We start from the raw sequence: 72,089 nt of genomic DNA, 5'->3' as shown, positions 1-72,089 counted from the left end.
AGATCACTATAATTATAGTGTGAGAGCTCTGTGGTTATAATGCTGAAATAGTAATATCACTATAATTATAGTGTGAGAGCTCCGTGGTTATAATGCTGTCATAGTAAGATCACTATAATTATAGTGTGAGAGCTATGTGGTTATAATGCTGTCATAGTATGATCACTATAATTATAGTGTGAGAGCTATGTGGTTATAATGCTGTCATAGTAAGATCACTATAATTATAGTGTGAGAGCTCCGTGGTTATAATGCTGTCATAGTAAGATCACTATAATTATAGTGTGAGAGCTCCGTGGTTATAATGCTGTCATAGTAAGATCACTATAATTATAGTGTGAGAGCTCCTGTGGTTATAATGCTGTCATAGTAAGATCACTATAATTATAGTGTGAGAGCTCCCGTGGTTATAATGCTGTCATAGTAAGATCACTATAATTATAGTTTGTGAGCTCCGTGGTTATAATGCTGTCATAGTAAGATCACTATAATTATAGTGTGAGACCTCCCGTGGTTATAATGCTGTCATAGTAAGATCACTTTAATTATAGTGTGAGAGCTCCGGGGGTTGTAATGCTGTCATAGTAAGATCACTATAATTATAGTGTGAGAGCTCCCGTTGTTATAATGCTGTCACAGTAAGATCACTATAATGATAATGTGTGGGCTCCGGGGTTATAATGCTGTCATAGTAAGATCACTATAATTATAGTGTGAGAGCTCTGTGGTTATAATGCTGAAATAGTAATATCACTATAATTATAGTGTGAGATCTCCGTGGTTATAATGCTGTCATAGTAAGATCACTATAATTATAGTGTGAGAGCTATGTGGTTATAATGCTGTCATAGTAAGATCACTATAATTATAGTGTGAGAGCTATGTGGTTATAATGCTGTCATAGTAAGATCACTATAATTATAGTGTGAGAGCTCCGTGGTTATAATGCTGTCTTAGTAAGATCACTATAATTATAGTTTGTGAGCTCCGTGGTTATAATGCTGTCATAGTAAGATCACTTTAATTATAGTGTGAGAGCTCCCGTGGTTATAATGCTGTCATAGTAAGATCACTATAATTATATTGTGAGAGCTCTGTGGTTATAATGCTGAAATAGTAATATCACTATAATTATAGTGTGAGAGCTCCGTGGTTATAATGCTGTCATAGTAAGATCACTTTAATTATAGTGTGAGAGCTCCGGGGTTGTAATGCTGTCATAGTAAGATCACTATAATTATATTGTGAGAGCTCTGTGGTTATAATGCTGAAATGGTAATATCACTATAATAATAGTGTGAGAGCTCCGTGATTATAATGCTGTCATAGTAATATCACTTTAATTATAGTGTGAGAGCTCCGGGGGTTGTAATGCTGTCATAGTAAGATCACTATAATTATAGTGTGAGAGCTCCCGTTGTTATAATGCTGTCACAGTAAGATCACTATAATGATAATGTGTGGGCTCCGGGGTTATAATGCTGTCATAGTAAGATCACTATAATTATAGTATGAGAGCTCCTGTGGTTATAATGCTGTCATAGTAAGATCACTGTAATGATAATGTGTGGGCTCCGTGGTTATAATGCTGTCATAGTAAGTTCACTTTAATTATAGTGTGAGAGCTCCGGTGGTTATAATGCTATCATAGTAAGATCACTATAATGATAATGTGAGAGCTCCCTTGGTTATAATGCTGTCATAGTAAGATCACTATAATAATAGTGTGAGAGCTCCGTGGTTATAATGCTGTCATAGTAAGACCACTATAATTATAGTGTTAGAGCTCCGTGGTTATAATGCTGTCATAGTAAGATCACTATAATTATAGTGTGAGAGCTCCCGTGGTTATAATGCTGTCATAGTAAGATCACAATAATGATAATGTATGGCCTCCGTGATTATAATGCTGTCATAGTAAGATCACTATAAATATAGTGTGAGAACTCCCGTGGTTATAATGCTGTCATAGTAAGATAACTATAATTATAGTGTGAGAGCTCCCGTGGTTATAATGCTGTCATAGTAAGATCACTATAATTATAGTGTGAGAGCTCTGTGGTTATAATGCTGAAATAGTAAGATCACTATAATTATAGTGTGAGAGCTCCGTGGTTATAATGCTGTCATAGTAAGATCACTATAATTATAGTGTGAGAGCTCCCGTGGTTATAATGCTGTCATAGTAAGATCACTATAATTATAGTGTGAGAGCTCTGTGGTTATAATGCTGAAATAGTAAGATCACTATAATTATAGTGTGAGAGCTCCGTGGTTATAATGCTGTCATAGTAAGATCACTATAATTATAGTGTGAGAGCTCCGTGGTTGTAATGCTGTCATAGTAAGTTCACTATAATTATAGTATGAGAGCCCCCGTGGTTATAATGCTGTCATAGTAAGATCACAATAATGATAATGTATGGACTCCGTGATTATAATGCTGTCATAGAAAGATCACTATACATATAGTGTGAGAGCTCCCGTGGTTATAATGCTGTCATAGTAAGATCACTATAATTATAGTGTGAGAGCTCCGTGGTTATAATGCTGTCATAGTAAGATCACTATAATTATAGTGTGAGAGCTCCGTGGTTATAATGCTGTCATAGAAAGATCACTGTAATTATAGTGTGAGAGCTCCCGTGGTTATAATGCTGTCACAGTAAGATCACGATAATTATTGTGTGAGAGCTCTGTGGTTATAATGCTGAAATAGTAATATCACTATAATTATAGTGTGAGAGCTCCGTGGTTATAATGCTGTCATAGTAAGATCACTATAATTATAGTGTGTGAGCTCCCGTGGTTATAATGCTGTCATAGTAAGATCACTATATTGATAATGTGTGGGCTCCATGGTTATAATGCTGTCATAGTATGATCACTAAATTATAGTATGAGAGCTCCCGTGGTTATAATGCTGTCATAGTAAGATCACAATAATGATAATGTATGGGCTCCGTGATTATAATGCTGTCATAGTAAGATCACTATAATTATAGTGTGAGAGCTCCGTGGTTATAATGCTGTCATAGTAAGATCACTATAATTATAGTGTGAGAGCTCCGTGGTTATAATGCTGTCATAGTAAGATCACTATAATTATAGTGTGAGAGCTCCTGTGGTTATAATGCTGTCATAGTAAGATCACTATAATTATAGTGTGAGAGCTCCCGTGGTTATAATGCTGTCATAGTAAGATCACTATAATTATAGTTTGTGAGCTCCGTGGTTATAATGCTGTCATAGTAAGATCACTATAATTATAGTGTGAGAGCTCCCGTGGTTATAATGCTGTCATAGTAAGATCACTTTAATTATAGTGTGAGAGCTCCGGGGGTTGTAATGCTGTCATAGTAAGATCACTATAATTATAGTGTGAGAGCTCCCGTTGTTATAATGCTGTCACAGTAAGATCACTATAATGATAATGTGTGGGCTCCGGGGTTATAATGCTGTCATAGTAAGATCACTATAATTATAGTGTGAGAGCTCTGTGGTTATAATGCTGAAATAGTAATATCACTATAATTATAGTGTGAGATCTCCGTGGTTATAATGCTGTCATAGTAAGATCACTATAATTATAGTGTGAGAGCTATGTGGTTATAATGCTGTCATAGTAAGATCACTATAATTATAGTGTGAGAGCTATGTGGTTATAATGCTGTCATAGTAAGATCACTATAATTATAGTGTGAGAGCTCCGTGGTTATAATGCTGTCTTAGTAAGATCACTATAATTATAGTTTGTGAGCTCCGTGGTTATAATGCTGTCATAGTAAGATCACTTTAATTACAGTGTGAGAGCTCCCGTGGTTATAATGCTGTCATAGTAAGATCACTATAATTATATTGTGAGAGCTCTGTGGTTATAATGCTGAAATAGTAATATCACTATAATTATAGTGTGAGAGCTCCGTGGTTATAATGCTGTCATAGTAAGATCACTTTAATTATAGTGTGAGAGCTCCGGGGTTGTAATGCTGTCATAGTAAGATCACTATAATTATATTGTGAGAGCTCTGTGGTTATAATGCTGAAATGGTAATATCACTATAATAATAGTGTGAGAGCTCCGTGATTATAATGCTGTCATAGTAATATCACTTTAATTATAGTGTGAGAGCTCCGGGGGTTGTAATGCTGTCATAGTAAGATCACTATAATTATAGTGTGAGAGCTCCCGTTGTTATAATGCTGTCACAGTAAGATCACTATAATGATAATGTGTGGGCTCCGGGGTTATAATGCTGTCATAGTAAGATCACTATAATTATAGTATGAGAGCTCCTGTGGTTATAATGCTGTCATAGTAAGATCACTGTAATGATAATGTGTGGGCTCCGTGGTTATAATGCTGTCATAGTAAGATCACTATAATGATAATGTGTGGGCTCCGTGGCTATAATGCTGTCATAGTAAGTTCACTTTAATTATAGTGTGAGAGCTCCGGTGGTTATAATGCTATCATAGTAAGATCACTATAATGATAATGTGAGAGCTCCCTTGGTTATAATGCTGTCATAGTAAGATCACTATAATAATAGTGTGAGAGCTCCGTGGTTATAATGCTGTCATAGTAAGACCACTATAATTATAGTGTTAGAGCTCCGTGGTTATAATGCTGTCATAGTAAGATCACTATAATTATAGTGTGAGAGCTCCCGTGGTTATAATGCTGTCATAGTAAGATCACAATAATGATAATGTATGGCCTCCGTGATTATAATGCTGTCATAGTAAGATCACTATAAATATAGTGTGAGAACTCCCGTGGTTATAATGCTGTCATAGTAAGATAACTATAATTATAGTGTGAGAGCTCCCGTGGTTATAATGCTGTCATAGTAAGATCACTATAATTATAGTGTGAGAGCTCTGTGGTTATAATGCTGAAATAGTAAGATCACTATAATTATAGTGTGAGAGCTCCATGGTTATAATGCTGTCATAGTAAGATCACTATAATTATAGTGTGAGAGCTCCCGTGGTTATAATGCTGTCATAGTAAGATCACTATAATTATAGTGTGAGAGCTCTGTAGTTATAATGCTGAAATAGAAAGATCACTATAATTATAGTGTGAGAGCTCCGTGGTTATAATGCTGTCATAGTAAGATCACTATAATTATAGTGTGAGAGCTCCGTGGTTGTAATGCTGTCATAGTAAGTTCACTATAATTATAGTATGAGAGCCCCCGTGGTTATAATGCTGTCATAGTAAGATCACAATAATGATAATGTATGGACTCCGTGATTATAATGCTGTCATAGAAAGATCACTATACATATAGTGTGAGAGCTCCCGTGGTTATAATGCTGTCATAGTAAGATCACTATAATTATAGTGTGAGAGCTCCGTGGTTATAATGCTGTCATAGTAAGATCACTATAATTATAGTGTGAGAGCTATGTGGTTATAATGCTGTCATAGTAAGATCACTATAATTATAGTGTGAGAGCTCCGTGGTTATAATGCTGTCATCGTAAGATCACTATAATTATAGTGTGAGAGCTCCCGTGGTTATAATACTGTCATAGTAAGATCACTATAATTATAGTGTGAGAGCTCTGTGGTTATAATGCTGAAATAGTAATATCACTATAATTATAGTGTGAGATCTCCGTGGTTATAATGCTGTCATAGTAAGATCACTATAATTATAGTGTGAGAGCTATGTGGTTATAATGCTGTCATAGTAAGATCACTATAATTATAGTGTGAGAGCTCCGTGGTTATAATGCTGTCTTAGTAAGATCACTATAATTATAGTTTGTGAGCTCCGTGGTTATAATGCTGTCATAGTAAGATCACTTTAATTATAGGGTGAGAGCTCCCGTGGTTATAATGCTGTCATAGTAAGATCACTATAATTATATTGTGAGAGCTCTGTGGTTATAATGCTGAAATAGTAATATCACTATAATTATAGTGTGAGAGCTCCGTGGTTATAATGCTGTCATAGTAAGATCACTTTAATTATAGTGTGATAGCTCCGTGGTTGTTATCCTGTCATAGTAAGATCACTATAATTATATTGTGAGAGCTCTGTGGTTATAATGCTGAAATGGTAATATCACTATAATAATAGTGTGAGAGCTCCGTGATTATAATGCTGTCATAGTAATATCACTTTAATTATAGTGTGAGAGCTCCGGGGGTTGTAATGCTGTCATAGTAAGATCACTATAATTATAGGGTGAGAGCTCCCGTTGTTATAATGCTGTCACAGTAAGATCACTATAATGATAATGTGTGGGCTCCGGGGTTATAATGCTGTCATAGTAAGATCACTATAATTATAGTATGAGAGCTCCTGTGGTTATAATGCTGTCATAGTAAGATCACTGTAATGATAATGTGTGGGCTCCGTGGTTATAATGCTGTCATAGTAAGATCACTATAATGATAATGTGTGGGCTCCGTGGCTATAATGCTGTCATAGTAAGTTCACTATAATTATAGTGTGAGAGCTCCGGTGGTTATAATGCTATCATAGTAAGATCACTATAATGATAATGTGAGAGCTCCCTTGGTTATAATGCTGTCATAGTAAGATCACTATAATAATAGTGTGAGAGCTCCGTGGTTATAATGCTGTCATAGTAAGACCACTATAATTATAGTGTGAGAGCTCCGTGGTTATAATGCTGTCATAGTAAGATCACTATAATTATAGTGTGAGAGCTCCCGTGGTTATAATGCTGTCATAGTAAGATCACAATAATGATAATGTATGGCCTCCGTGATTATAATGCTGTCATAGTAAGATCACTATAAATATAGTGTGAGAACTCCCGTGGTTATAATGCTGTCATAGTAAGATAACTATAATTATAGTGTGAGAGCTCCCGTGGTTATAATGCTGTCATAGTAAGATCACTATAATTATAGTGTGAGAGCTCTGTGGTTATAATGCTGAAATAGTAAGATCACTATAATTATAGTGTGAGAGCTCCGTGGTTATAATGCTGTCATAGTAAGATCACTATAATTATAGTGTGAGAGCTCCCGTGGTTATAATGCTGTCATAGTAAGATCACTATAATTATAGTGTGAGAGCTCTGTGGTTATAATGCTGAAATAGTAAGATCACTATAATTATAGTGTGAGAGCTATGTGGTTATAATGCTGTCATAGTAAGATCACTATAATTATAGTGTGAGAGCTCCGTGGTTATAATGCTGTCATCGTAAGATCACTATAATTATAGTGTGAGAGCTCCCGTGGTTATAATACTGTCATAGTAAGATCACTATAATTATAGTGTGAGAGCTCTGTGGTTATAATGCTGAAATAGTAATATCACTATAATTATAGTGTGAGATCTCCGTGGTTATAATGCTGTCATAGTAAGATCACTATAATTATAGTGTGAGAGCTATGTGGTTATAATGCTGTCATAGTAAGATCACTATAATTATAGTGTGAGAGCTCCGTGGTTATAATGCTGTCTTAGTAAGATCACTATAATTATAGTTTGTGAGCTCCGTGGTTATAATGCTGTCATAGTAAGATCACTTTAATTATAGGGTGAGAGCTCCCGTGGTTATAATGCTGTCATAGTAAGATCACTATAATTATATTGTGAGAGCTCTGTGGTTATAATGCTGAAATAGTAATATCACTATAATTATAGTGTGAGAGCTCCGTGGTTATAATGCTGTCATAGTAAGATCACTTTAATTATAGTGTGAGAGCTCCGGGGTTGTAATGCTGTCATAGTAAGATCACTATAATTATATTGTGAGAGCTCTGTGGTTATAATGCTGAAATGGTAATATCACTATAATAATAGTGTGAGAGCTCCGTGATTATAATGCTGTCATAGTAATATCACTTTAATTATAGTGTGAGAGCTCCAGGGGTTGTAATGCTGTCATAGTAAGATCACTATAATTATAGTGTGAGAGCTCCCGTTGTTATAATGCTGTCACAGTAAGATCACTATAATGATAATGTGTGGGCTCCGGGGTTATAATGCTGTCATAGTAAGATCACTATAATTATAGTATGAGAGCTCCTGTGGTTATAATGCTGTCATAGTAAGATCACTGTAATGATAATGTGTGGGCTCCGTGGTTATAATGCTGTCATAGTAAGATCACTATAATGATAATGTGTGGGCTCCGTGACTATAATGCTGTCATAGTAAGTTCACTATAATTATAGTGTGAGAGCTCCGGTGGTTATAATGCTATCATAGTAAGATCACTATAATGATAATGTGAGAGCTCCCTTGGTTATAATGCTGTCATAGTAAGATCACTATAATAATAGTGTGAGAGCTCCGTGGTTATAATGCTGTCATAGTAAGACCACTATAATTATAGTGTGAGAGCTCCGTGGTTATAATGCTGTCATAGTAAGATCACTATAATTATAGTGTGAGAGCTCCCGTGGTTATAATGCTGTCATAGTAAGATCACAATAATGATAATGTATGGCCTCCGTGATTATAATGCTGTCATAGTAAGATCACTATAAATATAGTGTGAGAACTCCCGTGGTTATAATGCTGTCATAGTAAGATAACTATAATTATAGTGTGAGAGCTCCCGTGGTTATAATGCTGTCATAGTAAGATCACTATAATTATAGTGTGAGAGCTCTGTGGTTATAATGCTGAAATAGTAAGATCACTATAATTATAGTGTGAGAGCTCCGTGGTTAGAATGCTGTCATAGTAAGATCACTATAATTATAGTGTGAGAGCTCCCGTGGTTATAATGCTGTCATAGTAAGATCACTATAATTATAGTGTGAGAGCTCTGTGGTTATAATGCTGAAATAGTAAGATCACTATAATTATAGTGTGAGAGCTCCGTGGTTATAATGCTGTCATAGTAAGATCACTATAATTATAGTGTGAGAGCTCCGTGGTTGTAATGCTGTCATAGTAAGTTCACTATAATTATAGTATGAGAGCCCAGTGGTTATAATGCTGTCATAGTAAGATCACAATAATGATAATGTATGGACTCCGTGATTATAATGCTGTCATAGAAAGATCACTATACATATAGTGTGAGAGCTCCCGTGGTTATAATGCTGTCATAGTAAGATCACTATAATTATAGTGTGAGAGCTCCGTGGTTATAATGCTGTCATAGTAAGATCACTATAATTATAGTGTGAGAGCTATGTGGTTATAATGCTGTCATAGTAAGATCACTATAATTATAGTGTGAGAGCTCCGTGGTTATAATGCTGTCATCGTAAGATCACTATAATTATAGTGTGAGAGCTCCCGTGGTTATAATACTGTCATAGTAAGATCACTATAATTATAGTGTGAGAGCTCTGTGGTTATAATGCTGAAATAGTAATATCACTATAATTATAGTGTGAGATCTCCGTGGTTATAATGCTGTCATAGTAAGATCACTATAATTATAGTGTGAGAGCTATGTGGTTATAATGCTGTCATAGTAAGATCACTATAATTATAGTGTGAGAGCTATGTGGTTATAATGCTGTCATAGTAAGATCACTATAATTATAGTGTGAGAGCTCCGTGGTTATAATGCTGTCATAGTAAGATCACTTTAATTATAGGGTGAGAGCTCCCGTGGTTATAATGCTGTCATAGTAAGATCACTATAATTATATTGTGAGAGCTCTGTGGTTATAATGCTGAAATAGTAATATCACTATAATTATAGTGTGAGAGCTCCGTGGTTATAATGCTGTCATAGTAAGGTCACTTTAATTATAGTGTGAGAGCTCCGGGGTTGTAATGCTGTCATAGTAAGATCACTATAATTATTGTGTGAGAGCTCCCGTGGTTATAATGCTGTCATAGTAAGATCACTATAATGATAATGTGTGGGCTCCGGGGTTATAATGCTGTCATAGTAAGATCACTATAATTAAAGTATGAGAGCTCCTGTGGTTATAATGCTGTCATAGTAAGATCACTGTAATGATAATGTGTGGGCTCCGTGGTTATAATGCTGTCATAGTTAGATCACTATAATGATAATGTGTGGGCTCCGTGGTTATAATGCTGTCATAGTAAATTCACTATAATTATAGTGTGAGAGCTCCTGTGGTTATAATGCTATCATAGTAAGATCACTATAATGATAATGTGAGAGCTCCCGTGGTTATAATGCTGTCATAGTAAGATCACTATAATAATAGTGTGAGAGCTCCGTGGTTATAATGCTGTCATAGTAAGACCACTATAATTATAGTGTGAGAGCTCCGTGGTAATAATGCTGTCATAGTAAGATCACTATACTTATAGTGTGAGAGCTCTGTGGTTATAATGCTGAAATAGTAATATCACTATAATTATAGTGTGAGAGCTCCGTGGTTATAATGCTGTCATAGTAAGATCACTATAATTATAGTGTGAGAGCTCCCGTGGTTATAATGCTGTCATAGTAAGATCACAATAATGATAATGTATGGACTCCGTGATTATAATGCTGTCATAATAAGATCACTATAAAGATAGTGTGAGAGCTCCCGTGGTTATAATGCTGTCATAGTAAGATCACTATAATTATAGTGTGATAGCTCCCGTGGTTATAATGCTGTCATAGTAAGATCACTATAATTATAGTGTGAGAGCTCCGTGGTTATAATGCTGTCACAGTAAGATCACTATAATTATAGTGTGAGAGCTCCGTGGTTATAATGCTGAAATAGTAAGATCACTATAATTATAGTGTGAGAGCTCCGTGGATATAATGCTGTCATAGTAAGATCACTATAATTATAGTGTGAGAGCTCCCGTGGTTATAATGCTGTCATAGTAAGATCACAATAATGATAATGTATGGACTCCGTGATTATAATGCTGTCATAGTAAGATCACTATAAATATAGTGTGAGAGCTCCCGTGGTTATAATGCTGTCATAGTAAGATCACTATAATTATAGTGTGAGAGCTCCCGTGGTTATAATGCTGTCATAGTAAGATCACTATAATTATAGTGTGAGAGCTCTGTGGTTATAATGCTGAAATAGTAAGATCACTATAATTATAGTGTGAGAGCTCCGTGGTTATAATGCTGTCATAGTAAGATCACTATAATTATAGTGTGAGAGCTCCCGCGGTTATAATGCTGTCATAGTAAGATCACTATAATTATAGTGTGAGAGCTCCCGTAGTTATAATGCTGTCATAGTAAGATCACTATAATTATAGTGTGAGAGCTCCCGTAGTTATAATGCTGTCATAGTAAGATCACTATAATTATAGTGTGAGAGCTCCCGTGGTTATAATGCTGTCATAGTAAGATCACTATAATTATAGTGTGTGAGCTCCGTGGTTATAATGCTGTCATAGTAAGATCACTATAATTATAGTGTGAGAGCTCCGTGGTTATAATGCTGTCATAGTAAGATCACTATAATAATAGTGTGAGAGCTCTGTGGTTATAATGCTTAAATAGTAATATCACTATAATTATAGTGTGAGATCTCCGTGGTTATAATGCTGTCATAGTAAGATCACTTTAATTATAGTGTGAGAGCTCCGGGGTTGTAATGCTGTCATAGTTAGATCACTATAATTATAATGTGTGGGCTCCGGGGTTATAATGCTGTCATAGTAAGATCACTATAATGATAATGTGTGGGCTCCGTGGTTATAATGCTGTCATAGTAAATTCACAATAATTATTGTGTGAGAGCTCCTGTGGTTATAATGCTATCATAGTAAGTTCACTACAATAATAGTGTGAGAGCTCCGTGGTTATAATGCTGTCATAGTAAGATCACTATAATTATAGTGTGAGAGCTCCCGTGGTTATAATGCTGTCATAGTAAGATCACTATTATAATAGTGTGAAAGCTCCATGGTTATAATGCTGTCATAGTAAGATCACTATAATTATAGTGTGAGAGCTCCCGTGGTTATAATGCTGTCATAGTAAGATCACTATAATAATAGTGTGAGAGCTCCGTGGTTATAATGCTGTCATAGTAAGATCACTATAATTATAGTGTGAGAGCTCCCGTGGTTATAATGCTGTCATAGTAAGATCACTATAATTATAGTGTGAGTGCTCCCATGGTTATAATGCTGTCATAGTAAGATCACTATAATTATAGTGTGAGAGCTCCCGTGGTTATAATGCTGTCATAGTAAGATCACTATAATTATAGTGTGAGAGCTCCGTGGTTATAATGCTGTCATAGTAAGATCACTATAATTATTGTGTGAGATCTCCCGCAGTTATAATGCTGTCATAGTAAGATCACTATAATTATTGTGTGAGATTTCCCGCAGTTATAATGCTGTCATAGTAAGATCACTATAATTATAGTGTGAGAGTTCCCGTGATTATAATGCTGTCATAGTAAGATCACTATAATTATAGTGTGAGAGCTCCATGGTTATACTGCTGTCATAGTAAGATCACTATAATTATAGTGTGAGAGCTCCGTGGTTATAATGCTGTCATAGTAAGATCACTATAATTATAGTGTGAGAGCTCCGTGGTTATAATGCTGTCATAGTAAGATCACTATAATTATAGTGTGAGAGCTCCGTGGTTATAATGCTGTCATAGTAAGATCACTATAATTATAGTGTGAGATCTCCCGCAGTTATAATGCTGTCATAGTAAGATCACTATAATTATAGTGTGAGAGCTCCCGTGATTATAATGCTGTCATAGTAAGATCACTATAATTATAGTGTGAGAGCTCCATGGTTATACTGCTGTCATAGTAAGATCACTATAATTATAGTGTGAGAGCTCCGTGGTTATAATGCTGTCATAGTAAGATCACTATAATTATAGTGTGAGAGCTCCATGGTTATACTGCTGTCACAGTAAGATTACTGTAATTATAGTCTGAGAGCTCCCGTGGTTATAATGCTGTCATAGTAAGATCACTATAATTATAGTGTGTGAGCTCCCGTGGTTATAATGCTGTCATAGTAAGATCACTATAATTATAGTGTGAGAGCTCCCGTGGTTATAATGCTGTCATAGTAAGATCACTATAATTATAGTGTGTGAGCTCCGTGGTTATAATGCTGTCATAGTAAGATCACTATAATGATAATGTTAGAGCTCCCGTGGTTATAATGCTGTCATAGTAAGATCACTATAATAATAGTGTGAGAGCTCCGTGGTTATAATGCTGTCATAGTATGATCACTATAATTATAGTGTGAGAGCTCCCATGGTTATAATGCTGTCATAGTAAGATCACTATAATTATAGTGTGAGAGCTCCTGTGGTTATAATGCTGTCATAGGAAGATCACTATAATTATAGTGTGAGAGCTCCTGTGGTTATAATGCTGTCATAGGAAGATCACTATAATTATAGTGTGAGAGCTCCCATGGTTATAATGCTGTCATAGTAAGATCACTGTAATTATAGAGTGAGAGCTCCCATGGTTATAATGCTGTCATAGTAAAATCACTATAATTATAGTGTGAGAGCTCCCGTGGTTATAATGCTGTCATAGTAAGATCACTATAATTATAGTGTGAGAGCTCCCATGGTTATAATGCTGTCATAGTAAGATCACTATAATTATAGTGTGAGAGCTCCCGTGGTTATAATGCTGTCATAGTAAGATCACTATAATTATAGTGTGAGAGCTCCGTGGTTATAATGCTGTCATAGTAAGATCACTATAATTATAGTGTGAGATCTCCCGCAGTTATAATGCTGTCATAGTAAGATCACTATTATTATAGTGTGAGAGCTCCCGTGATTATAATGCTGTCATAGTAAGATCACTATAATTATAGTGTGAGAGCTCCATGGTTATACTGCTGTCATAGTAAGATCACTATAATTATAGTGTGAGAGCTCTGTGGTTATAATGCTGTCATAGTAAGATCACTATAATTATAGTGTGAGAGCTCCATGGTTATACTGCTGTCACAGTAAGATTACTGTAATTATAGTCTGAGAGCTCCCGTGGTTATAATACTGTCATAGTAAGATCACTATAATTATAGTGTGTGAGCTCCCGTGGTTATAATGCTGTCATAGTAAGATCACTATAATTATAGTGTGAGAGCTCCCGTGGTTATAATGCTGTCATAGTAAGATCACTATAATTATAGTGTGTGAGCTCCGTGGTTATAATGCTGTCATAGTAAGATCACTATAATGATAATGTTAGAGCTCCCGTGGTTATAATGCTGTCATAGTAAGATCACTATAATAATAGTGTGAGAGCTCCGTGGTTATAATGCTGTCATAGTATGATCACTATAATTATAGTGTGAGAGCTCCCATGGTTATAATGCTGTCATAGTAAGATCACTATAATTATAGTGTGAGAGCTCCCATGGTTATAATGCTGTCATAGTAAGATCACTATAATTATAGTGTGAGAGCTCCCGTGGTTATAATGCTGAAATATTAATATCACTATAATTATAGTGTGAGAGCTCCCGTGGTTATAATGCTGTCATAGTAAGATCACTATAAATATAGTGTGAGAGCTCCGGGGTTGTAATGCTGTCATAGTAAGATCACTATAATTATAGTGTGAGAGCACCCCTGGTTATAATGCTGTCATAGTAAGATCACTATAATGATAATGTGTGGGCTGCGGGGTTATAATGCTGTCATAGTAAGATCACTATAAATATAGTGTGAGAGCTCCCGTGGTTATAATGCTGTCATAGTAAGATCACTATATTTATAGTGTGAGAGCTCCCGTGGTTATAATGCTGTCATAGTAAGATCACTATAATTATAGTGTGAGAGCTCCCGTGGTTATAATGCTGAAATATTAATATCACTATAATTATAGTGTGAGAGCTCCCGTGGTTATAATGCTGTCATAGTAAGATCACTATAATTATAGTGTGAGAGCTCTGTGGTTATAATGCTGAAATAGTAATATCAATATAATTATAGTGTGAGAGCTCCGTGGTTATAATGCTGTCATAGTAAGATCACTATAATTATAGTGTGAGAGCTCCGTGGTTGTAATGCTGTCATAGTAAGTTCACTATAATTATAGTGTGAGAGCTCCGTGGTTATAATGCTGTCATAGTAAGATCACTATAATTATAGTGTGAGAGCTCCGTGGTTATAATGCTGTCATAGAAAGATCACTATAATTATAGTGTGAGAGCTCCCGTGGTTATAATGCTGTCACAGTAAGATCACTATAATTATAGTGTGAGAGCTCTGTGGTTATAATGCTGAAATAGTAAGATCACTATAATTATAGTGTGAGAGCTCCGTGGTTATAATGCTGTCATAGTAAGATCACTATAATTATAGTGTGTGAGCTCCCGTGGTTATAATGCTGTCATAGTAAGATCACTATAATGATAATGTGTGGGCTCCGTGGTTATAATGCTGTCATAGTAAGATCACTAAATTATAGTATGAGAGCTCCCGTGGTTATAATGTTGTCATAGTAAGATCACAATAATAATAATGTATGGGCTCCGTGATTATAATGCTGTCATAGTAAGATCACTATAAATATAGTGTGAGAGCTCCCGTGGTTATAATGCTGTCATAGTAAGATCACTATAATTATAGTGTGAGAGCTCCTGTGGTTATAATGCTGTCATAGTAAGATCACTATAATTATAGTGTGAGAGCTCCCGTGGTTATAATGCTGTCATAGTAAGATCACTATAATTATAGTGTGTGAGCTCCGTGGTTATAATGCTGTAATAGTAAGATCTCTATAATTATAGTGTGAGAGCTCCCGTGGTTATAATGCTGTCATAGTAAGATCACTATAATTATATTGTGAGAGCTCTGTGGTTATAATGCTGAAATAGTAATATCACTATAATTATAGTGTGAGAGCTCCGTGGTTATAATGCTGTCATAGTAAGATCACTTTAATTATAGTGTGAGAGCTCCGGGGTTGTAATGCTGTCATAGTAAGATCACTATAATTATATTGTGAGAGCTCTGTGGTTATAATGCTGAAATGGTAATATCACTATAATAATAGTGTGAGAGCTCCGTGATTATAATGCTGTCATAGTAATATCACTTTAATTATAGTGTGAGAGCTCAGGGGGTTGTAATGCTGTCATAGTAAGATCACTATAATTATAGTGTGAGAGCTCCCGTTGTTATAATGCTGTCACAGTAAGATCACTATAATTATAGTATGAGAGCTCCTGTGGTTATAATGCTGTCATAGTAAGATCACTGTAATGATAATGTGTGGGCTCCGTGGTTATAATGCTGTCATAGTAAGATCACTATAATGATAATGTGTGGGCTTCGTGGCTATAATGCTGTCATAGTAAGTTCACTATAATTATAGTGTGAGAGCTCCCGTGGTTATAATGCTGTCATAGTAAGATCACTATAATTATAGTGTGAGAGCTCTGTGGTTATAATGCTGAAATAGTAATATCAATATAATTATAGTGTGAGAGCTCCGTGGTTATAATGCTGTCATAGTAAGATCACTATAATTATAGTGTGAGAGCTCCGTGGTTGTAATGCTGTCATAGTAAGTTCACTATAATTATAGTGTGAGAGCTCCCGTGGTTATAATGCTGTCATAGTAAGATCACAAAAATGATAATGTATGGACTCCGTGATTATAATGCTGTCATAGTAAGATCACTATAATTATAGTGTGAGAGCTCCGTGGTTATAATGCTGTCATAGTAAGATCACTATAATTATAGTGTGAGAGCTCCGTGGTTATAATGCTGTCATAGAAAGATCACTATAATTATAGTGTGAGAGCTCCCGTGGTTATAATGCTGTCACAGTAAGATCACTATAATTATAGTGTGAGAGCTCTGTGGTTATAATGCTGAAATAGTTAGATCACTATAATTATAGTGTGAGAGCTCCGTGGTTATAATGCTGTCATAGTAAGATCACTATAATTATAGTGTGTGAGCTCCCGTGGTTATAATGCTGTCATAGTAAGATCACTATAATGATAATGTGTGGGCTCCGTGGTTATAATGCTGTCATAGTAAGATCACTAAATTATAGTATGAGAGCTCCCGTGGTTATAATGTTGTCATAGTAAGATCACAATAATAATAATGTATGGGCTCCGTGATTATAATGCTGTCATAGTAAGATCACTATAAATATAGTGTGAGAGCTCCCGTGGTTATAATGCTGTCATAGTAAGATCACTATAATTATAGTGTGAGAGCTCCTGTGGTTATAATGCTGTCATAGTAAGATCACTATAATTATAGTGTGAGAGCTCCCGTGGTTATAATGCTGTCATAGTAAGATCACTATAATTATAGTGTGTGAGCTCCGTGGTTATAATGCTGTCATAGTAAGATCTCTATAATTATAGTGTGAGAGCTCCCGTGGTTATAATGCTGTCATAGTAAGATCACTATAATTATAGTGTGAGAGCTCTGTGGTTATAATGCTGAAATAGTAAGATCACTATAATTATAGTGTGAGAGCTCCGTGGTTATAATGCTGTCATAGTAAGATCACTATAATTATAGTGTGAGAGCTCCCATGGTTATAATGCTGTCATAGTAAGATCACTATAATTATAGTGTGAGAGCTCCGTGGTTATAATGCTGTCATAGTAAGATCACTATAATTATAGTGTGAGAGCTCCGTGGTTATAATGCTGTCATAGTAAGATCACTATAATTATAGTGTGAGAGCTCCGTGGTTATAATGCTGTCATAGAAAGATCACTGTAATTATAGTGTGAGAGCTCCCGTGGTTATAATGCTGTCACAGTAAGATCACGATAATTATTGTGTGAGAGCTCTGTGGTTATAATGCTGAAATAGTAATATCACTATAATTATAGTGTGAGAGCTCCGTGGTTATAATGCTGTCATAGTAAGATCACTATAATTATAGTGTGTGAGCTCCCGTGGTTATAATGCTGTCATAGTAAGATCACTATATTGATAATGTGTGGGCTCCATGGTTATAATGCTGTCATAGTATGATCACTAAATTATAGTATGAGAGCTCCCGTGGTTATAATGCTGTCATAGTAAGATCACAATAATGATAATGTATGGGCTCCGTGATTATAATGCTGTCATAGTAAGATCACTATAAATATAGTGTGAGAGCTCCCGTGGTTATAATGCTGTCATAGTAAGATCACTATAATTATAGTGTGAGAGCTCCTGTGGTTATAATGCTGTCATAGTAAGATCACTATAATTATAGTGTGAGAGCTCCCGTGGTTATAATGCTGTCATAGTAAGATCACTATAATTATAGTTTGTGAGGTCCGTGGTTGTAATGCTGTCATAGTAAGTTCACTATAATTATAGTGTGAGAGCTCCCGTGGTTATAATGCTGTCATAGTAAGATCACAATAATGATAATGTATGGACTCCGTGATTATAATGCTGTCATAGAAAGATCACTATACATATAGTGTGAGAGCTCCCATGGTTATAATGCTGTCATAGTAAGATCACTATAATTATAGTGTGAGAGCTATGTGATTATAATGCTGTCATATTAAGATCACTATAATTATAGTGTGAGAGCTCCGTGGTTATAATGCTGTCATAGTAAGATCACTATAATTATAGTGTGAGAGCTCCCGTGGTTATAATGCTGTCATAGTAAGATCACTATAATTATAGTGTGAGAGCTCTGTGGTTATAATGCTGAAATAGTAATATCACTATAATTATAGTGTGAGAGCTCCGTGGTTATAATGCTGTCATAGTAAGATCACTATAATTATAGTGTGAGAGCTATGTGGTTATAATGCTGTCATAGTATGATCACTATAATTATAGTGTGAGAGCTATGTGGTTATAATGCTGTCATAGTAAGATCACTATAATTATAGTGTGAGAGCTCCGTGGTTATAATGCTGTCATAGTAAGATCACTATAATTATAGTGTGAGAGCTCCGTGGTTATAATGCTGTCATAGTAAGATCACTATAATTATAGTGTGAGAGCTCCTGTGGTTATAATGCTGTCATAGTAAGATCACTATAATTATAGTGTGAGAGCTCCGTGGTTATAATGCTGTCATAGTAAGATCACTATAATTATAGTGTGAGAGCTCCTGTGGTTATAATGCTGTCATAGTAAGATCACTATAATTATAGTGTGTGAGCTCCGTGGTTATAATGCTGTCATAGTAAGATCTCTATAATTATAGTGTGAGAGCTCCCGTGGTTATAATGCTGTCATAGTAAGATCACTATAATTATAGTGTGAGAGCTCCCGTGGTTATAATGCTGTCATAGTAAGATCACTTTAATTATAGTGTGAGAGCTCCGGGGGTTGTAATGCTGTCATAGTAAGATCACTATAATTATAGTGTGAGAGCTCCCGTTGTTATAATGCTGTCACAGTAAGATCACTATAATGATAATGTGTGGGCTCCGGGGTTATAATGCTGTCATAGTAAGATCACTATAATTATAGTGTGAGAGCTCTGTGGTTATAATGCTGAAATAGTAATATCACTATAATTATAGTGTGAGATCTCCGTGGTTATAATGCTGTCATAGTAAGATCACTATAATTATAGTGTGAGAGCTATGTGGTTATAATGCTGTCATAGTAAGATCACTATAATTATAGTGTGAGAGCTATGTGGTTATAATGCTGTCATAGTAAGATCACTATAATTATAGTGTGAGAGCTCCGTGGTTATAATGCTGTCTTAGTAAGATCACTATAATTATAGTTTGTGAGCTCCGTGGTTATAATGCTGTCATAGTAAGATCACTTTAATTATAGGGTGAGAGCTCCCGTGGTTATAATGCTGTCATAGTAAGATCACTATAATTATATTGTGAGAGCTCTGTGGTTATAATGCTGAAATAGTAATATCACTATAATTATAGTGTGAGAGCTCCGTGGTTATAATGCTGTCATAGTAAGATCACTTTAATTATAGTGTGAGAGCTCCGGGGTTGTAATGCTGTCATAGTAAGATCACTATAATTATATTGTGAGAGCTCTGTGGTTATAATGCTGAAATGGTAATATCACTATAATAATAGTGTGAGAGCTCCGTGATTATAATGCTGTCATAGTAAGATCACTATAATTATAGTGTGAGAGCTATGTGGTTATAATGCTGTCATAGTAAGATCACTATAATTATAGTGTGAGAGCTATGTGGTTATAATGCTGTCATAGTAAGATCACTATAATTATAGTGTGAGAGCTCCGTGGTTATAATGCTGTCTTAGTAAGATCACTATAATTATAGTTTGTGAGCTCCGTGGTTATAATGCTGTCATAGTAAGATCACTTTAATTATAGGGTGAGAGCTCCCGTGGTTATAATGCTGTCATAGTAAGATCACTATAATTATATTGTGAGAGCTCTGTGGTTATAATGCTGAAATAGTAATATCACTATAATTATAGTGTGAGAGCTCCGTGGTTATAATGCTGTCATAGTAAGATCACTTTAATTATAGTGTGAGAGCTCCGGGGGTTGTAATGCTGTCATAGTAAGATCACTATAATTATAGTGTGAGAGCTCCCGTTGTTATAATGCTGTCACAGTAAGATCACTATAATGATAATGTGTGGGCTCCGGGGTTATAATGCTGTCATAGTAAGATCACTATAATTATAGTATGAGAGCTCCTGTGGTTATAATGCTGTCATAGTAAGATCACTGTAATGATAATGTGTGGGCTCCGTGGTTATAATGCTGTCATAGTAAGATCACTATAATGATAATGTGTGGGCTCCGTGGCTATAATGCTGTCATAGTAAGTTCACTTTAATTATAGTGTGAGAGCTCCGGTGGTTATAATGCTATCATAGTAAGATCACTATAATGATAATGTGAGAGCTCCCTTGGTTATAATGCTGTCATAGTAAGATCACTATAATAATAGTGTGAGAGCTCCGTGGTTATAATGCTGTCATAGTAAGACCACTATAATTATAGTGTGAGAGCTCCGTGGTTATAATGCTGTCATAGTAAGATCACTATAATTATAGTGTGAGAGCTCCCGTGGTTATAATGCTGTCATAGTAAGATCACAATAATGATAATGTATGGCCTCCGTGATTATAATGCTGTCATAGTAAGATCACTATAAATATAGTGTGAGAACTCCCGTGGTTATAATGCTGTCATAGTAAGATAACTATAATTATAGTGTGAGAGCTCCCGTGGTTATAATGCTGTCATAGTAAGATCACTATAATTATAGTGTGAGAGCTCTGTGGTTATAATGCTGAAATAGTAAGATCACTATAATTATAGTGTGAGAGCTCCGTGGTTATAATGCTGTCATAGTAAGATCACTATAAGTATAGTGTGAGAGCTCCCGTGGTTATAATGCTGTCATAGTAAGATCACTATAATTATAGTGTGAGAGCTCTGTGGTTATAATGCTGAAATAGTAAGATCACTATAATTATAGTGTGAGAGCTCCGTGGTTATAATGCTGTCATAGTAAGATCACTATAATTATAGTGTGAGAGCTCCGTGGTTGTAATGCTGTCATAGTAAGTTCACTATAATTATAGTATGAGAGCCCCCGTGGTTATAATGCTGTCATAGTAAGATCACAATAATGATAATGTATGGACTCCGTGATTATAATGCTGTCATAGAAAGATCACTATACATATAGTGTGAGAGCTCCCGTGGTTATAATGCTGTCATAGTAAGATCACTATAATTATAGTGTGAGAGCTCCGTGGTTATAATGCTGTCATAGTAAGATCACTATAATTATAGTGTGAGAGCTCCGTGGTTATAATGCTGTCATAGAAAGATCACTGTAATTATAGTGTGAGAGCTCCCGTGGTTATAATGCTGTCACAGTAAGATCACGATAATTATTGTGTGAGAGCTCTGTGGTTATAATGCTGAAATAGTAATATCACTATAATTATAGTGTGAGAGCTCCGTGGTTATAATGCTGTCATAGTAAGATCACTATAATTATAGTGTGTGAGCTCCCGTGGTTATAATGCTGTCATAGTAAGATCACTATATTGATAATGTGTGGGCTCCATGGTTATAATGCTGTCATAGTATGATCACTAAATTATAGTATGAGAGCTCCCGTGGTTATAATGCTGTCATAGTAAGATCACAATAATGATAATGTATGGGCTCCGTGATTATAATGCTGTCATAGTAAGATCACTATAAATATAGTGTGAGAGCTCCCGTGGTTATAATGCTGTCATAGTAAGATCACTATAATTATAGTGTGAGAGCTCCTGTGGTTATAATGCTGTCATAGTAAGATCACTATAATTATAGTGTGAGAGCTCCCGTGGTTATAATGCTGTCATAGTAAGATCACTATAATTATAGTTTGTGAGGTCCGTGGTTGTAATGCTGTCATAGTAAGTTCACTATAATTATAGTGTGAGAGCTCCCGTGGTTATAATGCTGTCATAGTAAGATCACAATAATGATAATGTATGGACTCCGTGATTATAATGCTGTCATAGAAAGATCACTATACATATAGTGTGAGAGCTCCCATGGTTATAATGCTGTCATAGTAAGATCACTATAATTATAGTGTGAGAGCTCCGTGGTTATAATGCTGTCATAGTAAGATCACTATAATTATAGTGTGAGAGCTATGTGATTATAATGCTGTCATATTAAGATCACTATAATTATAGTGTGAGAGCTCCGTGGTTATAATGCTGTCATAGTAAGATCACTATAATTATAGTGTGAGAGCTCCCGTGGTTATAATGCTGTCATAGTAAGATCACTATAATTATAGTGTGAGAGCTCTGTGGTTATAATGCTGAAATAGTAATATCACTATAATTATAGTGTGAGAGCTCCGTGGTTATAATGCTGTCATAGTAAGATCACTATAATTATAGTGTGAGAGCTATGTGGTTATAATGCTGTCATAGTATGATCACTATAATTATAGTGTGAGAGCTATGTGGTTATAATGCTGTCATAGTAAGATCACTATAATTATAGTGTGAGAGCTCCGTGGTTATAATGCTGTCATAGTAAGATCACTATAATTATAGTGTGAGAGCTCCGTGGTTATAATGCTGTCATAGTAAGATCACTATAATTATAGTGTGAGAGCTCCTGTGGTTATAATGCTGTCATAGTAAGATCACTATAATTATAGTGTGAGAGCTCCCGTGGTTATAATGCTGTCATAGTAAGATCACTATAATTATAGTGTGAGAGCTCCGTGGTTGTAATGCTGTCATAGTAAGTTCACTATAATTATAGTATGAGAGCCCCCATGGTTATAATGCTGTCATAGTAAGATAACAATAATGATAATGTATGGACTCCGTGATTATAATGCTGTCATAGAAAGATCACTATACATATAGTGTGAGAGCTCCCGTGGTAATAATGCTGTCATAGTAAGATCACTATAATTATAGTGTGAGAGCTCCGTGGTTATAATGCTGTCATAGTAAGATCACTATAATTATAGTGTGAGAGCTATGTGGTTATAATGCTGTCATAGTAAGATCACTATAATTATAGTGTGAGAGCTCCGTGGTTATAATGCTGTCATCGTAAGATCACTATAATTATAGTGTGAGAGCTCCCGTGGTTATAATACTGTCATAGTAAGATCACTATAATTATAGTGTGAGAGCTCTGTGGTTATAATGCTGAAATAGTAATATCACTATAATTATAGTGTGAGATCTCCGTGGTTATAATGCTGTCATAGTAAGATCACTATAATTATAGTGTGAGAGCTATGTGGTTATAATGCTGTCATAGTAAGATCACTATAATTATAGTGTGAGAGCTATGTGGTTATAATGCTGTCATAGTAAGATCACTATAATTATAGTGTGAGAGCTCCGTGGTTATAATGCTGTCTTAGTAAGATCACTATAATTATAGTTTGTGAGCTCCGTGGTTATAATGCTGTCATAGTAAGATCACTTTAATTATAGGGTGAGAGCTCCCGTGGTTATAATGCTGTCATAGTAAGATCACTATAATTATATTGTGAGAGCTCTGTGGTTATAATGCTGAAATAGTAATATCACTATAATTATAGTGTGAGAGCTCCGTGGTTATAATGCTGTCATAGTAAGATCACTTTAATTATAGTGTGAGAGCTCCGGGGTTGTAATGCTGTCATAGTAAGATCACTATAATTATATTGTGAGAGCTCTGTGGTTATAATGCTGAAATGGTAATATCACTATAATAATAGTGTGAGAGCTCCGTGATTATAATGCTGTCATAGTAATATCACTTTAATTATAGTGTGAGAGCTCCGGGGGTTGTAATGCTGTCATAGTAAGATCACTATAATTATAGTGTGAGAGCTCCCGTTGTTATAATGCTGTCACAGTAAGATCACTATAATTATAGTATGAGAGCTCCTGTGGTTATAATGCTGTCATAGTAAGATCACTGTAATGATAATGTGTGGGCTCCGTGGTTATAATGCTGTCATAGTAAGATCACTATAATGATAATGTGTGGGCTCCGTGGCTATAATGCTGTCATAGTAAGTTCACTATAATTATAGTGTGAGAGATCTGTGGTTATAATGCTGAAATAGTAATATCAATATAATTATAGTGTGAGAGCTCCGTGGTTATAATGCTGTCATAGTAAGATCACTATAATTATAGTGTGAGAGCTCCGTGGTTGTAATGCTGTCATAGTAAGTTCACTATAATTATAGTGTGAGAGCTCCCGTGGTTATAATGCTGTCATAGTAAGATCACAATAATGATAATGTATGGACTCCGTGATTATAATGCTGTCATAGTAAGATCACTATAATTATAGTGTGAGAGCTCCGTGGTTATAATGCTGTCATAGTAAGATCACTATAATTATAGTGTGAGAGCTCCGTGGTTATAATGCTGTCATAGAAAGATCACTATAATTATAGTGTGAGAGCTCCCGTGGTTATAATGCTGTCACAGTAAGATCACTATAATTATAGTGTGAGAGCTCTGTGGTTATAATGCTGTCATAGTAAGATCACTATAATTATAGTGTGAGAGCTCCCGTGGTTATAATGCTGTCATAGTAAGATCACTATAATTATAGTTTGTGAGGTCCGTGGTTGTAATGCTGTCATAGTAAGTTCACTATAATTATAGTGTGAGAGCTCCCGTGGTTATAATGCTGTCATAGTAAGATCACAATAATGATAATGTATGGACTCCGTGATTATAATGCTGTCATAGAAAGATCACTATACATATAGTGTGAGAGCTCCCATGGTTATAATGCTGTCATAGTAAGATCACTATAATTATAGTGTGAGAGCTCCGTGGTTATAATGCTGTCATAGTAAGATCACTATAATTATAGTGTGAGAGCTATGTGATTATAATGCTGTCATATTAAGATCACTATAATTATAGTGTGAGAGCTCCGTGGTTATAATGCTGTCATAGTAAGATCACTATAATTATAGTGTGAGAGCTCCCGTGGTTATAATGCTGTCATAGTAAGATCACTATAATTATAGTGTGAGAGCTCTGTGGTTATAATGCTGAAATAGTAATATCACTATAATTATAGTGTGAGAGCTCCGTGGTTATAATGCTGTCATAGTAAGATCACTATAATTATAGTGTGAGAGCTATGTGGTTATAATGCTGTCATAGTATGATCACTATAATTATAGTGTGAGAGCTATGTGGTTATAATGCTGTCATAGTAAGATCACTATAATTATAGTGTGAGAGCTCCGTGGTTATAATGCTGTCATAGTAAGATCACTATAATTATAGTGTGAGAGCTCCGTGGTTATAATGCTGTCATAGTAAGATCACTATAATTATAGTGTGAGAGCTCCTGTGGTTATAATGCTGTCATAGTAAGATCACTATAATTATAGTGTGAGAGCTCCCGTGGTTATAATGCTGTCATAGTAAGATCACTATAATTATAGTGTGAGAGCTCCCGTGGTTATAATGCTGTCATAGTAAGATCACTATAATTATAGTGTGAGAGCTCCGTGGTTGTAATGCTGTCATAGTAAGTTCACTATAATTATAGTATGAGAGCCCCCATGGTTATAATGCTGTCATAGTAAGATAACAATAATGATAATGTATGGACTCCGTGATTATAATGCTGTCATAGAAAGATCACTATACATATAGTGTGAGAGCTCCCGTGGTAATAATGCTGTCATAGTAAGATCACTATAATTATAGTGTGAGAGCTCCGTGGTTATAATGCTGTCATAGTAAGATCACTATAATTATAGTGTGAGAGCTATGTGGTTATAATGCTGTCATAGTAAGATCACTATAATTATAGTGTGAGAGCTCCGTGGTTATAATGCTGTCATCGTAAGATCACTATAATTATAGTGTGAGAGCTCCCGTGGTTATAATACTGTCATAGTAAGATCACTATAATTATAGTGTGAGAGCTCTGTGGTTATAATGCTGAAATAGTAATATCACTATAATTATAGTGTGAGATCTCCGTGGTTATAATGCTGTCATAGTAAGATCACTATAATTATAGTGTGAGAGCTATGTGGTTATAATGCTGTCATAGTAAGATCACTATAATTATAGTGTGAGAGCTATGTGGTTATAATGCTGTCATAGTAAGATCACTATAATTATAGTGTGAGAGCTCCGTGGTTATAATGCTGTCTTAGTAAGATCACTATAATTATAGTTTGTGAGCTCCGTGGTTATAATGCTGTCATAGTAAGATCACTTTAATTATAGGGTGAGAGCTCCCGTGGTTATAATGCTGTCATAGTAAGATCACTATAATTATATTGTGAGAGCTCTGTGGTTATAATGCTGAAATAGTAATATCACTATAATTATAGTGTGAGAGCTCCGTGGTTATAATGCTGTCATAGTAAGATCACTTTAATTATAGTGTGAGAGCTCCGGGGTTGTAATGCTGTCATAGTAAGATCACTATAATTATATTGTGAGAGCTCTGTGGTTATAATGCTGAAATGGTAATATCACTATAATAATAGTGTGAGAGCTCCGTGATTATAATGCTGTCATAGTAATATCACTTTAATTATAGTGTGAGAGCTCCGGGGGTTGTAATGCTGTCATAGTAAGATCACTATAATTATAGTGTGAGAGCTCCCGTTGTTATAATGCTGTCACAGTAAGATCACTATAATTATAGTATGAGAGCTCCTGTGGTTATAATGCTGTCATAGTAAGATCACTGTAATGATAATGTGTGGGCTCCGTGGTTATAATGCTGTCATAGTAAGATCACTATAATGATAATGTGTGGGCTCCGTGGCTATAATGCTGTCATAGTAAGTTCACTATAATTATAGTGTGAGAGCTCTGTGGTTATAATGCTGAAATAGTAATATCAATATAATTATAGTGTGAGAGCTCCGTGGTTATAATGCTGTCATAGTAAGATCACTATAATTATAGTGTGAGAGCTCCGTGGTTGTAATGCTGTCATAGTAAGTTCACTATAATTATAGTGTGAGAGCTCCCGTGGTTATAATGCTGTCATAGTAAGATCACAATAATGATAATGTATGGACTCCGTGATTATAATGCTGTCATAGTAAGATCACTATAATTATAGTGTGAGAGCTCCGTGGTTATAATGCTGTCATAGTAAGATCACTATAATTATAGTGTGAGAGCTCCGTGGTTATAATGCTGTCATAGAAAGATCACTATAATTATAGTGTGAGAGCTCCCGTGGTTATAATGCTGTCACAGTAAGATCACTATAATTATAGTGTGAGAGCTCTGTGGTTATAATGCTGAAATAGTAAGATCACTATAATTATAGTGTGAGAGCTCCGTGGTTATAATGCTGTCATAGTAAGATCACTATAATTATAGTGTGTGAGCTCCCGTGGTTATAATGCTGTCATAGTAAGATCACTATAATGATAATGTGTGGGCTCCGTGGTTATAATGCTGTCATAGTAAGATCACTAAATTATAGTATGAGAGCTCCCGTGGTTATAATGTTGTCATAGTAAGATCACAATAATAATAATGTATGGGCTCCGTGATTATAATGCTGTCATAGTAAGATCACTATAAATATAGTGTGAGAGCTCCCGTGGTTATAATGCTGTCATAGTAAGATCACTATAATTATAGTGTGAGAGCTCCTGTGGTTATAATGCTGTCATAGTAAGATCACTATAATTATAGTGTGAGAGCTCCCGTGGTTATAATGCTGTCATAGTAAGATCACTATAATTATAGTGTGTGAGCTCCGTGGTTATAATGCTGTCATAGTAAGATCTCTATAATTATAGTGTGAGAGCTCCCGTGGTTATAATGCTGTCATAGTAAGATCACTATAATTATAGTGTGAGAGCTCTGTGGTTATAATGCTGAAATAGTAAGATCACTATAATTATAGTGTGAGAGCTCCGTGGTTATAATGCTGTCATAGTAAGATCACTATAATTATAGTGTGAGAGCTCCCATGGTTATAATGCTGTCATAGTAAGATCACTATAATTATAGTGTGAGAGCTCCGTGGTTATAATGCTGTCATAGTAAGATCACTATAATTATAGTGTGAGAGCTCCGTGGTTATAATGCTGTCATAGTAAGATCACTATAATTATAGTGTGAGAGCTCCGTGGTTATAATGCTGTCATAGAAAGATCACTGTAATTATAGTGTGAGAGCTCCCGTGGTTATAATGCTGTCACAGTAAGATCACGATAATTATTGTGTGAGAGCTCTGTGGTTATAATGCTGAAATAGTAATATCACTATAATTATAGTGTGAGAGCTCCGTGGTTATAATGCTGTCATAGTAAGATCACTATAATTATAGTGTGTGAGCTCCCGTGGTTATAATGCTGTCATAGTAAGATCACTATATTGATAATGTGTGGGCTCCATGGTTATAATGCTGTCATAGTATGATCACTAAATTATAGTATGAGAGCTCCCGTGGTTATAATGCTGTCATAGTAAGATCACAATAATGATAATGTATGGGCTCCGTGATTATAATGCTGTCATAGTAAGATCACTATAAATATAGTGTGAGAGCTCCCGTGGTTATAATGCTGTCATAGTAAGATCACTATAATTATAGTGTGAGAGCTCCTGTGGTTATAATGCTGTCATAGTAAGATCACTATAATTATAGTGTGAGAGCTCCCGTGGTTATAATGCTGTCATAGTAAGATCACTATAATTATAGTTTGTGAGGTCCGTGGTTGTAATGCTGTCATAGTAAGTTCACTATAATTATAGTGTGAGAGCTCCCGTGGTTATAATGCTGTCATAGTAAGATCACAATAATGATAATGTATGGACTCCGTGATTATAATGCTGTCATAGAAAGATCACTATACATATAGTGTGAGAGCTCCCATGGTTATAATGCTGTCATAGTAAGATCACTATAATTATAGTGTGAGAGCTCCGTGGTTATAATGCTGTCATAGTAAGATCACTATAATTATAGTGTGAGAGCTCCCGTGGTTATAATGCTGTCATAGTAAGATCACTATAATTATAGTGTGAGAGCTCTGTGGTTATAATGCTGAAATAGTAATATCACTATAATTATAGTGTGAGAGCTCCGTGGTTATAATGCTGTCATAGTAAGATCACTATAATTATAGTGTGAGAGCTATGTGGTTATAATGCTGTCATAGTATGATCACTATAATTATAGTGTGAGAGCTATGTGGTTATAATGCTGTCATAGTAAGATCACTATAATTATAGTGTGAGAGCTCCGTGGTTATAATGCTGTCATAGTAAGATCACTATAATTATAGTGTGAGAGCTCCGTGGTTATAATGCTGTCATAGTAAGATCACTATAATTATAGTGTGAGAGCTCCTGTGGTTATAATGCTGTCATAGTAAGATCACTATAATTATAGTGTGAGAGCTCCCGTGGTTATAATGCTGTCATAGTAAGATCACTATAATTATAGTTTGTGAGCTCCGTGGTTATAATGCTGTCATAGTAAGATCACTATAATTATAGTGTGAGAGCTCCCGTGGTTATAATGCTGTCATAGTAAGATCACTTTAATTATAGTGTGAGAGCTCCGGGGGTTGTAATGCTGTCATAGTAAGATCACTATAATTATAGTGTGAGAGCTCCCGTTGTTATAATGCTGTCACAGTAAGATCACTATAATGATAATGTGTGGGCTCCGGGGTTATAATGCTGTCATAGTAAGATCACTATAATTATAGTGTGAGAGCTCTGTGGTTATAATGCTGAAATAGTAATATCACTATAATTATAGTGTGAGATCTCCGTGGTTATAATGCTGTCATAGTAAGATCACTATAATTATAGTGTGAGAGATATGTGGTTATAATGCTGTCATAGTAAGATCACTATAATTATAGTGTGAGAGCTATGTGGTTATAATGCTGTCATAGTAAGATCACTATAATTATAGTGTGAGAGCTCCGTGGTTATAATGCTGTCTTAGTAAGATCACTATAATTATAGTTTGTGAGCTCCGTGGTTATAATGCTGTCATAGTAAGATCACTTTAATTATAGGGTGAGAGCTCCCGTGGTTATAATGCTGTCATAGTAAGATCACTATAATTATATTGTGAGAGCTCTGTGGTTATAATGCTGAAATAGTAATATCACTATAATTATAGTGTGAGAGCTCCGTGGTTATAATGCTGTCATAGTAAGATCACTTTAATTATAGTGTGAGAGCTCCGGGGTTGTAATGCTGTCATAGTAAGATCACTATAATTATATTGTGAGAGCTCTGTGGTTATAATGCTGAAATGGTAATATCACTATAATAATAGTGTGAGAGCTCCGTGATTATAATGCTGTCATAGTAATATCACTTTAATTATAGTGTGAGAGCTCCGGGGGTTGTAATGCTGTCATAGTAAGATCACTATAATTATAGTGTGAGAGCTCCCGTTGTTATAATGCTGTCACAGTAAGATCACTATAATGATAATGTGTGGGCTCCGGGGTTATAATGCTGTCATAGTAAGATCACTATAATTATAGTATGAGAGCTCCTGTGGTTATAATGCTGTCATAGTAAGATCACTGTAATGATAATGTGTGGGCTCCGTGGTTATAATGCTGTCATAGTAAGATCACTATAATGATAATGTGTGGGCTCCGTGGCTATAATGCTGTCATAGTAAGTTCACTTTAATTATAGTGTGAGAGCTCCGGTGGTTATAATGCTATCATAGTAAGATCACTATAATGATAATGTGAGAGCTCCCTTGGTTATAATGCTGTCATAGTAAGATCACTATAATAATAGTGTGAGAGCTCCGTGGTTATAATGCTGTCATAGTAAGACCACTATAATTATAGTGTTAGAGCTCCGTGGTTATAATGCTGTCATAGTAAGATCACTATAATTATAGTGTGAGAGCTCCCGTGGTTATAATGCTGTCATAGTAAGATCACAATAATGATAATGTATGGCCTCCGTGATTATAATGCTGTCATAGTAAGATCACTATAAATATAGTGTGAGAACTCCCGTGGTTATAATGCTGTCATAGTAAGATAACTATAATTATAGTGTGAGAGCTCCCGTGGTTATAATGCTGTCATAGTAAGATCACTATAATTATAGTGTGAGAGCTCTGTGGTTATAATGCTGAAATAGTAAGATCACTATAATTATAGTGTGAGAGCTCCGTGGTTATAATGCTGTCATAGTAAGATCACTATAATTATAGTGTGAGAGCTCCCGTGGTTATAATGCTGTCATAGTAAGATCACTATAATTATAGTGTGAGAGCTCTGTGGTTATAATGCTGAAATAGTAAGATCACTATAATTATAGTGTGAGAGCTCCGTGGTTATAATGCTGTCATAGTAAGATCACTATAATTATAGTGTGAGAGCTCCGTGGTTGTAATGCTGCCATAGTAAGTTCACTATAATTATAGTATGAGAGCCCCCGTGGTTATAATGCTGTCATAGTAAGATCACAATAATGATAATGTATGGACTCCGTGATTATAATGCTGTCATAGAAAGATCACTATACATATAGTGTGAGAGCTCCCGTGGTTATAATGCTGTCATAGTAAGATCACTATAATTATAGTGTGAGAGCTCCGTGGTTATAATGCTGTCATAGTAAGATCACTATAATTATAGTGTGAGAGCTCCGTGGTTATAATGCTGTCATAGAAAGATCACTGTAATTATAGTGTGAGAGCTCCCGTGGTTATAATGCTGTCACAGTAAGATCACGATAATTATTGTGTGAGAGCTCTGTGGTTATAATGCTGAAATAGTAATATCACTATAATTATAGTGTGAGAGCTCCGTGGTTATAATGCTGTCATAGTAAGATCACTATAATTATAGTGTGTGAGCTCCCGTGGTTATAATGCTGTCATAGTAAGATCACTATATTGATAATGTGTGGGCTCCATGGTTATAATGCTGTCATAGTATGATCACTAAATTATAGTATGAGAGCTCCCGTGGTTATAATGCTGTCATAGTAAGATCACAATAATGATAATGTATGGGCTCCGTGATTATAATGCTGTCATAGTAAGATCACTATAAATATAGTGTGAGAGCTCCCGTGGTTATAATGCTGTCATAGTAAGATCACTATAATTATAGTGTGAGAGCTCCTGTGGTTATAATGCTGTCATAGTAAGATCACTATAATTATAGTGTGAGAGCTCCCGTGGTTATAATGCTGTCATAGTAAGATCACTATAATTATAGTTTGTGAGGTCCGTGGTTGTAATGCTGTCATAGTAAGTTCACTATAATTATAGTGTGAGAGCTCCCGTGGTTATAATGCTGTCATAGTAAGATCACAATAATGATAATGTATGGACTCCGTGATTATAATGCTGTCATAGAAAGATCACTATACATATAGTGTGAGAGCTCCCATGGTTATAATGCTGTCATAGTAAGATCACTATAATTATAGTGTGAGAGCTCCGTGGTTATAATGCTGTCATAGTAAGATCACTATAATTATAGTGTGAGAGCTATGTGATTATAATGCTGTCATATTAAGATCACTATAATTATAGTGTGAGAGCTCCGTGGTTATAATGCTGTCATAGTAAGATCACTATAATTATAGTGTGAGAGCTCCCGTGGTTATAATGCTGTCATAGTAAGATCACTATAATTATAGTGTGAGAGCTCTGTGGTTATAATGCTGAAATAGTAATATCACTATAATTATAGTGTGAGAGCTCCGTGGTTATAATGCTGTCATAGTAAGATCACTATAATTATAGTGTGAGAGCTATGTGGTTATAATGCTGTCATAGTATGATCACTATAATTATAGTGTGAGAGCTATGTGGTTATAATGCTGTCATAGTAAGATCACTATAATTATAGTGTGAGAGCTCCGTGGTTATAATGCTGTCATAGTAAGATCACTATAATTATAGTGTGAGAGCTCCGTGGTTATAATGCTGTCATAGTAAGATCACTATAATTATAGTGTGAGAGCTCCTGTGGTTATAATGCTGTCATAGTAAGATCACTATAATTATAGTGTGAGAGCTCCCGTGGTTATAATGCTGTCATAGTAAGATCACTATAATTATAGTTTGTGAGCTCCGTGGTTATAATGCTGTCATAGTAAGATCACTATAATTATAGTGTGAGAGCTCCCGTGGTTATAATGCTGTCATAGTAAGATCACTTTAATTATAGTGTGAGAGCTCCGGGGGTTGTAATGCTGTCATAGTAAGATCACTATAATTATAGTGTGAGAGCTCCCGTTGTTATAATGCTGTCACAGTAAGATCACTATAATGATAATGTGTGGGCTCCGGGGTTATAATGCTGTCATAGTAAGATCACTATAATTATAGTGTGAGAGCTCTGTGGTTATAATGCTGTCATAGTAAGATCACTATAATTATAGTGTGAGAGCTCCGTGGTTATAATGCTGTCATAGTAAGATCACTATAATTATAGTGTGAGAGCTATGTGATTATAATGCTGTCATATTAAGATCACTATAATTATAGTGTGAGAGCTCCGTGGTTATAATGCTGTCATAGTAAGATCACTATAATTATAGTGTGAGAGCTCCCGTGGTTATAATGCTGTCATAGTAAGATCACTATAATTATAGTGTGAGACCTCCCGTGGTTATAATGCTGTCATAGTAAGATCACTTTAATTATAGTGTGAGAGCTCCGGGGGTTGTAATGCTGTCATAGTAAGATCACTATAATTATAGTGTGAGAGCTCCCGTTGTTATAATGCTGTCACAGTAAGATCACTATAATGATAATGTGTGGGCTCCGGGGTTATAATGCTGTCATAGTAAGATCACTATAATTGTAGTGTGAGAGCTCTGTGGTTATAATGCTGAAATAGTAATATCACTATAATTATAGTGTGAGATCTCCGTGGTTATAATGCTGTCATAGTAAGATCACTATAATTATAGTGTGAGAGCTATGTGGTTATAATGCTGTCATAGTAAGATCACTATAATTATAGTGTGAGAGCTATGTGGTTATAATGCTGTCATAGTAAGATCACTATAATTATAGTGTGAGAGCTCCGTGGTTATAATGCTGTCTTAGTAAGATCACTATAATTATAGTTTGTGAGCTCCGTGGTTATAATGCTGTCATAGTAAGATCACTTTAATTATAGTGTGAGAGCTCCCGTGGTTATAATGCTGTCATAGTAAGATCACTATAATTATATTGTGAGAGCTCTGTGGTTATAATGCTGAAATAGTAATATCACTATAATTATAGTGTGAGAGCTCCGTGGTTATAATGCTGTCATAGTAAGATCACTTTAATTATAGTGTGAGAGCTCCGGGGTTGTAATGCTGTCATAGTAAGATCACTATAATTATATTGTGAGAGCTCTGTGGTTATAATGCTGAAATGGTAATATCACTATAATAATAGTGTGAGAGCTCCGTGATTATAATGCTGTCATAGTAATATCACTTTAATTATAGTGTGAGAGCTCCGGGGGTTGTAATGCTGTCATAGTAAGATCACTATAATTATAGTGTGAGAGCTCCCGTTGTTATAATGCTGTCACAGTAAGATCACTATAATGATAATGTGTGGGCTCCGGGGTTATAATGCTGTCATAGTAAGATCACTATAATTATAGTATGAGAGCTCCTGTGGTTATAATGCTGTCATAGTAAGATCACTGTAATGATAATGTGTGGGCTCCGTGGTTATAATGCTGTCATAGTAAGTTCACTTTAATTATAGTGTGAGAGCTCCGGTGGTTATAATGCTATCATAGTAAGATCACTATAATGATAATGTGAGAGCTCCCTTGGTTATAATGCTGTCATAGTAAGATCACTATAATAATAGTGTGAGAGCTCCGTGGTTATAATGCTGTCATAGTAAGACCACTATAATTATAGTGTTAGAGCTCCGTGGTTATAATGCTGTCATAGTAAGATCACTATAATTATAGTGTGAGAGCTCCCGTGGTTATAATGCTGTCATAGTAAGATCACAATAATGATAATGTATGGCCTCCGTGATTATAATGCTGTCATAGTAAGATCACTATAAATATAGTGTGAGAACTCCCGTGGTTATAATGCTGTCATAGTAAGATAACTATAATTATAGTGTGAGAGCTCCCGTGGTTATAATGCTGTCATAGTAAGATCACTATAATTATAGTGTGAGAGCTCTGTGGTTATAATGCTGAAATAGTAAGATCACTATAATTATAGTGTGAGAGCTCCGTGGTTATAATGCTGTCATAGTAAGATCACTATAATTATAGTGTGAGAGCTCCCGTGGTTATAATGCTGTCATAGTAAGATCACTATAATTATAGTGTGAGAGCTCTGTGGTTATAATGCTGAAATAGTAAGATCACTATAATTATAGTGTGAGAGCTCCGTGGTTATAATGCTGTCATAGTAAGATCACTATAATTATAGTGTGAGAGCTCCGTGGTTGTAATGCTGTCATAGTAAGTTCACTATAATTATAGTATGAGAGCCCCCGTGGTTATAATGCTGTCATAGTAAGATCACAATAATGATAATGTATGGACTCCGTGATTATAATGCTGTCATAGAAAGATCACTATACATATAGTGTGAGAGCTCCCGTGGTTATAATGCTGTCATAGTAAGATCACTATAATTATAGTGTGAGAGCTCCGTGGTTATAATGCTGTCATAGTAAGATCACTATAATTATAGTGTGAGAGCTCCGTGGTTATAATGCTGTCATAGAAAGATCACTGTAATTATAGTGTGAGAGCTCCCGTGGTTATAATGCTGTCACAGTAAGATCACGATAATTATTGTGTGAGAGCTCTGTGGTTATAATGCTGAAATAGTAATATCACTATAATTATAGTGTGAGAGCTCCGTGGTTATAATGCTGTCATAGTAAGATCACTATAATTATAGTGTGTGAGCTCCCGTGGTTATAATGCTGTCATAGTAAGATCACTATATTGATAATGTGTGGGCTCCATGGTTATAATGCTGTCATAGTATGATCACTAAATTATAGTATGAGAGCTCCCGTGGTTATAATGCTGTCATAGTAAGATCACAATAATGATAATGTATGGGCTCCGTGATTATAATGCTGTCATAGTAAGATCACTATAATTATAGTGTGAGAGCTCCGTGGTTATAATGCTGTCATAGTAAGATCACTATAATTATAGTGTGAGAGCTCCGTGGTTATAATGCTGTCATAGTAAGATCACTATAATTATAGTGTGAGAGCTCCTGTGGTTATAATGCTGTCATAGTAAGATCACTATAATTATAGTGTGAGAGCTCCCGTGGTTATAATGCTGTCATAGTAAGATCACTATAATTATAGTTTGTGAGCTCCGTGGTTATAATGCTGTCATAGTAAGATCACTATAATTATAGTGTGAGAGCTCCCGTGGTTATAATGCTGTCATAGTAAGATCACTTTAATTATAGTGTGAGAGCTCCGGGGGTTGTAATGCTGTCATAGTAAGATCACTATAATTATAGTGTGAGAGCTCCCGTTGTTATAATGCTGTCACAGTAAGATCACTATAATGATAATGTGTGGGCTCCGGGGTTATAATGCTGTCATAGTAAGATCACTATAATTATAGTGTGAGAGCTCTGTGGTTATAATGCTGAAATAGTAATATCACTATAATTATAGTGTGAGATCTCCGTGGTTATAATGCTGTCATAGTAAGATCACTATAATTATAGTGTGAGAGCTATGTGGTTATAATGCTGTCATAGTAAGATCACTATAATTATAGTGTGAGAGCTATGTGGTTATAATGCTGTCATAGTAAGATCACTATAATTATAGTGTGAGAGCTCCGTGGTTATAATGCTGTCTTAGTAAGATCACTATAATTATAGTTTGTGAGCTCCGTGGTTATAATGCTGTCATAGTAAGATCACTTTAATTACAGTGTGAGAGCTCCCGTGGTTATAATGCTGTCATAGTAAGATCACTATAATTATATTGTGAGAGCTCTGTGGTTATAATGCTGAAATAGTAATATCACTATAATTATAGTGTGAGAGCTCCGTGGTTATAATGCTGTCATAGTAAGATCACTTTAATTATAGTGTGAGAGCTCCGGGGTTGTAATGCTGTCATAGTAAGATCACTATAATTATATTGTGAGAGCTCTGTGGTTATAATGCTGAAATGGTAATATCACTATAATAATAGTGTGAGAGCTCCGTGATTATAATGCTGTCATAGTAATATCACTTTAATTATAGTGTGAGAGCTCCGGGGGTTGTAATGCTGTCATAGTAAGATCACTATAATTATAGTGTGAGAGCTCCCGTTGTTATAATGCTGTCACAGTAAGATCACTATAATGATAATGTGTGGGCTCCGGGGTTATAATGCTGTCATAGTAAGATCACTATAATTATAGTATGAGAGCTCCTGTGGTTATAATGCTGTCATAGTAAGATCACTGTAATGATAATGTGTGGGCTCCGTGGTTATAATGCTGTCATAGTAAGATCACTATAATGATAATGTGTGGGCTCCGTGGCTATAATGCTGTCATAGTAAGTTCACTTTAATTATAGTGTGAGAGCTCCGGTGGTTATAATGCTATCATAGTAAGATCACTATAATGATAATGTGAGAGCTCCCTTGGTTATAATGCTGTCATAGTAAGATCACTATAATAATAGTGTGAGAGCTCCGTGGTTATAATGCTGTCATAGTAAGACCACTATAATTATAGTGTTAGAGCTCCGTGGTTATAATGCTGTCATAGTAAGATCACTATAATTATAGTGTGAGAGCTCCCGTGGTTATAATGCTGTCATAGTAAGATCACAATAATGATAATGTATGGCCTCCGTGATTATAATGCTGTCATAGTAAGATCACTATAAATATAGTGTGAGAACTCCCGTGGTTATAATGCTGTCATAGTAAGATAACTATAATTATAGTGTGAGAGCTCCCGTGGTTATAATGCTGTCATAGTAAGATCACTATAATTATAGTGTGAGAGCTCTGTGGTTATAATGCTGAAATAGTAAGATCACTATAATTATAGTGTGAGAGCTCCATGGTTATAATGCTGTCATAGTAAGATCACTATAATTATAGTGTGAGAGCTCCCGTGGTTATAATGCTGTCATAGTAAGATCACTATAATTATAGTGTGAGAGCTCTGTAGTTATAATGCTGAAATAGAAAGATCACTATAATTATAGTGTGAGAGCTCCGTGGTTATAATGCTGTCATAGTAAGATCACTATAATTATAGTGTGAGAGCTCCGTGGTTGTAATGCTGTCATAGTAAGTTCACTATAATTATAGTATGAGAGCCCCCGTGGTTATAATGCTGTCATAGTAAGATCACAATAATGATAATGTATGGACTCCGTGATTATAATGCTGTCATAGAAAGATCACTATACATATAGTGTGAGAGCTCCCGTGGTTATAATGCTGTCATAGTAAGATCACTATAATTATAGTGTGAGAGCTCCGTGGTTATAATGCTGTCATAGTAAGATCACTATAATTATAGTGTGAGAGCTATGTGGTTATAATGCTGTCATAGTAAGATCACTATAATTATAGTGTGAGAGCTCCGTGGTTATAATGCTGTCATCGTAAGATCACTATAATTATAGTGTGAGAGCTCCCGTGGTTATAATACTGTCATAGTAAGATCACTATAATTATAGTGTGAGAGCTCTGTGGTTATAATGCTGAAATAGTAATATCACTATAATTATAGTGTGAGAACTCCGTGGTTATAATGCTGTCATAGTAAGATCACTATAATTATAGTGTGAGAGCTATGTGGTTATAATGCTGTCATAGTAAGATCACTATAATTATAGTGTGAGAGCTCCGTGGTTATAATGCTGTCTTAGTAAGATCACTATAATTATAGTTTGTGAGCTCCGTGGTTATAATGCTGTCATAGTAAGATCACTTTAATTATAGGGTGAGAGCTCCCGTGGTTATAATGCTGTCATAGTAAGATCACTATAATTATATTGTGAGAGCTCTGTGGTTATAATGCTGAAATAGTAATATCACTATAATTATAGTGTGAGAGCTCCGTGGTTATAATGCTGTCATAGTAAGATCACTTTAATTATAGTGTGATAGCTCCGTGGTTGTTATCCTGTCATAGTAAGATCACTATAATTATATTGTGAGAGCTCTGTGGTTATAATGCTGAAATGGTAATATCACTATAATAATAGTGTGAGAGCTCCGTGATTATAATGCTGTCATAGTAATATCACTTTAATTATAGTGTGAGAGCTCCGGGGGTTGTAATGCTGTCATAGTAAGATCACTATAATTATAGGGTGAGAGCTCCCGTTGTTATAATGCTGTCACAGTAAGATCACTATAATGATAATGTGTGGGCTCCGGGGTTATAATGCTGTCATAGTAAGATCACTATAATTATAGTATGAGAGCTCCTGTGGTTATAATGCTGTCATAGTAAGATCACTGTAATGATAATGTGTGGGCTCCGTGGTTATAATGCTGTCATAGTAAGATCACTATAATGATAATGTGTGGGCTCCGTGGCTATAATGCTGTCATAGTAAGTTCACTATAATTATAGTGTGAGAGCTCCGGTGGTTATAATGCTATCATAGTAAGATCACTATAATGATAATGTGAGAGCTCCCTTGGTTATAATGCTGTCATAGTAAGATCACTATAATAATAGTGTGAGAGCTCCGTGGTTATAATGCTGTCATAGTAAGACCACTATAATTATAGTGTGAGAGCTCCGTGGTTATAATGCTGTCATAGTAAGATCACTATAATTATAGTGTGAGAGCTCCCGTGGTTATAATGCTGTCATAGTAAGATCACAATAATGATAATGTATGGCCTCCGTGATTATAATGCTGTCATAGTAAGATCACTATAAATATAGTGTGAGAACTCCCGTGGTTATAATGCTGTCATAGTAAGATAACTATAATTATAGTGTGAGAGCTCCCGTGGTTATAATGCTGTCATAGTAAGATCACTATAATTATAGTGTGAGAGCTCTGTGGTTATAATGCTGAAATAGTAAGATCACTATAATTATAGTGTGAGAGCTCCGTGGTTATAATGCTGTCATAGTAAGATCACTATAATTATAGTGTGAGAGCTCCCGTGGTTATAATGCTGTCATAGTAAGATCACTATAATTATAGTGTGAGAGCTCTGTGGTTATAATGCTGAAATAGTAAGATCACTATAATTATAGTGTGAGAGCTATGTGGTTATAATGCTGTCATAGTAAGATCACTATAATTATAGTGTGAGAGCTCCGTGGTTATAATGCTGTCATCGTAAGATCACTATAATTATAGTGTGAGAGCTCCCGTGGTTATAATACTGTCATAGTAAGATCACTATAATTATAGTGTGAGAGCTCTGTGGTTATAATGCTGAAATAGTAATATCACTATAATTATAGTGTGAGATCTCCGTGGTTATAATGCTGTCATAGTAAGATCACTATAATTATAGTGTGAGAGCTATGTGGTTATAATGCTGTCATAGTAAGATCACTATAATTATAGTGTGAGAGCTCCGTGGTTATAATGCTGTCTTAGTAAGATCACTATAATTATAGTTTGTGAGCTCCGTGGTTATAATGCTGTCATAGTAAGATCACTTTAATTATAGGGTGAGAGCTCCCGTGGTTATAATGCTGTCATAGTAAGATCACTATAATTATATTGTGAGAGCTCTGTGGTTATAATGCTGAAATAGTAATATCACTATAATTATAGTGTGAGAGCTCCGTGGTTATAATGCTGTCATAGTAAGATCACTTTAATTATAGTGTGAGAGCTCCGGGGTTGTAATGCTGTCATAGTAAGATCACTATAATTATATTGTGAGAGCTCTGTGGTTATAATGCTGAAATGGTAATATCACTATAATAATAGTGTGAGAGCTCCGTGATTATAATGCTGTCATAGTAATATCACTTTAATTATAGTGTGAGAGCTCCAGGGGTTGTAATGCTGTCATAGTAAGATCACTATAATTATAGTGTGAGAGCTCCCGTTGTTATAATGCTGTCACAGTAAGATCACTATAATGATAATGTGTGGGCTCCGGGGTTATAATGCTGTCATAGTAAGATCACTATAATTATAGTATGAGAGCTCCTGTGGTTATAATGCTGTCATAGTAAGATCACTGTAATGATAATGTGTGGGCTCCGTGGTTATAATGCTGTCATAGTAAGATCACTATAATGATAATGTGTGGGCTCCGTGACTATAATGCTGTCATAGTAAGTTCACTATAATTATAGTGTGAGAGCTCCGGTGGTTATAATGCTATCATAGTAAGATCACTATAATGATAATGTGAGAGCTCCCTTGGTTATAATGCTGTCATAGTAAGATCACTATAATAATAGTGTGAGAGCTCCGTGGTTATAATGCTGTCATAGTAAGACCACTATAATTATAGTGTGAGAGCTCCGTGGTTATAATGCTGTCATAGTAAGATCACTATAATTATAGTGTGAGAGCTCCCGTGGTTATAATGCTGTCATAGTAAGATCACAATAATGATAATGTATGGCCTCCGTGATTATAATGCTGTCATAGTAAGATCACTATAAATATAGTGTGAGAACTCCCGTGGTTATAATGCTGTCATAGTAAGATAACTATAATTATAGTGTGAGAGCTCCCGTGGTTATAATGCTGTCATAGTAAGATCACTATAATTATAGTGTGAGAGCTCTGTGGTTATAATGCTGAAATAGTAAGATCACTATAATTATAGTGTGAGAGCTCCGTGGTTAGAATGCTGTCATAGTAAGATCACTATAATTATAGTGTGAGAGCTCCCGTGGTTATAATGCTGTCATAGTAAGATCACTATAATTATAGTGTGAGAGCTCTGTGGTTATAATGCTGAAATAGTAAGATCACTATAATTATAGTGTGAGAGCTCCGTGGTTATAATGCTGTCATAGTAAGATCACTATAATTATAGTGTGAGAGCTCCGTGGTTGTAATGCTGTCATAGTAAGTTCACTATAATTATAGTATGAGAGCCCAGTGGTTATAATGCTGTCATAGTAAGATCACAATAATGATAATGTATGGACTCCGTGATTATAATGCTGTCATAGAAAGATCACTATACATATAGTGTGAGAGCTCCCGTGGTTATAATGCTGTCATAGTAAGATCACTATAATTATAGTGTGAGAGCTCCGTGGTTATAATGCTGTCATAGTAAGATCACTATAATTATAGTGTGAGAGCTATGTGGTTATAATGCTGTCATAGTAAGATCACTATAATTATAGTGTGAGAGCTCCGTGGTTATAATGCTGTCATCGTAAGATCACTATAATTATAGTGTGAGAGCTCCCGTGGTTATAATACTGTCATAGTAAGATCACTATAATTATAGTGTGAGAGCTCTGTGGTTATAATGCTGAAATAGTAATATCACTATAATTATAGTGTGAGATCTCCGTGGTTATAATGCTGTCATAGTAAGATCACTATAATTATAGTGTGAGAGCTATGTGGTTATAATGCTGTCATAGTAAGATCACTATAATTATAGTGTGAGAGCTATGTGGTTATAATGCTGTCATAGTAAGATCACTATAATTATAGTGTGAGAGCTCCGTGGTTATAATGCTGTCATAGTAAGATCACTTTAATTATAGGGTGAGAGCTCCCGTGGTTATAATGCTGTCATAGTAAGATCACTATAATTATATTGTGAGAGCTCTGTGGTTATAATGCTGAAATAGTAATATCACTATAATTATAGTGTGAGAGCTCCGTGGTTATAATGCTGTCATAGTAAGGTCACTTTAATTATAGTGTGAGAGCTCCGGGGTTGTAATGCTGTCATAGTAAGATCACTATAATTATTGTGTGAGAGCTCCCGTGGTTATAATGCTGTCATAGTAAGATCACTATAATGATAATGTGTGGGCTCCGGGGTTATAATGCTGTCATAGTAAGATCACTATAATTAAAGTATGAGAGCTCCTGTGGTTATAATGCTGTCATAGTAAGATCACTGTAATGATAATGTGTGGGCTCCGTGGTTATAATGCTGTCATAGTTAGATCACTATAATGATAATGTGTGGGCTCCGTGGTTATAATGCTGTCATAGTAAATTCACTATAATTATAGTGTGAGAGCTCCTGTGGTTATAATGCTATCATAGTAAGATCACTATAATGATAATATGAGAGCTCCCGTGGTTATAATGCTGTCATAGTAAGATCACTATAATAATAGTGTGAGAGCTCCGTGGTTATAATGCTGTCATAGTAAGACCACTATAATTATAGTGTGAGAGCTCCGTGGTAATAATGCTGTCATAGTAAGATCACTATACTTATAGTGTGAGAGCTCTGTGGTTATAATGCTGAAATAGTAATATCACTATAATTATAGTGTGAGAGCTCCGTGGTTATAATGCTGTCATAGTAAGATCACTATAATTATAGTGTGAGAGCTCCCGTGGTTATAATGCTGTCATAGTAAGATCACAATAATGATAATGTATGGACTCCGTGATTATAATGCTGTCATAATAAGATCACTATAAAGATAGTGTGAGAGCTCCCGTGGTTATAATGCTGTCATAGTAAGATCACTATAATTATAGTGTGATAGCTCCCGTGGTTATAATGCTGTCATAGTAAGATCACTATAATTATAGTGTGAGAGCTCCGTGGTTATAATGCTGTCACAGTAAGATCACTATAATTATAGTGTGAGAGCTCCGTGGTTATAATGCTGAAATAGTAAGATCACTATAATTATAGTGTGAGAGCTCCGTGGATATAATGCTGTCATAGTAAGATCACTATAATTATAGTGTGAGAGCTCCCGTGGTTATAATGCTGTCATAGTAAGATCACAATAATGATAATGTATGGACTCCGTGATTATAATGCTGTCATAGTAAGATCACTATAAATATAGTGTGAGAGCTCCCGTGGTTATAATGCTGTCATAGTAAGATCACTATAATTATAGTGTGAGAGCTCCCGTGGTTATAATGCTGTCATAGTAAGATCACTATAATTATAGTGTGAGAGCTCTGTGGTTATAATGCTGAAATAGTAAGATCACTATAATTATAGTGTGAGAGCTCCGTGGTTATAATGCTGTCATAGTAAGATCACTATAATTATAGTGTGAGAGCTCCCGCGGTTATAATGCTGTCATAGTAAGATCACTATAATTATAGTGTGAGAGCTCCCGTAGTTATAATGCTGTCATAGTAAGATCACTATAATTATAGTGTGAGAGCTCCCGTAGTTATAATGCTGTCATAGTAAGATCACTATAATTATAGTGTGAGAGCTCCCGTGGTTATAATGCTGTCATAGTAAGATCACTATAATTATAGTGTGTGAGCTCCGTGGTTATAATGCTGTCATAGTAAGATCACTATAATTATAGTGTGAGAGCTCCGTGGTTATAATGCTGTCATAGTAAGATCACTATAATAATAGTGTGAGAGCTCTGTGGTTATAATGCTTAAATAGTAATATCACTATAATTATAGTGTGAGATCTCCGTGGTTATAATGCTGTCATAGTAAGATCACTTTAATTATAGTGTGAGAGCTCCGGGGTTGTAATGCTGTCATAGTTAGATCACTATAATTATAATGTGTGGGCTCCGGGGTTATAATGCTGTCATAGTAAGATCACTATAATGATAATGTGTGGGCTCCGTGGTTATAATGCTGTCATAGTAAATTCACAATAATTATTGTGTGAGAGCTCCTGTGGTTATAATGCTATCATAGTAAGTTCACTACAATAATAGTGTGAGAGCTCCGTGGTTATAATGCTGTCATAGTAAGATCACTATAATTATAGTGTGAGAGCTCCCGTGGTTATAATGCTGTCATAGTAAGATCACTATTATAATAGTGTGAAAGCTCCATGGTTATAATGCTGTCATAGTAAGATCACTATAATTATAGTGTGAGAGCTCCCGTGGTTATAATGCTGTCATAGTAAGATCACTATAATAATAGTGTGAGAGCTCCGTGGTTATAATGCTGTCATAGTAAGATCACTATAATTATAGTGTGAGAGCTCCCGTGGTTATAATGCTGTCATAGTAAGATCACTATAATTATAGTGTGAGTGCTCCCATGGTTATAATGCTGTCATAGTAAGATCACTATAATTATAGTGTGAGAGCTCCCGTGGTTATAATGCTGTCATAGTAAGATCACTATAATTATAGTGTGAGAGCTCCGTGGTTATAATGCTGTCATAGTAAGATCACTATAATTATTGTGTGAGATCTCCCGCAGTTATAATGCTGTCATAGTAAGATCACTATAATTATTGTGTGAGATTTCCCGCAGTTATAATGCTGTCATAGTAAGATCACTATAATTATAGTGTGAGAGTTCCCGTGATTATAATGCTGTCATAGTAAGATCACTATAATTATAGTGTGAGAGCTCCATGGTTATACTGCTGTCATAGTAAGATCACTATAATTATAGTGTGAGAGCTCCGTGGTTATAATGCTGTCATAGTAAGATCACTATAATTATAGTGTGAGAGCTCCGTGGTTATAATGCTGTCATAGTAAGATCACTATAATTATAGTGTGAGAGCTCCGTGGTTATAATGCTGTCATAGTAAGATCACTATAATTATAGTGTGAGATCTCCCGCAGTTATAATGCTGTCATAGTAAGATCACTATAATTATAGTGTGAGAGCTCCCGTGATTATAATGCTGTCATAGTAAGATCACTATAATTATAGTGTGAGAGCTCCATGGTTATACTGCTGTCATAGTAAGATCACTATAATTATAGTGTGAGAGCTCCGTGGTTATAATGCTGTCATAGTAAGATCACTATAATTATAGTGTGAGAGCTCCATGGTTATACTGCTGTCACAGTAAGATTACTGTAATTATAGTCTGAGAGCTCCCGTGGTTATAATGCTGTCATAGTAAGATCACTATAATTATAGTGTGTGAGCTCCCGTGGTTATAATGCTGTCATAGTAAGATCACTATAATTATAGTGTGAGAGCTCCCGTGGTTATAATGCTGTCATAGTAAGATCACTATAATTATAGTGTGTGAGCTCCGTGGTTATAATGCTGTCATAGTAAGATCACTATAATGATAATGTTAGAGCTCCCGTGGTTATAATGCTGTCATAGTAAGATCACTATAATAATAGTGTGAGAGCTCCGTGGTTATAATGCTGTCATAGTATGATCACTATAATTATAGTGTGAGAGCTCCCATGGTTATAATGCTGTCATAGTAAGATCACTATAATTATAGTGTGAGAGCTCCTGTGGTTATAATGCTGTCATAGGAAGATCACTATAATTATAGTGTGAGAGCTCCTGTGGTTATAATGCTGTCATAGGAAGATCACTATAATTATAGTGTGAGAGCTCCCATGGTTATAATGCTGTCATAGTAAGATCACTGTAATTATAGAGTGAGAGCTCCCATGGTTATAATGCTGTCATAGTAAAATCACTATAATTATAGTGTGAGAGCTCCCGTGGTTATAATGCTGTCATAGTAAGATCACTATAATTATAGTGTGAGAGCTCCCATGGTTATAATGCTGTCATAGTAAGATCACTATAATTATAGTGTGAGAGCTCCCGTGGTTATAATGCTGTCATAGTAAGATCACTATAATTATAGTGTGAGAGCTCCGTGGTTATAATGCTGTCATAGTAAGATCACTATAATTATAGTGTGAGATCTCCCGCAGTTATAATGCTGTCATAGTAAGATCACTATTATTATAGTGTGAGAGCTCCCGTGATTATAATGCTGTCATAGTAAGATCACTATAATTATAGTGTGAGAGCTCCATGGTTATACTGCTGTCATAGTAAGATCACTATAATTATAGTGTGAGAGCTCTGTGGTTATAATGCTGTCATAGTAAGATCACTATAATTATAGTGTGAGAGCTCCATGGTTATACTGCTGTCACAGTAAGATTACTGTAATTATAGTCTGAGAGCTCCCGTGGTTATAATACTGTCATAGTAAGATCACTATAATTATAGTGTGTGAGCTCCCGTGGTTATAATGCTGTCATAGTAAGATCACTATAATTATAGTGTGAGAGCTCCCGTGGTTATAATGCTGTCATAGTAAGATCACTATAATTATAGTGTGTGAGCTCCGTGGTTATAATGCTGTCATAGTAAGATCACTATAATGATAATGTTAGAGCTCCCGTGGTTATAATGCTGTCATAGTAAGATCACTATAATAATAGTGTGAGAGCTCCGTGGTTATAATGCTGTCATAGTATGATCACTATAATTATAGTGTGAGAGCTCCCATGGTTATAATGCTGTCATAGTAAGATCACTATAATTATAGTGTGAGAGCTCCCATGGTTATAATGCTGTCATAGTAAGATCACTATAATTATAGTGTGAGAGCTCCCGTGGTTATAATGCTGAAATATTAATATCACTATAATTATAGTGTGAGAGCTCCCGTGGTTATAATGCTGTCATAGTAAGATCACTATAAATATAGTGTGAGAGCTCCGGGGTTGTAATGCTGTCATAGTAAGATCACTATAATTATAGTGTGAGAGCACCCCTGGTTATAATGCTGTCATAGTAAGATCACTATAATGATAATGTGTGGGCTGCGGGGTTATAATGCTGTCATAGTAAGATCACTATAAATATAGTGTGAGAGCTCCCGTGGTTATAATGCTGTCATAGTAAGATCACTATATTTATAGTGTGAGAGCTCCCGTGGTTATAATGCTGTCATAGTAAGATCACTATAATTATAGTGTGAGAGCTCCCGTGGTTATAATGCTGAAATATTAATATCACTATAATTATAGTGTGAGAGCTCCCGTGGTTATAATGCTGTCATAGTAAGATCACTATAATTATAGTGTGAGAGCTCTGTGGTTATAATGCTGAAATAGTAATATCAATATAATTATAGTGTGAGAGCTCCGTGGTTATAATGCTGTCATAGTAAGATCACTATAATTATAGTGTGAGAGCTCCGTGGTTGTAATGCTGTCATAGTAAGTTCACTATAATTATAGTGTGAGAGCTCCCGTGGTTATAATGCTGTCATAGTAAGATCACAATAATGATAATGTATGGACTCCGTGATTATAATGCTGTCATAGTAAGATCACTATAATTATAGTGTGAGAGCTCCGTGGTTATAATGCTGTCATAGTAAGATCACTATAATTATAGTGTGAGAGCTCCGTGGTTATAATGCTGTCATAGAAAGATCACTATAATTATAGTGTGAGAGCTCCCGTGGTTATAATGCTGTCACAGTAAGATCACTATAATTATAGTGTGAGAGCTCTGTGGTTATAATGCTGAAATAGTAAGATCACTATAATTATAGTGTGAGAGCTCCGTGGTTATAATGCTGTCATAGTAAGATCACTATAATTATAGTGTGTGAGCTCCCGTGGTTATAATGCTGTCATAGTAAGATCACTATAATGATAATGTGTGGGCTCCGTGGTTATAATGCTGTCATAGTAAGATCACTAAATTATAGTATGAGAGCTCCCGTGGTTATAATGTTGTCATAGTAAGATCACAATAATAATAATGTATGGGCTCCGTGATTATAATGCTGTCATAGTAAGATCACTATAAATATAGTGTGAGAGCTCCCGTGGTTATAATGCTGTCATAGTAAGATCACTATAATTATAGTGTGAGAGCTCCTGTGGTTATAATGCTGTCATAGTAAGATCACTATAATTATAGTGTGAGAGCTCCCGTGGTTATAATGCTGTCATAGTAAGATCACTATAATTATAGTGTGTGAGCTCCGTGGTTATAATGCTGTAATAGTAAGATCTCTATAATTATAGTGTGAGAGCTCCCGTGGTTATAATGCTGTCATAGTAAGATCACTATAATTATAGTGTGAGAGCTCTGTGGTTATAATGCTGAAATAGTAAGATCACTATAATTATAGTGTGAGAGCTCCGTGGTTATAATGCTGTCATAGTAAGATCACTATAATTATAGTGTGAGAGCTCCCATGGTTATAATGCTGTCATAGTAAGATCACTATAATTATAGTGTGAGAGCTCCGTGGTTATAATGCTGTCATAGTAAGATCACTATAATTATAGTGTGAGAGCTCCGTGGTTATAATGCTGTCATAGTAAGATCACTATAATTATAGTGTGAGAGCTCCGTGGTTATAATGCTGTCATAGAAAGATCACTGTAATTATAGTGTGAGAGCTCCCGTGGTTATAATGCTGTCACAGTAAGATCACGATAATTATTGTGTGAGAGCTCTGTGGTTATAATGCTGAAATAGTAATATCACTATAATTATAGTGTGAGAGCTCCGTGGTTATAATGCTGTCATAGTAAGATCACTATAATTATAGTGTGTGAGCTCCCGTGGTTATAATGCTGTCATAGTAAGATCACTATATTGATAATGTGTGGGCTCCATGGTTATAATGCTGTCATAGTATGATCACTAAATTATAGTATGAGAGCTCCCGTGGTTATAATGCTGTCATAGTAAGATCACAATAATGATAATGTATGGGCTCCGTGATTATAATGCTGTCATAGTAAGATCACTATAAATATAGTGTGAGAGCTCCCGTGGTTATAATGCTGTCATAGTAAGATCACTATAATTATAGTGTGAGAGCTCCTGTGGTTATAATGCTGTCATAGTAAGATCACTATAATTATAGTGTGAGAGCTCCCGTGGTTATAATGCTGTCATAGTAAGATCACTATAATTATAGTTTGTGAGCTCCGTGGTTATAATGCTGTCATAGTAAGATCACTATAATTATAGTGTGAGAGCTCCCGAGGTTATAATGCTGTCATAGTAAGATCACTATAATTATAGTGTGAGAGCTCCCGTGGTTATAATGCTGTCATAGTAAGATCACTATAATTATAGTGTGAGAGCTCCGTGGTTGTAATGCTGTCATAGTAAGTTCACTATAATTATAGTGTGAGAGCTCCCGTGGTTATAATGCTGTCATAGTAAGATCACAATAATGATAATGTATGGACTCCGTGATTATAATGCTGTCATAGAAAGATCACTATACATATAGTGTGAGATCTCCCGTGGTTATAATGCTGTCATAGTAAGATCACTATAATTATAGTGTGAGAGCTCCGTGGTTATAATGCTGTCATAGTAAGATCACTATAATTATAGTGTGAGAGCTATGTGATTATAATGCTGTCATATTAAGATCACTATAATTATAGTGTGAGAGCTCCGTGGTTATAATGCTGTCATAGTAAGATCACTATAATTATAGTGTGAGAGCTCCCGTGGTTATAATGCTGTCATAGTAAGATCACTATAATTATAGTGTGAGAGCTCTGTGGTTATAATGCTGAAATAGTAATATCACTATAATTATAGTGTGAGAGCTCCCTGGTTATAATGCTGTCATAGTAAGATCACTATAATTATAGTGTGAGAGCTATGTGGTTATAATGCTGTCATAGTATGATCACTATAATTATAGTGTGAGAGCTATGTGGTTATAATGCTGTCATAGTAAGATCACTATAATTATCGTGTGAGAGCTCCGTGGTTATAATGCTGTCATAGTAAGATCACTATAATTATAGTGTGAGAGCTCCGTGGTTATAATGCTGTCATAGTAAGATCACTATAATTATAGTGTGAGAGCTCCTGTGGTTATAATGCTGTCATAGTAAGATCACTATAATTATAGTGTGAGAGCTCCCGTGGTTATAATGCTGTCATAGTAAGATCACTATAATTATAGTTTGTGAGCTCCGTGGTTATAATGCTGTCATAGTAAGATCACTATAATTATAGTGTGAGAGCTCCCGTGGTTATAATGCTGTCATAGTAAGATCACTATAATTATAGTGTGAGAGCTCCCGTGGTTATAATGCTGTCATAGTAAGATCACTATAATTATAGTGTGAGAGCTCCGTGGTTGTAATGCTGTCATAGTAAGTTCACTATAATTATAGTGTGAGAGCTCCCGTGGTTATAATGCTGTCATAGTAAGATCACAATAATGATAATGTATGGACTCCGTGATTATAATGCTGTCATAGAAAGATCACTATACATATAGTGTGAGAGCTCCCGTGGTTATAATGCTGTCATAGTAAGATCACTATAATTATAGTGTGAGAGCTCCCTGGTTATAATGCTGTCATAGTAAGATCACTATAATTATAGTGTGAGAGCTATGTGATTATAATGCTGTCATATTAAGATCACTATAATTATAGTGTGAGAGCTCCGTGGTTATAATGCTGTCATAGTAAGATCACTATAATTATAGTGTGAGAGCTCCGTGGTTATAATGCTGTCATAGTAAGATCACTATAATTATATTGTGAGAGCTCTGTGGTTATAATGCTGAAATGGTAATATCACTATAATTATAGTGTGAGAGCTCCGTGATTATAATGCTGTCATAGTAATATCACTTTAATTATAGTGTGAGAGCTCCGGGGGTTGTAATGCTGTCATAGTAAGATCACTATAATTATAGTGTGAGAGCTCCCGTTGTTATAATGCTGTCACAGTAAGATCACTATAATGATAATGTGTGGGCTCCGGGGTTATAATGCTGTCATAGTAAGATCACTTAATTATAGTATGAGAGCTCCTGTGGTTATAATGCTGTCATAGTAAGATAACTGTAATCATAATGTGTGGGCTCCGTGGTTATAATGCTGTCATAGTAAGATCACTATAATGATAATGTGTGGGCTCCGTGGCTATAATGCTGTCATAGTAAGTTCACTATAATTATAGTGTGAGAGCTCCGGTGGTTATAATGCTATCATAGTAAGATCACTATAATGATAATGTGAGAGCTCCCTTGGTTATAATGCTGTCATAGTAAGATCACTATAATAATAGTGTGAGAGCTCCGTGGTTATAATGCTGTCATAGTAAGACCACTATAATTATAGTGTGAGAGCTCCGTGGTTATAATGCTGTCATAGTAAGATCACTATAATTATAGTGTGAGAGGTCCCGTGGTTATAATGCTGTCATAGTAAGATCACAATAATGATAATGTATGGCCTCCGTGATTATAATGCTGTCATAGTAAGATCACTGTAAATATAGTGTGAGAACTCCCGTGGTTATAATGCTGTCATAGTAAGATAACTATAATTATAGTGTGAGAGCTCCCTTGGTTATAATGCTGTCATAGTAAGATCACTATAATTATAGTGTGAGAGCTCTGTGGTTATAATGCTGAAATAGTAAGATCACTATAATTATAGTGTGAGAGCTCCGTGGTTATAATGCTGTCATAGTAAGATCACTATAATTATAGTGTGAGAGCTCCCGTGGTTATAATGCTGTCATAGTAAGATCACTATAATTATAGTGTGAGAGCTCTGTGGTTATAATGCTGTCATAGTAAGATCACTATAATTATAGTGTGAGAGCTCCCGTGGTTATAATGCTGTCATAGTAAGATCACTATAATTATAGTGTGAGAGCTCTGTGGTTATAATGCTGAAATAGTAATATCACTATAATTATAGTGTGAGAGCTCCGTGGTTATAATGCTGTCATAGTAAGATCACTATAATTATAGTGTGAGAGCTATGTGGTTATAATGCTGTCATAGTATGATCACTATAATTATAGTGTGAGAGCTATGTGGTTATAATGCTGTCATAGTAAGATCACTATAATTATAGTGTGAGAGCTATGTGGTTATAATGCTGTCATAGTAAGATCACTATAATTATAGTGTGAGAGCTCCGTGGTTATAATGCTGTCATAGTAAGATCACTATAATTATATTGTGAGAGCTCTGTGGTTATAATGCTGAAATGGTAATATCACTATAATTATAGTGTGAGAGCTCCGTGATTATAATGCTGTCATAGTAATATCACTTTAATTATAGTGTGAGAGCTCCGGGGGTTGTAATGCTGTCATAGTAAGATCACTATAATTATAGTGTGAGAGCTCCCGTTGTTATAATGCTGTCACAGTAAGATCACTATAATGATAATGTGTGGGCTCCGGGGTTATAATGCTGTCATAGTAAGATCACTATAATTATATTATGAGAGCTCCTGTGGTTATAATGCTGTCATAGTAAGATAACTGTAATGATAATGTGTGGGCTCCGTGGTTATAATGCTGTCATAGTAAGATCACTATAATGATAATGTGTGGGCTCCGTGGCTATAATGCTGTCATAGTAAGTTCACTATAATTATAGTGTGAGAGCTCCGGTGGTTATAATGCTATCATAGTAAGATCACTATAATGATAATGTGAGAGCTCCCTTGGTTATAATGCTGTCATAGTAAGATCACTATAATAATAGTGTGAGAGCTCCGTGGTTATAATGCTGTCATAGTAAGACCACTATAATTATAGTGTGAGAGCTCCGTGGTTATAATGCTGTCATAGTAAGATCACTATAATTATAGTGTGAGAGGTCCCGTGGTTATAATGCTGTCATAGTAAGATCACAATAATGATAATGTATGGCCTCCGTGATTATAATGCTGTCATAGTAAGATCACTGTAAATATAGTGTGAGAACTCCCGTGGTTATAATGCTGTCATAGTAAGATAACTATAATTATAGTGTGAGAGCTCCCGTGGTTATAATGCTGTCATAGTAAGATCACTATAATTATAGTGTGAGAGCTCTGTGGTTATAATGCTGAAATAGTAAGATCACTATAATTATAGTGTGAGAGCTCCGTGGTTATAATGCTGTCATAGTAAGATCACTATAATTATAGTGTGAGAGCTCCCGTGGTTATAATGCTGTCATAGTAAGATCACTATAATTATAGTGTGAGAGCTCTGTGGTTATAATGCTGAAATAGTAAGATCACTATAATTATAGTGTGAGAGCTCCGTGGTTATAATGCTGTCATAGTAAGATCACTATAATTATAGTGTGAGAGCTCCGTGGTTGTAATGCTGTCATAGTAAGTTCACTATAATTATAGTATGAGAGCCCCCGTGGTTATAATGCTGTCATAGTAAGATCACAATAATGATAATGTATGGACTCCGTGATTATAATGCTGTCATAGAAAGATCACTATACATATAGTGTGAGAGCTCCCGTGGTTATAATGCTGTCATAGTAAGATCACTATAATTATAGTGTGAGAGCTCCGTGGTTATAATGCTGTCATAGTAAGATCACTATAATTATAGTGTGAGATCTCCGTGGTTATAATGCTGTCATAGTAAGATCACTATAATTATAGTGTGAGAGCTATGTGGTTATAATGCTGTCATAGTAAGATCACTATAATTATAGTGTGAGAGCTCTGTGGTTATAATGCTGAAATAGTAATATCACTATAATTATAGTGTGAGATCTCCGTGGTTATAATGCTGTCATAGTAAGATCACTATAATTATAGTGTGAGAGCTATGTGGTTATAATGCTGTCATAGTAAGATCACTATAATTATAGTGTGAGAGCTATGTGGTTATAATGCTGTCATAGTAAGATCACTATAATTATAGTGTGAGAGCTCCGTGGTTATAATGCTGTCATAGTAAGATCACTTTAATTATAGGGTGAGAGCTCCCGTGGTTATAATGCTGTCATAGTAAGATCACTATAATTATATTGTGAGAGCTCTGTGGTTATAATGCTGAAATAGTAATATCACTATAATTATAGTGTGAGAGCTCCGTGGTTATAATGCTGTCATAGTAAGATCACTTTAATTATAGTGTGACAGCTCCGGGGTTGTAATGCTGTCATAGTAAGATCACTATAATTATATTGTGAGAGCTCTGTGGTTATAATGCTGAAATGGTAATATCACTATAATTATAGTGTGAGAGCTCCGTGATTATAATGCTGTCATAGTAATATCACTTTAATTATAGTGTGAGAGCTCCGGGGGTTGTAATGCTGTCATAGTAAGATCACTATAATTATAGTGTGAGAGCTCCCGTTGTTATAATGCTGTCACAGTAAGATCACTATAATGATAATGTGTGGGCTCCGGGGTTATAATGCTGTCATAGTAAGATCACTATAATTATAGTATGAGAGCTCCTGTGGTTATAATGCTGTCATAGTAAGATCACTGTAATGATAATGTGTGGGCTCCGTGGTTATAATGCTGTCATAGTAAGATCACTATAATGATAATGTGTGGGCTCCGTGGCTATAATGCTGTCATAGTAAGTTCACTATAATTATAGTGTGAGAGCTCCGGTGGTTATAATGCTATCATAGTAAGATCACTATAATGATAATGTGAGAGCTCCCTTGGTTATAATGCTGTCATAGTAAGATCACTATAATAATAGTGTGAGAGCTCCGTGGTTATAATGCTGTCATAGTAAGACCACTATAATTATAGTGTGAGAGCTCCGTGGTTATAATGCTGTCATAGTAAGATCACTATAATTATAGTGTGAGAGCTCCCGTGGTTATAATGCTGTCATAGTAAGATCACAATAATGATAATGTATGGCCTCCGTGATTATAATGCTGTCATAGTAAGATCACTATAAATATAGTGTGAGAACTCCCGTGGTTATAATGCTGTCATAGTAAGATAACTATAATTATAGTGTGAGAGCTCCCGTGGTTATAATGCTGTCATAGTAAGATCACTATAATTATAGTGTGAGAGCTCTGTGGTTATAATGCTGAAATAGTAAGATCACTATAATTATAGTGTGAGAGCTCCGTGGTTATAATGCTGTCATAGTAAGATCACTATAATTATAGTGTGAGAGCTCCCGTGGTTATAATGCTGTCATAGTAAGATCACTATAATTATAGTGTGAGAGCTCTGTGGTTATAATGCTGAAATAGTAAGATCACTATAATTATAGTGTGAGAGCTCCGTGGTTATAATGCTGTCATAGTAAGATCACTATAATTATAGTGTGAGAGCTCCGTGGTTGTAATGCTGTCATAGTAAGTTCACTATAATTATAGTATGAGAGCCCCCGTGGTTATAATGCTGTCATAGTAAGATCACAATAATGATAATGTATGGACTCCGTGATTATAATGCTGTCATAGAAAGATCACTATACATATAGTGTGAGAGCTCCCGTGGTTATAATGCTGTCATAGTAAGATCACTATAATTATAGTGTGAGAGCTCCGTGGTTATAATGCTGTCATAGTAAGATCACTATAATTATAGTGTGAGAGCTATGTGGTTATAATGCTGTCATAGTAAGATCACTATAATTATAGTGTGAGAGCTCTGTGGTTATAATGCTGAAATAGTAATATCACTATAATTATAGTGTGAGATCTCCGTGGTTATAATGCTGTCATAGTAAGATCACTATAATTATAGTGTGAGAGCTCCGTGGTTATAATGCTGTCATCGTAAGATCACTATAATTATAGTGTGAGAGCTCCCGTGGTTATAATACTGTCATAGTAAGATCACTATAATTATAGTGTGAGAGCTCTGTGGTTATAATGCTGAAATAGTAATATCACTATAATTATAGTGTGAGATCTCCGTGGTTATAATGCTGTCATAGTAAGATCACTATAATTATAGTGTGAGAGCTATGTGGTTATAATGCTGTCATAGTAAGATCACTATAATTATAGTGTGAGAGCTATGTGGTTATAATGCTGTCATAGTAAGATCACTATAATTATAGTGTGAGAGCTCCGTGGTTATAATGCTGTCATAGTAAGATCACTTTAATTATAGGGTGAGAGCTCCCGTGGTTATAATGCTGTCATAGTAAGATCACTATAATTATATTGTGAGAGCTCTGTGGTTATAATGCTGAAATAGTAATATCACTATAATTATAGTGTGAGAGCTCCGTGGTTATAATGCTGTCATAGTAAGATCACTTTAATTATAGTGTGAGAGCTCCGGGGTTGTAATGCTGTCATAGTAAGATCACTATAATTATTGTGTGAGAGCTCCCGTGGTTATAATGCTGTCATAGTAAGATCACTATAATGATAATGTGTGGGCTCCGGGGTTATAATGCTGTCATAGTAAGATCACTATAATTAAAGTATGAGAGCTCCTGTGGTTATAATGCTGTCATAGTAAGATCACTGTAATGATAATGTGTGGGCTCCGTGGTTATAATGCTGTCATAGTTAGATCACTATAATGATAATGTGTGGGCTCCGTGGTTATAATGCTGTCATAGTAAATTCACTATAATTATAGTGTGAGAGCTCCTGTGGTTATAATGCTATCATAGTAAGATCACTATAATGATAATGTGAGAGCTCCCGTGGTTATAATGCTGTCATAGTAAGATCACTATAATAATAGTGTGAGAGCTCCGTGGTTATAATGCTGTCATAGTAAGACCACTATAATTATAGTGTGAGAGCTCCGTGGTTATAATGCTGTCATAGTAAGATCACTATACTTATAGTGTGAGAGCTCTGTGGTTATAATGCTGAAATAGTAATATCACTATAATTATAGTGTGAGAGCTCCGTGGTTATAATGCTGTCATAGTAAGATCACTATAATTATAGTGTGAGAGCTCCCGTGGTTATAATGCTGTCATAGTAAGATCACAATAATGATAATGTATGGACTCCGTGATTATAATGCTGTCATAATAAGATCACTATAAATATAGTGTGAGAGCTCCCGTGGTTATAATGCTGTCATAGTGAGATCACTATAATTATAGTGTGATAGCTCCCGTGGTTATAATGCTGTCATAGTAAGATCACTATAATTATAGTGTGAGAGCTCCGTGGTTATAATGCTGTCACAGTAAGATCACTATAATTATAGTGTGAGACCTCTGTGGTTATAATGCTGAAATAGTAAGATCACTATAATTATAGTGTGAGAGCTCCGTGGATATAATGCTGTCATAGTAAGATCACTATAATTATAGTGTGAGAGCTCCCGCGGTTATAATGCTGTCATAGTAAGATCACTATAATTATAGTGTGAGAGCTCTGTGGTTATAATGCTGAAATAGTAAGATCACTATAATTATAGTGTGAGAGCTCCGTGGTTATAATGCTGTCATAGTAAGATCACTATAATTATAGTGTGAGAGCTCCGTGGTTGTAATGCTGTCATAGTAAGTTCACTATAATTATAGTATGAGAGCCCCCGTTGTTATAATGCTGTCATAGTAAGATCACAATAATGATAATGTATGGACTCCGTGATTATAATGCTGTCATAGAAAGATCACTATACATATAGTGTGAGAGCTCCCGTGGTTATAATGCTGTCATAGTAAGATCACTATAATTATAGTGTGAGAGCTCCGTGGTTATAATGCTGTCATAGTAAGATCACTATAATTATAGTGTGAGAGCTATGTGGTTATAATGCTGTCATAGTAAGATCACTATAATTATAGTGTGAGAGCTCCGTGGTTATAATGCTGTCATCGTAAGATCACTATAATTATAGTGTGAGAGCTCCCGTGGTTATAATACTGTCATAGTAAGATCACTATAATTATAGTGTGAGAGCTCTGTGGTTATAATGCTGAAATAGTAATATCACTATAATTATAGTGTGAGATCTCCGTGGTTATAATGCTGTCATAGTAAGATCACTATAATTATAGTGTGAGAGCTATGTGGTTATAATGCTGTCATAGTAAGATCACTATAATTATAGTGTGAGAGCTATGTGGTTATAATGCTGTCATAGTAAGATCACTATAATTATAGTGTGAGAGCTCCGTGGTTATAATGCTGTCATAGTAAGATCACTTTAATTATAGGGTGAGAGCTCCCGTGGTTATAATTAGGGATGTGCGCCGGACCATTTTTGCCGGATTTGGATTTGGATTTGGTTCTAATTCGTCGTCCGGCTTTGGATTTGGATTTGGATTTGCCAAACTGCGGTGACTGGCTTTGGATTTGGATTTGGATTTGGATTTGGATTTTTTTACAAAAATTGACAAAAAAAGCTAAAATCACATAAATTGGTCTTTTTTTTCTTCCTAGAGTATTATTAACCTCAATAACATTAATTTCCAGTCAATTTAGACCATATCACAGCTTATAATATTGTTTTCAACATTATTGGCCAAAGGTTGCAGTGAGCTGACTGGTTACTAAGCGACAAAGCAGCGGCACAACGACACAGACACCACAGTATAAAGCACATCTATGACACATTGCCACACAGCAGTGGCAGAAATGAAAAGTAGTGCACCCACCCAGTGGGGTACGGCCAGCAGAGTCACAGTACTTGTTTACAAAGTGGGCTACGGCCCTAGGAGTCACAGTGCACAATCTTATTAGCATTACACCGCACATAGGGCCTGATTCACATTACACCATAAAGTAGTGTCTCTTATTTATGTTACGACACACAGTAGTGCCCCTTTTACACAATGCCCACAGTAGTGACCCTTTTACACAATGCCCACAGTAGCGGTGTCCCTTACACAATGTCCCCCAGCAGTGGTGCCCCCTATGCAGTCCCCTTAGTAGTACGGTCCACTATGCAGTGCCCCCAGTTGAATGCTCCCCAGTAGTATGCCCCCCATTAGCAGGCCCCCCCAGTAGTATGTCCCCCATTAGCAGGCCCCCCCAGTAGTATGCCCCCCATTAGCATGCCACCCAGTAGTATGCCCCCCCAGTAGTATGGCTCCCCCAGTAGTATGGCTCCCCCAGTAGCAGGCCCCCCCAGTAGTAGGCTGCTCCAGTAGTAGCCCCCCCTGTAGTATGGGCCCCCCCTGTAGTATGGCTCCCCCAGTAGTATGGCTCCACCAGTAGCAAGCCCCCCCAGTAGTAGGCTGCTCCAGTAGTACCCCCCCCTGTAGTATGGGCCCCCCCTGTAGTATGGCCCCCCCTGTAGTAGGCCCCCCCAGTAGTATGGCCCCCCCCAGTAGCAGGCCCCTCAGTAGTATGGCCCCCCCAGTAGCAGACCCCCCCCAGTAGTATAGCCCCCCCCAGTAGCAGGCCCCTCTGTAGTATGGCCCCCCAGTAGTATAGCCCTGCCCAGTAGCAGACCCCCCCCAGTAGTGCAGACCCCCCTAGTAGTATAGCCCCCCCCCAGTAGCAGGCCCCTCTGTAGTATGGCCCCCCAATAGTGCAGATCCCCCCCAGTAGTATGGCCCCCCCAGTAGCAGACCCCCCCCAGTAGTATAGCCCCCCCAGTAGCAGGCCCCTCTGTAGAATGGCCCCCCCAGTAGTATTGCCTCCCCCAGTAGCAGACCCCCCCCAGTAGTGCAGACCCCCCCCCAGTAGTATAGCCCCCCCAGTAGCAGGCCCCTCTGTAGTATGGCCCCCCCAGTAGTATAGCCCCCCCCCAGTAGCAGACCCCCCCAGTAGTGCAGACCCCCCCCCCAGTAGCGCCCCCGGACCTTTGACAAGTAAAAAAATAAAAAAAATAAAACTTACCTGTATCCCCGCTCCCGCGCCGTCCGCTCTGTCACACGCTGAGGAGGGAGCCGGAAGACGGAGCTCATGTGTGAGCTCCAGCCGGCTCCCTCCGTGCAGCAGCCAATGAGAGTCTGTGTGACTCTCATTGGCTGCTGTAACAAACACACAGCTGCCGCTGGCGGCTGTGTGTCTGTGTCTGTGTAGGGCAGAGCGCTATCACTGCGCTCTGCCCTACACGCGAGGAGACCTGATGTCGGATTCTCTAGTGAGAATCCGACATCAGGCGGCCGCCGTTCGGCCCCGAACGGGGATCCGAGTCAGGCGGTGAACACCCGAACAGGGTTCGGGTGGACTCGGATCCCCAATGTTCGGAGCGGTTCGGATTCCACAGAATCCGAACCGCTCATCTCTAGTTATAATGCTGTCATAGTAAGATCACTATAATTATATTGTGAGAGCTCTGTGGTTATAATGCTGAAATAGTAATATCACTATAATTATAGTGTGAGAGCTCCGTGGTTATAATGCTGTCATAGTAAGATCACTTTAATTATAGTGTGAGAGCTCCGGGGTTGTAATGCTGTCATAGTAAGATCACTATAATTATTGTGTGAGAGCTCCCGTGGTTATAATGCTGTCATAGTAAGATCACTATAATGATAATGTGTGGGCTCCGGGGTTATAATGCTGTCATAGTAAGATCACTATAATTAAAGTATGAGAGCTCCTGTGGTTATAATGCTGTCATAGTAAGATCACTGTAATGATAATGTGTGGGCTCCGTGGTTATAATGCTGTCATAGTTAGATCACTATAATGATAATGTGTGGGCTCCGTGGTTATAATGCTGTCATAGTAAATTCACTATAATTATAGTGTGAGAGCTCCTGTGGTTATAATGCTATCATAGTAAGATCACTATAATGATAATGTGAGAGCTCCCGTGGTTATAATGCTGTCATAGTAAGATCACTATAATAATAGTGTGAGAGCTCCGTGGTTATAATGCTGTCATAGTAAGACCACTATAATTATAGTGTGAGAGCTCCGTGGTTATAATGCTGTCATAGTAAGATCACTATACTTATAGTGTGAGAGCTCTGTGGTTATAATGCTGAAATAGTAATATCACTATAATTATAGTGTGAGAGCTCCGTGGTTATAATGCTGTCATAGTAAGATCACTATAATTATAGTGTGAGAGCTCCCGTGGTTATAATGCTGTCATAGTAAGATCACAATAATGATAATGTATGGACTCCGTGATTATAATGCTGTCATAATAAGATCACTATAAATATAGTGTGAGAGCTCCCGTGGTTATAATGCTGTCATAGTAAGATCACTATAATTATAGTGTGATAGCTCCCGTGGTTATAATGCTGTCATAGTAAGATCACTATAATTATAGTGTGAGAGCTCCGTGGTTATAATGCTGTCACAGTAAGATCACTATAATTATAGTGTGAGAGCTCTGTGGTTATAATGCTGAAATAGTAAGATCACTATAATTATAGTGTGAGAGCTCCGTGGATATAATGCTGTCATAGTAAGATCACTATAATTATAGTGTGAGAGCTCCCGTGGTTATAATGCTGTCATAGTAAGATCACAATAATGATAATGTATGGACTCCGTGATTATAATGCTGTCATAGTAAGATCACTATAAATATAGTGTGAGAGCTCCCGTGGTTATAATGCTGTCATAGTAAGATCACTATAATTATAGTGTGAGAGCTCCCGTGGTTATAATGCTGTCATAGTAAGATCACTATAATTATAGTGTGAGAGCTCTGTGGTTATAATGCTGAAATAGTAAGATCACTATAATTATAGTGTGAGAGCTCCGTGGTTATAATGCTGTCATAGTAAGATCACTATAATTATAGTGTGAGAGCTCCCGCGGTTATAATGCTGTCATAGTAAGACCACTATAATTATAGTGTGAGAGCTCCCGTAGTTATAATGCTGTCATAGTAAGATCACTATAATTATAGTGTGAGAGCTCCCGTAGTTATAATGCTGTCATAGTAAGATCACTATAATTATAGTGTGAGAGCTCCCGTGGTTATAATGCTGTCATAGTAAGATCACTATAATTATAGTGTGAGAGCTCCGTGGTTATAATGCTGTCATAGTAAGATCACTATACTTATAGTGTGAGAGCTCTGTGGTTATAATGCTGAAATAGTAATATCACTATAATTATAGTGTGAGAGCTCCGTGGTTATAATGCTGTCATAGTAAGATCACTATAATTATAGTGTGAGAGCTCCCGTGGTTATAATGCTGTCATAGTAAGATCACAATAATGATAATGTATGGACTCCGTGATTATAATGCTGTCATAATAAGATCACTATAAATATAGTGTGAGAGCTCCCGTGGTTATAATGCTGTCATAGTAAGATCACTATAATTATAGTGTGATAGCTCCCGTGGTTATAATGCTGTCATAGTAAGATCACTATAATTATAGTGTGAGAGCTCCATGGTTATAATGCTGTCACAGTAAGATCACTATAATTATAGTGTGAGACCTCTGTGGTTATAATGCTGAAATAGTAAGATCACTATAATTATAGTGTGAGAGCTCCGTGGATATAATGCTGTCATAGTAAGATCACTATAATTATAGTGTGAGAGCTCCCGCGGTTATAATGCTGTCATAGTAAGATCACTATAATTATAGTGTGAGAGCTCTGTGGTTATAATGCTGAAATAGTAAGATCACTATAATTATAGTGTGAGAGCTCCGTGGTTATAATGCTGTCATAGTAAGATCACTATAATTATAGTGTGAGAGCTCCGTGGTTGTAATGCTGTCATAGTAAGTTCACTATAATTATAGTATGAGAGCCCCCGTGGTTATAATGCTGTCATAGTAAGATCACAATAATGATAATGTATGGACTCCGTGATTATAATGCTGTCATAGAAAGATCACTATACATATAGTGTGAGAGCTCCCGTGGTTATAATGCTGTCATAGTAAGATCACTATAATTATAGTGTGAGAGCTCCGTGGTTATAATGCTGTCATAGTAAGATCACTATAATTATAGTGTGAGAGCTATGTGGTTATAATGCTGTCATAGTAAGATCACTATAATTATAGTGTGAGAGCTCCGTGGTTATAATGCTGTCATCGTAAGATCACTATAATTATAGTGTGAGAGCTCCCGTGGTTATAATACTGTCATAGTAAGATCACTATAATTATAGTGTGAGAGCTCTGTGGTTATAATGCTGAAATAGTAATATCACTATAATTATAGTGTGAGATCTCCGTGGTTATAATGCTGTCATAGTAAGATCACTATAATTATAGTGTGAGAGCTATGTGGTTATAATGCTGTTATAGTAAGATCACTATAATTATAGTGTGAGAGCTATGTGGTTATAATGCTGTCATAGTAAGATCACTATAATTATAGTGTGAGAGCTCCGTGGTTATAATGCTGTCATAGTAAGATCACTTTAATTATAGGGTGAGAGCTCCCGTGGTTATAATTAGGGATGTGCGCCGGACCATTTTTGCCGGATTTGGATTTGGATTTGGTTCTAATTCGTCGTCCGGCTTTGGATTTGGATTTGGATTTGCCAAACTGCGGTGACTGGCTTTGGATTTGGATTTGGATTTGGATTTGGATTTTTTTACAAAAATTGAAAAAAAAAGCTAAAATCACATAAATTGGTCTTTTTTTTCTTCCTAGAGTATTATTAACCTCAATAACATTAATTTCCAGTCAATTTAGACCATATCACAGCTTATAATATTGTTTTCAACATTATTGGCCAAAGGTTGCAGTGAGCTGACTGGTTACTAAGCGACAAAGCAGCGGCACAACGACACAGACACCACAGTATAAAGCACATCTATGACACATTGCCACACAGCAGTGGCAGAAATGAAAAGTAGTGCACCCACCCAGTGGGGTACGGCCAGCAGAGTCACAGTACTTGTTTACAAAGTGGGCTACGGCCCTAGGAGTCACAGTGCACAATCTTATTAGCATTACACCGCACATAGGGCCTGATTCACATTACACCATAAAGTAGTGTCTCTTATTTATGTTACGACACACAGTAGTGCCCCTTTTACACAATGCCCACAGTAGTGACCCTTTTACACAATGCCCACAGTAGCGGTGTCCCTTACACAATGTCCCCCAGCAGTGGTGCCCCCTATGCAGTCCCCTTAGTAGTACGGTCCACTATGCAGTGCCCCCAGTTGAATGCTCCCCAGTAGTATGCCCCCCATTAGCAGGCCCCCCCAGTAGTATGTCCCCCATTAGCAGGCCCCCCCAGTAGTATGCCCCCCATTAGCATGCCACCCAGTAGTATGCCCCCCCAGTAGTATGGCTCCCCCAGTAGTATGGCTCCCCCAGTAGCAGGCCCCCCCAGTAGTAGGCTGCTCCAGTAGTAGCCCCCCCTGTAGTATGGGCCCCCCCTGTAGTATGGCTCCCCCAGTAGTATGGCTCCACCAGTAGCAAGCCCCCCCAGTAGTAGGCTGCTCCAGTAGTAGCCCCCCCTGTAGTATGGGCCCCCCCTGTAGTATGGCCCCCCCTGTAGTAGGCCCCCCCAGTAGTATGGCCCCCCCCAGTAGCAGGCCCCTCAGTAGTATGGCCCCCCCAGTAGCAGACCCCCCCCAGTAGTATAGCCCCCCCCAGTAGCAGGCCCCTCTGTAGTATGGCCCCCCAGTAGTATAGCCCTGCCCAGTAGCAGACCCCCCCCAGTAGTGCAGACCCCCCTAGTAGTATAGCCCCCCCCAGTAGCAGGCCCCTCTGTAGTATGGCCCCCCAATAGTGCAGATCCCCCCCAGTAGTATGGCCCCCCCAGTAGCAGACCCCCCCCCAGTAGTATAGCCCCCCCAGTAGCAGGCCCCTCTGTAGTATGGCCCCCCCAGTAGTATTGCCTCCCCCAGTAGCAGACCCCCCCAGTAGTGCAGACCCCCCCCCAGTAGTATAGCCCCCCCAGTAGCAGGCCCCTCTGTAGTATGGCCCCCCCAGTAGTATAGCCCCCCCCCAGTAGCAGACCCCCCCAGTAGTGCAGACCCCCCCCCCAGTAGCGCCCCCGGACCTTTGACAAGTAAAAAAATAAAAAAAATAAAACTTACCTGTATCCCCGCTCCCGCGCCGTCCGCTCTGTCACACGCTGAGGAGGGAGCCGGAAGACGGAGCTCATGTGTGAGCTCCAGCCGGCTCCCTCCGTGCAGCAGCCAATGAGAGTCTGTGTGACTCTCATTGGCTGCTGTAACAAACACACAGCTGCCGCTGGCGGCTGTGTGTCTGTGTCTGTGTAGGGCAGAGCGCTATCACTGCGCTCTGCCCTACACGCGAGGAGACCTGATGTCGGATTCTCTAGTGAGAATCCGACATCAGGCGGCCGCCGTTCGGCCCCGAACGGGGATCCGAGTCAGGCGGTGAACACCCGAACAGGGTTCGGGTGGACTCGGATCCCCAATGTTCGGAGCGGTTCGGAATCCACAGAATCCGAACCGCTCATCTCTAGTTATAATGCTGTCATAGTAAGATCACTATAATTATATTGTGAGAGCTCTGTGGTTATAATGCTGAAATAGTAATATCACTATAATTATAGTGTGAGAGCTCCGTGGTTATAATGCTGTCATAGTAAGATCACTTTAATTATAGTGTGAGAGCTCCGGGGTTGTAATGCTGTCATAGTAAGATCACTATAATTATTGTGTGAGAGCTCCCGTGGTTATAATGCTGTCATAGTAAGATCACTATAATGATAATGTGTGGGCTCCGGGGTTATAATGCTGTCATAGTAAGATCACTATAATTAAAGTATGAGAGCTCCTGTGGTTATAATGCTGTCATAGTAAGATCACTGTAATGATAATGTGTGGGCTCCGTGGTTATAATGCTGTCATAGTTAGATCACTATAATGATAATGTGTGGGCTCCGTGGTTATAATGCTGTCATAGTAAATTCACTATAATTATAGTGTGAGAGCTCCTGTGGTTATAATGCTATCATAGTAAGATCACTATAATGATAATGTGAGAGCTCCCGTGGTTATAATGCTGTCATAGTAAGATCACTATAATAATAGTGTGAGAGCTCCGTGGTTATAATGCTGTCATAGTAAGACCACTATAATTATAGTGTGAGAGCTCCGTGGTTATAATGCTGTCATAGTAAGATCACTATACTTATAGTGTGAGAGCTCTGTGGTTATAATGCTGAAATAGTAATATCACTATAATTATAGTGTGAGAGCTCCGTGGTTATAATGCTGTCATAGTAAGATCACTATAATTATAGTGTGAGAGCTCCCGTGGTTATAATGCTGTCATAGTAAGATCACAATAATGATAATGTATGGACTCCGTGATTATAATGCTGTCATAATAAGATCACTATAAATATAGTGTGAGAGCTCCCGTGGTTATAATGCTGTCATAGTAAGATCACTATAATTATAGTGTGATAGCTCCCGTGGTTATAATGCTGTCATAGTAAGATCACTATAATTATAGTGTGAGAGCTCCGTGGTTATAATGCTGTCACAGTAAGATCACTATAATTATAGTGTGAGAGCTCTGTGGTTATAATGCTGAAATAGTAAGATCACTATAATTATAGTGTGAGAGCTCCGTGGATATAATGCTGTCATAGTAAGATCACTATAATTATAGTGTGAGAGCTCCCGTGGTTATAATGCTGTCATAGTAAGATCACAATAATGATAATGTATGGACTCCGTGATTATAATGCTGTCATAGTAAGATCACTATAAATATAGTGTGAGAGCTCCCGTGGTTATAATGCTGTCATAGTAAGATCACTATAATTATAGTGTGAGAGCTCCCGTGGTTATAATGCTGTCATAGTAAGATCACTATAATTATAGTGTGAGAGCTCTGTGGTTATAATGCTGAAATAGTAAGATCACTATAATTATAGTGTGAGAGCTCCGTGGTTATAATGCTGTCATAGTAAGATCACTATAATTATAGTGTGAGAGCTCCCGCGGTTATAATGCTGTCATAGTAAGATCACTATAATTATAGTGTGAGAGCTCCCGTAGTTATAATGCTGTCATAGTAAGATCACTATAATTATAGTGTGAGAGCTCCCGTAGTTATAATGCTGTCATAGTAAGATCACTATAATTATAGTGTGAGAGCTCCCGTGGTTATAATGCTGTCATAGTAAGATCACTATAATTATAGTGTGTGAGCTCCGTGGTTATAATGCTGTCATAGTAAGATCACTATAATTATAGTGTGAGAGCTCCGTGGTTATAATGCTATCATAGTAAGATCACTATAATAATAGTGTGAGAGCTCTGTGGTTATAATGCTTAAATAGTAATATCACTATAATTATAGTGTGAGATCTCCGTGGTTATAATGCTGTCATAGTAAGATCACTTTAATTATAGTGTGAGAGCTCCGGGGTTGTAATGCTGTCATAGTTAGATCACTATAATTATAATGTGTGGGCTCCGGGGTTATAATGCTGTCATAGTAAGATCACTATAATGATAATGTGTGGGCTCCGTGGTTATAATGCTGTCATAGTAAATTCACAATAATTATTGTGTGAGAGCTCCTGTGGTTATAATGCTATCATAGTAAGTTCACTATAATAATAGTGTGAGAGCTCCGTGGTTATAATGCTGTCATAGTAAGATCACTATAATTATAGTGTGAGAGCTCCCGTGGTTATAATGCTGTCATAGTAAGATCACTATTATAATAGTGTGAAAGCTCCATGGTTATAATGCTGTCATAGTAAGACCACTATAATTATAGTGTGAGAGCTCCCGTGGTTATAATGCTGTCATAGTAAGATCACTATAATAATAGTGTGAGAGCTCCGTGGTTATAATGCTGTCATAGTAAGATCACTATAATTATAGTGTGAGAGCTCCCGTGGTTATAATGCTGTCATAGTAAGATCACTATAATTATAGTGTGAGTGCTCCCATGGTTATAATGCTGTCATAGTAAGATCACTATAATTATAGTGTGAGAGCTCCCGTGGTTATAATGCTGTCATAGTAAGATCACTATAATTATAGTGTGAGAGCTCCGTGGTTATAATGCTGTCATAGTAAGATCACTATAATTATAGTGTGAGATCTCCCGCAGTTATAATGCTGTCATAGTAAGATCACTATAATTATTGTGTGAGATTTCCCGCAGTTATAATGCTGTCATAGTAAGATCACTATAATTATAGTGTGAGAGTTCCCGTGATTATAATGCTGTCATAGTAAGATCACTATAATTATAGTGTGAGAGCTCCATGGTTATACTGCTGTCATAGTAAGATCACTATAATTATAGTGTGAGAGCTCCGTGGTTATAATGCTGTCATAGTAAGATCACTATAATTATAGTGTGAGAGCTCCGTGGTTATAATGCTGTCATAGTAAGATCACTATAATTATAGTGTGAGAGCTCCGTGGTTATAATGCTGTCATAGTAAGATCACTATAATTATAGTGTGAGATCTCCCGCAGTTATAATGCTGTCATAGTAAGATCACTATAATTATAGTGTGAGAGCTCCCGTGATTATAATGCTGTCATAGTAAGATCACTATAATTATAGTGTGAGAGCTCCATGGTTATACTGCTGTCATAGTAAGATCACTATAATTATAGTGTGAGAGCTCCGTGGTTATAATGCTGTCATAGTAAGATCACTATAATTATAGTGTGAGAGCTCCATGGTTATACTGCTGTCACAGTAAGATTACTGTAATTATAGTCTGAGAGCTCCCGTGGTTATAATGCTGTCATAGTAAGATCACTATAATTATAGTGTGTGAGCTCCCGTGGTTATAATGCTGTCATAGTAAGATCACTATAATTATAGTGTGAGAGCTCCCGTGGTTATAATGCTGTCATAGTAAGATCACTATAATTATAGTGTGTGAGCTCCGTGGTTATAATGCTGTCATAGTAAGATCACTATAATGATAATGTTAGAGCTCCCGTGGTTATAATGCTGTCATAGTAAGATCACTATAATTATAGTGTGAGAGCTCCGTGGTTATAATGCTGTCATAGTATGATCACTATAATTATAGTGTGAGAGCTCCCATGGTTATAATGCTGTCATAGTAAGATCACTATAATTATAGTGTGAGAGCTCCTGTGGTTATAATGCTGTCATAGGAAGATCACTATAATTATAGTGTGAGAGCTCCTGTGGTTATAATGCTGTCATAGGAAGATCACTATAATTATAGTGTGAGAGCTCCCATGGTTATAATGCTGTCATAGTAAGATCACTGTAATTATAGTGTGAGAGCTCCCATGGTTATAATGCTGTCATAGTAAGATCACTATAATTATAGTGTGAGAGCTCCCGTGGTTATAATGCTGTCATAGTAAGATCACTATAATTATAGTGTGAGAGCTCCCATGGTTATAATGCTGTCATAGTAAGATCACTATAATTATAGTGTGAGAGCTCCCGTGGTTATAATGCTGTCATAGTAAGATCACTATAATTATAGTGTGAGAGCTCCGTGGTTATAATGCTGTCATAGTAAGATCACTATAATTATAGTGTGAGATCTCCCGCAGTTATAATGCTGTCATAGTAAGATCACTATAATTATAGTGTGAGAGCTCCCGTGATTATAATGCTGTCATAGTAAGATCACTATAATTATAGTGTGAGAGCTCCATGGTTATACTGCTGTCATAGTAAGATCACTATAATTATAGTGTGAGAGCTCCGTGGTTATAATGCTGTCATAGTAAGATCACTATAATTATAGTGTGAGAGCTCCATGGTTATACTGCTGTCACAGTAAGATTACTGTAATTATAGTCTGAGAGCTCCCGTGGTTATAATGCTGTCATAGTAAGATCACTATAATTATAGTGTGAGAGCTCCATGGTTATACTGCTGTCACAGTAAGATTACTGTAATTATAGTGTGTGAGCTCCCGTGGTTATAATGCTGTCATAGTAAGATCACTATAATTATAGTGTGAGAGCTCCCGTGGTTATAATGCTGTCATAGTAAGATCACTATAATTATAGTGTGTGAGCTCCGTGGTTATAATGCTGTCATAGTAAGATCACTATAATGATAATGTTAGAGCTCCCGTGGTTATAATGCTGTCATAGTAAGATCACTATAATAATAGTGTGAGAGCTCCGTGGTTATAATGCTGTCATAGTATGATCACTATAATTATAGTGTGAGAGCTCCCATGGTTATAATGCTGTCATAGTAAGATCACTATAATTATAGTGTGAGAGCTCCCATGGTTATAATGCTGTCATAGTAAGATCACTATAATTATAGTGTGAGAGCTCCTGTGGTTATAATGCTGTCATAGGAAGATCACTATAATTATAGTGTGAGAGCTCCTGTGGTTATAATGCTGTCATAGGAAGATCACTATAATTATAGTGTGAGAGCTCCCATGGTTATTATAATGCTGTCATAGTAAGATCACTATAATTATAGTGTGAGAGCTCCCATGGTTATAATGCTGTCATAGTAAGATCACTATAATTATAGTGTGAGAGCTCCCGTGGTTATAATGCTGTCATAGTAAGATCACTATAATTATAGTGTGAGAGCTCCCATGGTTATAATGCTGTCATAGTAAGATCACTATAATTATAGTGTGAGAGCTCCCGTGGTTATAATGCTGTCATAGTAAGATCACTATAATTATAGTGTGAGAGCTCCGTGTTTATAATGCTGTCATAGTAAGATCACTATAATTAGAGTGTGTGAGCTCCCGTGGTTATAATGCTGTCATAGTAAGATCACTATAATGATAATGTGTGGGTGCTGCTGGTATAATACTGACAGCATTAGTAATATAAGTGTAATTATAATGTGTAGACGCTGCAGGTTAGAAAGTGTGGTGCACTGATTGCGGCAGCACCGTCACAGGGCTCATCTGCGTTACACAGAAAGGACGGGGCCGGCAGCTCCCGTAAGTGCAGCGCCCGTTTGACGCTTTGGTCGGCTGTACACGCTGCAGCTTGCCTCTCTGGAGTGTCTAAAGGACACCCCAGCGGTGCTGCTGCATCTTTCCTGGCTGTGAAGGTGCTGTTCCAGGCACCCTGCTAGCCAGATGTAAGGGGCGTGGCGTGGTGAAGGTGCTGTCCATCTAGCCCTGAGCTCTGTGCAGTTGCATCGGCCGCAGACCCTTAGTTATGGCCCTTGATTGGGGAGAATGTATCATTTGTGCCACATTCAGGGTTTTAAAATAAAATATAAACATTTAGTGGAGACATTAGCATGGATGGTGTTATAATGAATCACGGTGTTATAATGTATCACAGTGTTATAATGAATCGTGGTGTTATAATGAATCACGGTGTTATAATGAAGCATGGTGT

Source organism: Taudactylus pleione, unplaced genomic scaffold, assembly GCF_031769625.1.
Source record: "Taudactylus pleione unplaced genomic scaffold, aTauple2 ptg000834l, whole genome shotgun sequence".
Taxonomy (NCBI): Eukaryota; Metazoa; Chordata; class Amphibia; order Anura; family Myobatrachidae; genus Taudactylus; species Taudactylus pleione.
This window is presented reverse-complemented; position numbering follows the sequence as displayed.